We start from the raw sequence: 72,089 nt of genomic DNA, 5'->3' as shown, positions 1-72,089 counted from the left end.
AGTCACGATTGTTAGGGTTTGAAAGCTTTGAAGATCAGAGAGAATTGGTAATTTTTCCTTTGAACGCGTAAACTGATAATAGACCCTTGAATCCCCTTTTATATGTAACCCTAGAATTTGAATTTGAAGCGGGATGTGCAATTAATGATATCCGACGTGGCACCTTAAAAGTCGCATCAGTCTGCAAAAAAATTTCCAGGTGTCAAAAAGTGACTGTCAGATCTCCTTGAAACAAGGAAATGTCTCCTCCCACAGTCTGTTCGTGTCTCGTCAAGGAATAGTAACCGTCAGCATCCTTCGGATGGAGGAAAGACTCTTTCACTTTTGGGATGAAAAGCGAAGTCATATGCCAGATGTTTGAAATCATCAGCCTGAGTTGGTATTACTCAGAACCTCAAGTATTTCGTGAGTGCAGTGTTCCAAAGAATTTATACAAGAAGTAATAATAAGAAAAATTTTGGATACTGTGATGTCAAAATATCAATTTGACACGAAGGCAGATAAAACCCCGGGCAAAGCTTGCTTCGTTAATCACCGAGATGATCAACAGCTTGTGTATGTTCCCGTGAAATACAATCGAATACTTGAAGAGAAGTATCGAAGGGCTTCTTTTATAAGGCTTCATGGGTAGCTATAAAAATTTTGTTACATATCAACCTAAACATAAGGTGATAAATTGTAACAAAAATTACTTGTTTGACCAGTGAAGTCAGTGACAAGTTTGTTTTGAAAAATTTTAAGTAACTTTGGATTTCGAATGAAACTCACACAGAAATCATATTCAAAAAAAATTTGTGCTGGATCTTGTAGGGTAACAAACATCATGGGTTTCGAATGTTTGATCAAGACCACTCATACGAAATGAATATGATTTGGAGTTTCGAATTTGGGTACTGAAACAAATGTTTCGTGAAAATCTGGAACATAGTTCCCCGTCAATTCCTTAAAAGTTTAGAAAAATTGGGTTTCACTTTCATCACGGTCTCATGATGTCAGATCATAAACACAGATTTTTGATATGTCTAAGTCTCGATTGGTTTGAGTAGAGACCTCTTGGACATATGTCTTCGTGTGTGATCGTGTAAGAACTTTTTGGATGAAAAAGATTGGTGTAAGACACGAAATGTACCTCTGTTATATTCGGAAAAAACAGTAAACTCTTAACTCATTGTGAGAAGAGTCAGGTAGCTCAGGAGACTAATGTGAATACAAGCTTGATTGGGAAGAAATTTTCGTATGAAAGATTTCATTAAGGCTTTCGTACACACACATTGAGTCAATGGAGGCTTTGGACAACATGCAACAGCATGCTTTTAGGGACAACTTAACTAGTTCAAAATATTCAAAAATTTAAAGATTCGTATGATAGATTTACCTGACCCTAGAGCTACAAGCAATATTTACTGTGTATCACCATGAATATCTGCAACAAAGTACTAAAAAGAAATAAGAAACAAAATATTTTTGTTGTTTTGATTTTTAGAAAATAAAGAACGAAATAAAGAGAAAATCTTTTTGATGTTTTTGATTTTTCGAAAATAAAGACAGAACAAACGAAAATGTTTTTGGAATTTTAAATTTTTCGAAAATAAAATGACAAAACAAAAGAAAATCTTTTTGGATTTTTGATTTTTTGAAAACTAAAAAAAAATAAAAAAACACACGAAAATCTTTTTGGATTTTTGATTTTTCGAAAATTAATGACAAAAGAAATGTACTTGTAGCAAATACACGAAATTTTATCAACCCCTGTAAAATGACAAATTTACGAATTTGAAGGGATCGAAGCGTTGACTATGAACAGTAACTTCTGAACGCTGAATGACGTTGTTTTGTCTTTTATTCAGCACCCCTGAATCATTTCTGGTCAACCATCATTCTCCTTTTTCGCATGGAACAGAATTTCCATCGATCATTCCAAGTCCTTCTAAAATTTTTACAAAGGATTTTTCATCTAAAGGTTTCGTGAAAATATTAGCTAACTGATCAGTTGTTTTCACAAAATGCACTTCAATATTTCCATCCTCCACGTGATCCTTGATGAAATGATAACGAAGAGCTATATGTTTAGTCTTCGAATGCTGCACAGGATTATGACAAATTCTTATTGCACTTTGAGAATCACAATATAATGGAATCTTTTTCATATTAATTGCATCATCACGCAATTGACTTTGGATCCATATTATTTGTGATGTGCAAGCAGCAGCAGCCACATATTCTGCTTCAGCCGTTGAAATTGATACACATGTTTGCTTTTTCGACTGCCAGCTCACCAATTTGCCATCAAGCAATTGACATCCGCCACTTGTGCTCTTTCTATCAAGATTACAACCACCCAAGTCTGCATCCGAATAAGCTTGAACAAAGAACCCAGTTTTCGAAGGATACCACAATCCTAACGAAATTGTTCCTTTAAGATAACGAAAGATGTTCTTCACAGCAGTGAGATGTGGTTCTCGTGGATTTGACTGATACCTAGCACAATTCCACACAGAAAACATGATATCAGGTCTACTAGCTGTAAGATAAAGTAATGAACCAATCATGCTCCTGTAAAGAGTTAGGTCAACTGTTGGTTTATCTAACGAAGGTGTCAACTTTATGCTAGTTGCCATTGGAACTCGTAACTTTGTGCTATTCGTCAATCCAAACTTTTCTAGCAGATTCTTCGTATATTTTTCTTCATTAATAAAAATTCCTTCTCTGCTTTGACGAATATTCAGTCCAAGAAAATTATTAATTTTTCCCATCATGCTCATCTCGAATTTACTTTTCATCAGATCTTCGAATTCTCAAGACAAGGCAGGGTCAGTTGAGCCAAAAATAATATCATCAACATAAATTTGAACAAGCATTAGATGATTCCCAACTTTCTTTCGAAATAATGTGGGGTCAACAGATCCTTGTTTAAATTTAGATTGCTTCAAAAATGAAGTAAGAGTTGCATACCATGCTCGTGGTGCTTGTTTTAATCCATAAACTGCCTTATCTAAAATATAAACATAATCAGGATGTTCTTCGTTAATAAAACATGGGGGTTGTTCCACGTAAACTGTTTCTTCAAGCTCTCCATTTAAAAATTCACACTTCACATCCATTTGATAAACATCAAAGTCTTTGTGAGCTGCATAAGCCAGAAATATACGAACAGCCTCGAGTCTGGCGACAGGGGCAAAAGTTTCTTCATAGTCGATTCCTTCTTGTTGAGAATAACCTTTAACAACAAGTCTGGCTTTGTTTCGAATGACATTTCCATCTTTGTTGGTTTTGTTTTTGAAAATCCATTTTAACCCGACAATCGAAACATTTTCAGGTTTAGGAATTAATCTCCAAACCTTGTTTCGTTCAAATTCAGACAATTCAGATTGCATCGCAACAACCCAATCTGAGTGTTCCATTGCAACCTTAACTATCTTTACTTCAATTTTGGAGATGAAAACATTGAACATGCAAAATTCTTGATGAGTATTCAATACCTCATTCTTTGCACGAATTTGAGCTCTTGTTAAAACACCCTCTTGCGGATTCCCAATTACTTCATCCTTCAGATGATCTCTTATCCACTTTTCCATTGGCAGATAAGCTGGATCAAAGTCCAAAGGTGCATCTTCATATAAATCATCATTCTCTGAACCTGCAATCGAACAAACATCATCAAAATCATTATTATTTTCATTGTTTTCTAAATGCTCCCCCTCAACATCAGCATCCAATCTCTCATTTTCCCCCTCGAAAGAATGCTCCACCTCAACAAGAGTGTTCGAATCCAAGTACTCCCCCTCCACTGGATTATTTTGCATACTTTCGCCTATCTCTTTAGAAGTTGATGTTGAATCATCAGTAAGCTTTGTTAATTCAGGAAGTTGATTATCATTGGCATTAATTTCAGCATCAACAGCATGATCTGAAATTCCAAAAATTAGATCATAATCAATATCCAACATTTACGAAGGTTCAGATTCATCTTGTATTGCTTTTAGAATAGGATGATTTTCAAAATGCGTTTCAGTTTGTTTAATATAGTAATCATCAAAAGTAAGATTATAAGTTTCTTCCACTTTTCGTGTTCTTTTGTTCAACACACGATAAGCAACTGAATTATTCGAATATCCCAAGAAAATTCCTTCATCTGCTTTAGCTTGAAATTTTGTAAGCTTATCCTTGAGATTCATAATGAAGCACCTGCATCCGAAAACATGGAAAATTTTCACATTAGGTTTTCGATTGTTGGGAATTTCGTATGGAGTGATGTTAAAACGCCGATGGATGAAAGATCTGTTTTGAGTAAAACATGCGGTGGATACTGCTTCAGCCCAAAGGTATTGTGGAAGATTCGCATATGCCAGCATAGTCCTCGCTGCTTCACATAGAGATCTATTTCTTCTTTCAACTACACCATTTTGTTGTGGTGTGTATGGAGACGAAAAATTATGCGAACTGCCTTTGTCCACCAAAAATGAATCAAGAACATTGTTCGGAAATTCAGTTCCATGATCACTCTTAATTTTTCGAACAGTCTTCTTCAACGTTGTTTCCCTCTTTTTGATAAAGTCAATCATGATTTGTGCAACTTCGGATTTAAGCATGAGAAAGTAAACCCACGTGAATCTTGAAAAGTCATCAACAATTACCAAAATGTACCGTTTCTTGTTGAGTGTTGAAACTGTCGATGGACCACACAAATCAGTATGTAAAAGCTCCAGTGGTTCGACAATTTTCGAATCTATCGTAATCGGATGACCTTGTTTATGTTGCTTGCCAACTTCACAAGTTGCACATAAAGAATCATTATCAAATTTAAGTATAGGTAAACCTCTTACCAGATCTTGTACAACAAGTTTGTTGATGTTTCGAAAGTTGAGATGAGAAAGTCTTCGATGCCAAAGCCAACTTAAGTCTGATGAAGCTTTTGAAAGAAGACATACAGCAGGTTTGCCTACTATCGGATTGATGTCCAAAGTGAACATGTCACCTTTCCTTTTTGATTTGAGCAAAACTTCTTTAGTGTTGACATTCGAAATAATGCTTCCCTCTTCATTAAAAAGAACTTGATTGCCAGTGCCCACAACAAGTTATGAAACACTTATCAAGTTATGTTCAAGACCTTCAACATAAGCAACACGATTCACTGTGAATTGTCCGTTCGTGATCTTTCCATATCCTTTGACTTGACATTTTTTATTGTTACCAAATTTCACAACTCCAGCATTCTTTAGGCTTCGAAAATCGCGTAAATTCTCCTTCTTCCCAGTCATGTGACGAGAGCAACCACTATCAATATACCACTTGTTATCATATTGCTCGTCACATAGTACCTACAATTAGTGGAAAAATTTAGGTACCCAAGGCTTTTTGGGTCCTTGGAAATTAGATTTCAATTTCGAATGTAATGAAGAACTTTTAACCCAATCACAAACTTTGGTTTTGAGACTATCAATTAAGTTTACATCATCATCTGAAGAAACTGAAACATAAGATTTTGATGGTTTCGGATGTTCACTGACATTACCCTTCGTATTCTGAGTTTGTGATTGTACATTCTTTGCTTTCACTACTGGTTTCCATGCTTTGACTGATATGTTCGAATCCTTAGAAGATGAACTTCCGTTTGATGAAGTATTCACATACTTCTCATAGGCTTCGTGAATTTGCTCCTTTGAAAATGTACTCGACTGATACATTTTTCCTTTGCCTTCAAGCCAATGATCAATATTCTTCGTTGAAGTTATCCCTTTTTCATGTGAAATTTTCAAAGTTTGTTTCTTCGTATGATTAGGAAAATTTGGCTTTTGAGGAACAAAATCAACTTTTGGATTCGTTAGATAAGATTGAGCATAAGATGTATTAACAGTCGATTTAAAATGTTGACGTTGAGAGAATATTTGTGGTGGATTTGATTCTGTTGAAAATTTCCTTGGAATAGTAGTTTTTGAAACTTTTGAAAACTTCGATTGTTTATTCACTTCAGACCTTGAATGATTTGATTGAAATGAAGGTTGTTTATTTGTTGAAAAAGATGAATTTTTAGCTTTGAAATCATTTTTGGGTGATTGTGATTTAGCCAAATATTTATTTGTTTGAGCGGGATTTTTCTTTTTATCTAAAAAAGTTACTGAATTCACAGTCTTAACAGATTTTGTCGCTTCATTTGACATCTTTTGAGACTCAATAGTCTGCCAAAATATTTTCTTTCTAGCTTGTCTTTTTGAAATGTTATTTTCTTTCGAAAATCTGTCAATTTGATCTTTGAATTCCTTGGAGTTTAGTTTGACAACATTTTCATTTTCCACTACAACTGGTTTTGAAATTTCTTTTTCAATTTTTAATTTTTCAACCCATTTTCTTTGTGGTTTTTGACGTTGAAAAACATACGAATTCTTTGTTAGGTTGTTTTCAAATGTACTTTGATTTGCGAAGAAACCTTCATCTGTTGTTTTCAAAGTATCTTCTTCAACTAACTTCTTTAATTCTGGTTTGACATTCTCAAAATTTCCAGTAGTTACGAACACTTGATTTGGAAAGATGACATCATCAGTACACTTGAAATTTGGATAAACCATAGTATTCGTTTCAAGAAAGTGAGCACCTTGTTCATTCAACAACTTTTCGAACTTTTGTGTATCACCATACACTTGATCAACCACAATTTGAGGAATTTCTTCTTCCTTTGAAGATTCCTTTTTCTTCGAATTTTTTGTTTGTAGAAACTTCTTTAACCAATTCATCATCATCATCATCATCATCACTACTATCCGTTTGACTATCTCGGATATCCACGAAGTCCAAATCACAAACTTTCGAAGTTGAGGGTTTATCAGTTTCTATCTTAACCATCTAAGTCCTTAATTTTTTCTTTTCCTTTAGATGTTGATGCAACATTAACAATAGACAACTGGGAACAATCAACATCCTCAAGATCACTAATTTCACTAATATTGTCAAAATTATCGTCAATATCAGCAAAATTAGATTGAGAATCAGATGTTGAATTCTCAGTCTTTTTCAAAATTTAAATTTGTTCAGATTTAGTCAAAGTATCATTCACTATGTTAACTAATTCATTCGTATCAAGACATTCATCAATTTTGACAATTCCATATTTATATCTATCATCAGGAACTTTGTCAAATTCAGCTATTATCTTTTCACAATCATACGAAACATTATCTACCTTAGCTCTTTCATATGCTAGAAAAGGCAATAATTTTCTATGTTGCTCTTTACTTATTTCACATGAATGATGTAAATCAGTTAATTTGCCATATAGTCTCTTCGCAGAATTACAGTAAATGTTTCTTTGTGCTAGTAAAAGTTTAACTTCACTTGATAAAGTATCCCTATCATACATAATGTTCATTATTTGTAATTCTAAACAATCAACTTTACTTATTTTCATGTCTAAACGCTTTTTGGTCTCTAATAACTCCATGGACAACTTGTTGGCCTCATTGCTAGCAGACACAACAATTGAATCAAAATAAGTAACAGTCTCTTCAAAAGATATTAGTTCAGAGTTATAAGCATGTTTAGGAATATTAAAAGATTCGAGAATATTACGTACCTTTGTTGTCATTGGAGATTTGTCTGCTGCCTTAGATACGAAGCATCTGCCTTTCCCTTCGAATTCATCTTCATCTGAATCCTCCTCCATCTTCGCATACATTGCTCTATGTGTTGGATTCCTCATTTCCTCATCGTCTGATCCGGATGACTAGATTTGATACGTTCCATCTTCCTCCTGTTCACCCCTTGCTACCAACAACAAATTCTTAGCTTTCGCACGAGCCTCCTCAAGCTTTTCTGCATAATAAGCCTCATCTTTCACTTTATTCTTCCTCTCATCCTTCTTTCGAAGCATACAATCATTTGCAAGATGATTGGCTCCATTACAATAATGACAATCTACTCCAGCATCACCTTTCAACTTCTTCTCACTTTTCCCTTCGGACTCCTTCAAATCTTTCTTCTCAACCGTCTTTTTCTCCTCAACAATAGCTTTACTCACAGCACTTGCTTTCACCTCAGCTAGCTTAGCCTTCGAATTGAACGGCTTTTTGAAAAACTTCTTAACACGATTATTCGAATAAAAAGCTATTGCATCATCATCCAAATTCATGATGAATCCCTCTTCGTCCTCTGAATCATCTTTTTCAGCTTCTTTCTCAGATATCTTGGACACAAGTGCCAATGGACCTCCCAAACTCAGCTTCGATTCCTCAGCTATTTCATTAACCTCAATTTCGTGTGTCTTCAACCGATTGTACAAATCATTGAGAGTTGATGTATCAAAACTTTGCTGATTCTTCACCATCATACTCACGCTTCTCCATTCTTTTCGAAGACCCATCACAAAGATGAGATTGAATTCCATTGAAGTCCTGGTGATTCCATAGCGATTGCAATGATAGATTAACTCGTTCAGACGATCATAGTAGACTTCAATTGTTTCACCTTCTTTTTGTCTGAAATCTTTCAGCTCAACCAAACACTGTTTGACTGAATTGATTTTCGTCTTCTCACTTCCTTGAAACTTATCTTTCAGATTGTTCTAGATCTCCTTAGCAGTTGTACAACTCCTTATGTAATTGTACACAACTGGAGATAAAGCTCCTTGTAATTCCCTCATACATCTCTTCTCCAGTTTCTTCAGACGATCAGTTTGATTTTCAACACCGGAACTTGCAGAAGATGATCCAATTGCTTGAACATTCTGTTGGGTTTTGAGCATTCTGACACTCCTATGGTGTACATGCAACCCTATAAACCTTGGATCTATGTTTTCTCTATTTTACATGCAAATATTAACTATTCCAAGGTTTCATCCTGACTAGCATGTTATGAAGCACCTATACTACAAAGTTCTAGTTAGATGACATACCTTTTGATGTAGCTTGATGTCTTCAAGCTTTAAGAGCTTAGCCCCAATAGTGTGGAAGCCTCAAATGGAATCACAAATCCCCAAAACACCTTGGAAGAACTTGAGAGAATATGTATGCACACTAAAATCGGCCCACTCTTATTTTCACACACTTGTTCCAATTTTGTGAGCCAAGGACCCCTTTATATATTATGGAGGATTAGGGTTTCATCCATGTAAACCCTAATACCCATGACCTTTCATTTACATAGGATCCATGGTTTAAAAGCTCCATGGACCATCCATGAAAGCTTAGCCCAACCTAAATGAACTTGGCCCATTCCATATATATAAGAGTCCATTAATTAGTTCTTTTTTATCACTTAATTAATTATAAATTAATTCTTGATCAATACTAATTAAATAATATGATTCCATATTAATATATTAGAACTTATAATATATTAATATAAATCATAAATATACTATTCTCAAAAGACTATCCATATAAATTGTGCCGGTGAAGTGCAACCCAAATGGACCATGCCGGGTCGGGTCAAGTACATACCAAATATAGTTATGGACTTAGACACTAATCCAACAGTCTCCCACTTGGATAAGTCTAAAACTATTATTGAGTATGACTTCAAAACCTAACTGGCAATCGTAGCTCTTAAAGCCGCTGTCGAACTCTGACCTTGTCAATGACTTGTCCATTAGATAAGGGATCATATATTCCTCCATTCTAGATATCATATGGACTGAGACATGGATTATAATCATTCTCTCTGTCCATTTGTTGTTTCCTGATTTTCGATTTATGATGACTGACTGATTGAACAAATCAAATCAGTCCTGGCTTGGCCAAGCACTCACATGTGTCATCGCTAAATCATCGAGGGGCCCACAGATATCGCTTTTATCCCGAAGGTAAAAGGAATGGATAAACTTCGACTCATATGGCTTGTTCTACTACTTGTTGAATCATACACAAAGGCACGTTTTATAACATCGAGTTACCAATGCGTTTTCGTGCAATCAATGTATAACCAACTCATAGTAACAACTCATATCTCTAGGTTTTAAGAATATAAGATATTATCATATCATGATCACTCGTGATAAAATCCATGAAGTGATTCAAATGAGCGTGGGTTGAATGCAATACTCAGAACTTATGAGCACTCATTAGTGTTGTAGCATCACTTTGTCCACCAACTTGGACCTCTACAAACCAACCCATGACAGTCTTGATTCATATCTACTTCCAACATATGACCGACTGTGGATGGTTTGAATAACTTAATCATTCAGGAAGAGCGACTTAGTTATTCTGGAAGTCAAAACATGCAAAGTGAAACACAAGAATAAATGAATCAAATATGGTATCAAACCCTATGAATATAAATAAACACTTTTATTTATCACCATACTGATTACTCATTATTCATTGTTTCGTTTTTATCAACTTTATACTTGAATTAAAAACACTAGTTGTCCCATGCTCCAAACATGTACACTATGTTTTTCTTAAACAATAGCTTTGTCATACACCAAGTATGCACTCTATGTTTGTCTATGATCCTTACTTTGTGAAATAAACCAATTGAACATAATTTCAATGATTCTAATTTCACACTCCTAAATCCTTATCGAAAAATGTGAGAATTTCAAATTCCTATCATTTATCGAAATCTGTTTAGATTTTAAACTTATATGCACTGACCCTCCTGTAATGAATATGTACAAAGTCACAAAGACTTGTCAACAATCATTATAAGGTATTCCAATGGAGATCAACTCCATGGAAACTAAGTCTCATATTCAAAGTACATTGCTTTGGACATGCTTCTTGCATTAAGTTTTCTAATCTTACACAGATAACTTCCACCTATGGAGACAACTCCATATTCTCATTTTGACTATCACTTCTGAATAAGAGATGCCTCTTTTCAGAATATGTCAATTTGGTCCTTCCAAAATTAGCACTATACTTCCAACTGTCCCTGAGCAACCAATCTTTGGTAAACCTCAGATTGTCCTCGACAATTGCTTAATCATTTTAGTCATATCCAATTCTAGACCTTTTCCCTTCTTAATGCCTCTGGGCATTTGGAAAAATTTAGAAATGACAAATATTATAGCACATGCAATCGATCCTGTACCCAAAGCAAATGGTACACGATTCATGATGTCTCACATAAAGACATGATTCTAGACCAGTCTTTTGCTACAATATTTTTATTTGCCATGTTTTCAAAATTTGACTATGAAGAGGGATGCCGTAATCATAATCGAATTTTGAGAACGCAATATATAGAATTTCCTTAAGTTGAACCAATCCAACATGAAATTCATATATATATTCTTGACTAAAGATGATTAAGGTCTCAATCTAAGCCTTTAGAACTGAAATGAAGTATATCCTCTCCCTTAATTATAGCAAAACAACTTTTTCAATCCCTGCAGCCTCACGAATTGAAACTTTTGTTTTCTATAATTAACATTGCTAACTTGCAACACTAACAATAATTATCATGCTCCCACTTACATGATGATTATTAGCATAACACTTACGCTCCCACTAGCTTTGACATGTACTCAGAAATCAGCTGGACTTCTAGAAATCATAACTTTATTGTCTTTCTTACCAAAGTTCAGATTTCTGATACGAGATGCTTTGATAAAACTTTATCAAAATCATACACCTTTCCTTAGATAGCATGCATGTGTGTCTAAACAATTTCAGAACTATGAAAAGGGATGCCGTAATCATAGTCTCAATTGTTTAGACCTTTTGCCATCTGCTTCAAATCTACTTGGTGGAAGTGTTTCCTCACCATCATTTTCATGAATCGGAGAGAAACCTTATGACCCTTAGATTTTATGGTGTATGTGTTCAGATTTCTGATACGAGATGCTTTGATAAAACTTTATCAAAATCATACACCTTTCCTTAGATAGCATGCATGTGTGTCTAAACAATTTCAGAACTATGAAAAGGGATGCCGTAATCATAGTCTCAATTGTTTAGACCTTTTGCCATCTGCTTCAAATCTACTTGGTGGAAGTGTTTCCTCACCATCATTTTCATGAATCGGAGAGAAACCTTATGACCCTTAGATTTTATGGTGTATGTGTTCTTATCCATGTGAATCGTCAAAACCATAGTCATAAGACAAGGATAATGACAAATCCAAACTCATATGGACTGAACTTATGCAATCTTAACTTCTTGCCACCTGGCAGTACAGGGCCTGCCATTGCTTCCAAGTTGTTATGCAACCAATTGAGAACTTTCAGAACTCCTATGCAAAGCCAACTTTAACTGGAATGGGCACATAATATGTCAACACGATAGGTTATAAACCTCAAGTCGTGTGCTAGTGAAGAACCTCAGGTTTTATTCTTCATTAGTTCTTGAAATTCTTTTTAGGATCTTTAAGACTCCCATTATCCTCTTGACATATAAGACTATCTTGCCAAATATTCAAGAGATAGTGCGGATTCTTTATCAAGACAAACACTTCACACAATTGGCCTTAGTTGGTCTTTGTTTTATCCAAAACATCACAACTTACCAATTTCAAATGTACAAGAGTAAGACACTTTTACTCTTACATTTGACAAGTGTTTTAAACCTTTCTTTAAGATATGTCACTCAAGTTACAATCTTAGAGTATGACTCTAAGAAATGTTTTGGAACGAAGTATGACTCATCTTCCTGATCTAACCATTTCAACAATTCATTACTCCTCTTCTTAGTCATAAGAATGCACTAAGATGACCTTTAGAGGACTAATTGTGATATGATTTCTAAATCATTAAGATGATCACAAACATGATACTAAAGTACTCTCCCATCTTTTCAGATTTGAGAAACTTTTATCTTTCTGCCTAATTTGATTCTTCCCATTCATTCTGCCATACATTGAGACTTTTCCAATGTTTCAGAATTATACTTAAACTTGTAAGTATAACCATATTTACTAAACTTTAGTAAATCAAATAGTCTTCACGAGCTTTGTGGTGGACATGACCAGTGCACAAGAATGTGTACTCGATCCCTTTAGTCCTTCACTTGACTCACACATCCATGTGAACAAGTAATTAGTCTTGATTTTCTAATGCTTGAAAGTTCTCATTCATCATACTATTCAACTTGCATGATTCCAAGTTTCGGTCCAATTGAAACTTGGGCGATGAGGAACTTTCCTGATTTGGTAAATTTAGACACTACCACAAATGAAAGAATCAAATCCTTTTTCCAATATTGTTGTCAGTGGAATCATATAAGCAACAATTTTCCACAAATGTCATTGTAAGGATACTTCAAATAAATAAAATTAAACAATTTTATTTTATTTTAAAACTTTGTGGAAAAACTTATCCTTACAATCCACATGGAAAATTGTTGTTATCTATTCCTTAGCAATATATCATAACTTCTTAAGCAACTGCTCAAAATTCTGATGCGATCGAAATCCACCTTCGCGATCAGAATCAGCATATACTTCCTTTAAGATTTCTCTCTATTATTTGATTCTTAAAACATCAACATGTGACCCAGTCACATCATGTAATGAGGATCTCAGAATAGAACTTAACAGAGTTAGATAATGGGCTCTACCTGATGTAGAGTCAAACTTATTGACTTTAACATCCTTAGGTAAATTTGGCAGCTTTGCAATCAACGCCCCTTCCTTTGGCAAAATAAACATATGGACCCTTTGGTAATGGGACTATCTCAGACTTAGCCTTCCTCTTTACCATTTGGTCAACCGGGTTGACTGTGGCCAATCCCTTTCCATTGGGAAGAGAATGCTTTTTCTGGATTTCCAGTGTCACCATTGTCACTGTCCATAAAGTTTTTGGGAAGTTGATCTTCTAATCAAATTTGTTTTACTATCGTTCCAAATCATTGCTGATTCAGCAGCACCAAGCAAATAGATATGATCATTAAGGTTCATGTCATAGTCTGTTTCATAGTAGTCCCAAAGGAACTCACTATGTGACTTAGAAAGTGATTGAACATCCAACTTTCTCAAGACTTTGACACCCAACTCTCCCGGCTTGTCAATATGTGACTTCATCTCTAAGATGTGATCACACATAGACCTTACTTGTCATTAGGGCTTGAGTGACCTTGAACTTGTGGGTTAGGGAAAATAATTGGAGGAGGTGGAGGAAGAGAAGTATGACTTCCATGAGCCAAACTCGGGAAGTCATATTCATTAGGAAAGCTTGGTTTGGGAAGATCATTGTTGTCTAAACCAGACATCAACAATGGGAGAAATTCACGTAAAGTTGATTTAAGTCCTTAATATAACACCCAATATGATATATTAAGGTTAGGACCCAACAAACTATTTTATAACTTAGAAGAGGGATGCCGTAATCCAAGCTATAAAATATTTGAAGGTAGGTGAATGACGATTCACCAATTTCCACCAAGAGAAACGAAATGTATTATTAGGTTTTAATTGGTTTTTGAAACTCCTATATTCTTTTGAGATTCATTGAACTTTTCAATGGCATGTTTCAATCTCGAGTGTGCCCTTCAGGTTTTGTGACTGGGATGCCGAGGATCACAAAACAAGGTGTGAAGTAACCATGCAAATATACTTGGTACCCTTAATATTTACCCCTCAATCGATGTGCCGGTTAACCACACACGCTCCAACGATACTATGATAAACATTAAGTTACCCTTTGCCTACCTTGTTAAGTCCAGGTTAGTGTGCCGGTTAACCACACACGCTCCACTAACAGCTTAAAGAAAGTGCAAAGTGTAATTTCATGGATTAGCACCTTATTCACATTTTCCTAAGTAACTAAGATTGAAAATTTATAAGTGTTTAGTTACTTAGTATTTATCATTATACTTATAATGAAGGGATAAGTATAGTCCTTGTCCTACCTGTTCGGCTAACGACCCTCCACCGGTCAAGGAAGCGGTGGGTGAGAGTGGACACCCATTAAACTGCCATTTTATAGGCAGTAACCTTATACCCCCTTACAGACCGGCTTCGTGAATGAGGCCTACTAATGGTAAGACGACTTTACTCTTATACATATATATAAATATTATTAACTTATAATATTATAAAGTATAAGGGTTGAATTTTAACTTTTAAAATTCTAAGGGCTTAACTTGGAATTAAAATATTCATAAGTGAAAACTTTACAAATTCCAAAACTTGAGGACAAGTTTTTGAAACTATTCAAAACTTTTCATTTCATAACTTATGAGTTTAATTAAGGTTTAATGAAAAAAAATTCAAGTTCCATAACTTGAGGACAAGTTATGGAAGACATTAAATCATTTAATGATGACATTAAAAATAGTGACCCTTCTATTTTCATAAAAAAACTTTTCTCAAATTCCAAAACTTGAGGGCAAGTTTTGTAATTCTTGAAAACCTTTGGATTCCATAACTTATGGAATTAATGGTGTTTTATGATGAAACTTTCCATGTTCCATAACTTAAGAACAAGTTATGGAATTCTTTAAAACATTAATACCAAATTTTGTAACTCCATAAAAACTTTGAATCAATTTTTTTTTTTTTAAAAAAACTTTCATATCCATAACTTATGGAAGTTTCAAAAACCCTTAAAATCACAACTTTTAAAAAAAAAACTTTTGAGCTCCAAAATTTTATGACAAAATATGTAACTCCTAAAAACATTTAGATCAAACTTTTAAAACTAATAAAATAATCATATCATTTTATCTTTTACTAAATTTGACCTAATTCAACTCATATAACAAATGATTCAAATTTTACAAATAATTCGTTTTTCACAAAACAAGTAATTATCTTAAAATTTGACAAACGTCATGTTTTTTTTTCCTTTTTTTCAACTTGAAAATAAAACATTTGCATCAATATAACAGAAAACAACCCATGGCTCTGATACCACTGTTGGGTTTTGAGCATTCTAACACTCCTATGGTGTACATACAACCCTATAAACCTTGGATCTATGTTTTCTCTATTATACATGCAAATATTAACTATTCCAAGGTTTCATCCTAACTAGCATATTATGAAGCACCTATACTACAAAGTTCTAGTTAGATGACATACATTTTGATGTAGCTTGATGTCTTCAAGCTTTAAGACCTTAGCCCCAATAGTGTGGAAGCCTCAAATGGAATCACAAATCACCAAAACACCTTGGAAGAACTTGAGAGAATATGTATGCACACTAAAATCGGCCCACTCTTATTTTCACACACTTGTTCGAATTTTGTGAGCCAAGGACCCCTTTATATATTATGGAGGATTAGGGTTACATCCATGTAAACCCTAATACCCATGACCTTTCATTTACATAGGATCCATGGTTTAAAAGCTCCATGGACCATCCATGAAAGCTTAGCCCAACCTAAATGAACTTGGCCCATTCCATATATATAAGAGTCCATATTTAATTAGTTCTTTTTGATCACTTAATTAATTATAAATTAATTCTTGATCAATACTAATTAAATAATATGATTCCATATTAATATATTAGAACTTATAATATATTAATATAAATCATAAATATACTATTCTCAAAAGACTATACATATAAATTGTGCCGGTGAAGTGCAACCCAAATGGACCATGCCGGGTCGGGTCAAGTACATACCAAATATAGTTATGGACTTAGACACTAATCCAACACATTCACCGGAGGATTGACATTTCCAGAGATACATGACCATAATTCTTCATCAAGACCATTCAAATAATCCTGCATACGATCAGCCCACTGATCATAATATTCAGGGATTAGCATTGGAATTTTGGTCGATGATCCTAACAGATGAGAAAACGAGGTCATCGAATTCAGATTGAAACTCGCCATTGTTGTACGGAAGATGATTATGAATATTTTGAGGAAATTTTGAAAATTTGAAAACAAACTAGTTGAATCAAATCGGAATTACAAGAGGAACAGTCGATTCAACAATTCAAATGCAGAATCGAATCATAAAATAAAATCTAGACAAATTTTTCACTATAAAAAAAGTGCGGAAACTTTTGAACCAAAAAGTTGATTCAAAAACTTTATGAATAGATGAAAATCAGATCACAGATGTGATTCCTGCTCTGATAGCAATTGATGAACCAACGAATCGAGTATAAAATGAATCAGAGTTAAAATTGAAGTAAGAATACGAGATTGAACAACGAATGTAAATATGATCTTGTTTCAGCTCTATTACGCTTTCGAATGTTTACAGAGTACAAAGACATGTCTGCAAAAACTCTTATCTTACTCTAGTAAATATCCTTATTTATAGGGAACAGAAAGCGTACAAAAAATATACTAAGGCATAGACACTAAAGCTTCGAATAAAAGCGCCTTAGTAAAATAGATTACAAAACATTCGAAGAGTGCAAAATATACTTCGACTAATTACAACATTTTTGACCCTTACAATCTTACCTTGAATGACTTGTCTTTCCCAACAGACCTTATGCAGGTCTCTATCAAAAGTTTTGACATCATAATAGGTATGGATTGGTTGTGCCTCAACCATGCCGACATCCTATGTTATGAAAGAGCTATTCGTTTGAACTTGGCAACTAATGAAACTCTTATTATCTATGGCGACAAACCCGGAACGAACCTTCAGATCATTTCTTGCATCAAGGAACAAAAATATCTTCGTAAGGAGTACTGTGCTTTCTTAGCTCATGTGGTAGACAAAAAGCAGGAGGTGAAAGACATCACAAGCATTCCTGAGGTCTGCAATTTTCCCGATAACTTTCCCGATGATCTTCCAGAAGTGCCTCCCGTACGACAAGTCGAATTCCGAATCGACTTAATCCCTGGAGCTACCCCTGTAGCCAAATCCTCCTATCGTCTTGCACCTTCAGAGATGCAGGAATTATCTAGCCTTCTCACCTTGGGGAGCATCGGTTTTGTTCGTAAAGAAGAAGGATGGATCATTCCACATGTGCATAGACTACCGCGAGCTGAATAAACTTACCATCAAGAATCGATATCCTCTGCCTCGCATTGACGATCTGTTCGACCAACTTCAAGGTGCGAACAATTTCTCGAAAATAGACTTAAGATCTGGGTATCACCAGTTACGGATTTTGGAGGAATACATTCCCAAGACCGCGTTTAGAATTCGTTATGGTCATTACGAGTTTATAGTGATGCCATTCGGATTGACGAATGCACCTGCTGTGTTCATGGACCTAATGAACAGAGTGTGTCGTCCATTCCTGGACAAATTCGGCATAGTCTTCATTGACGACATCCTTATCTACTGAAAAAGCAAAGAAGAACATGGCCAACATCTTCGTCGAGTATTACAAACCCTTAGAACAGAAAAACTCTATGCGAAGTTTTCAAAGTGCGAGTTTTGGATTAGGAAGGTTGAATTCCTAGGTCACGTGGTCAGTTTAGAAGGAATACACGTGGACCCTTCCAAAATCAAAGCAATTGGGAACTGGCCAGCACCCAAAACACCTACAGAAATCCGACAATTCTTAGGTCTAGCTGGCTACTATTGCAGATTCATCCAAAATTTCTCCTGAATCGCTAAACCGCTTACCACCCTGACGCAAAAGGGTGTAACTTTTAGTTGGGGAGAGAAGCAAGAAACAACATTCCAAACACTCAAGCAAGCTTTGTGTAGTGCACCGATCCTGTCTCTTCCTGAAGGAACAGAGGATTTCATAGTCTACTGTGATGCTTCTAATCAAGGACTTGGATGTGTTCTTATGCAAAGAGGAAAGGTTATATCCTATGCCTAAAGACAGCTAAAGACACATGAAGTCAACTATACAACACATGACCTTGAACTAGGAGCAGTGGTATTTGCCCTGAAGATCTGGAGACATTACTTATATGGCACGAAACGGACAATATTCACGGACCATAAAAGTCTCCAACACATCTTCGATCAGAAAGAGTTGAACATGAGACAACGACGATGGGTAGAGCTACTGAATGACTACGAATATGAAATTCTTTATCACCCTGGTAAAGCAAACTTAGTAGCCGACGCCCTTAGCAGAAAAGAATACTCGGGACGTCGGGTAAAGTCGTTGACTATGACAATCCATTCACATCTGTCCACGCAGATCGAAGAAGCTCAACTTGAAGCCTTGAAACCCGAAAACGTGGCATGTGAAACCCTGAGAGGAATGGATAAGAACTTTGAAGTTAGGGATGATGGAGTCTATTATTTCATGAACTGGATCTGGACACCAAAGTTCGGTGATTACAAAGACGTGGTTATGAATGAAGCACACAAAACCCGATACTCAATTCATCCAGGTTCAGACAAGATGTATCTGGACCTCAAGAAACAATACTGGTGGCCTAATATGAAGGCCGGAATCACTACCTTTGTGGGCAAGTGCCTTACTTGTGCCAAAGTCAAGGTGGAATACCAGAAACCTTCAGGTTTATTACAACAACCTGAGATCCCTGAATGGAAGTGGGAGCGGATTACGATGGATTTAATAACTAAGTTACCCAAGACAACGGGTGGTTATGATACTATTTGGGTAATCGTCGATAGATTAACCAAATCCGCACACTTCTTACCAATAAAAGAAACCGACAAGATGGAGAAGCTAACAAGAACTTACCTCAAGGAGATTGTTAGACTGCATGGTGTGCCAATATCTATTATTTCAGACCGAGATAGTAGATTCACCTCTCGTTTCTGGCAGTCTTTACAAAACTCTCTGTGAACTAGGTTGGACATGAGTACAGCCTACCATCCACAAACCGACGAACAAAGTGAGAGGACGATTCAAACATTAGAAGACATGTTGCGAGCTTGCGTGATAGACTTTGGAAAGGCATGGAATATTCATTTACCCCTTGTTTAATTCTCTTATAACAACTGTTATCACACTAGCATAAAGACTGCTCCATTCGAAGCCCTCTATGGCCGCAAGTGCAGATCCCCTCTGTGTTGGGCTGAAGTGGGTGACACGCAGCTAGCTAGAGGTCAAACTCCTGACAGTGCTCTCACTGGTCGGGAAATTATTCGAGAAACTACCAAGAATATCGTACAAATTCGGGAGCAATTTAAAGCTTCCAGCGATAGACAGAAAAGCTACGCTGACAAAAGAAGAAAACCCTTGGAATTCTAGGTTGGTGACCGCGTCTTATTAAAGGTCTCACCCTGGAAGGGCATGATACACTTTGGAAAGTGTGACAAATTGAATCCAAGGTCCATAAGACCATTTGAAATTATTGCCAGAATCGGTCCTATAGCTTACAAACTTCGACTACCCCAAGAACTAAGTAACATTCATCCTACCTTCCACGTTTCGAACTTGAAAAAGTGTCTATCCGACGAGACTCTTATGATCCCACTCAAGGAAATCGAGTTAAACGAGAGCCTCAATTTTGTGGAAGAACCCGTAGAGATTCTAGACAGGGAAGTTAAGAAAACCAAACAAAGCCATATTCCGATAGTGAAGGTTCGCTGGAATGCAAAACGGGGACCTGAATTCACTTGGGAGCGGGAGGATCAAATGCAACAGAAATATCCACATCTTTTTCCCTAGTCTATCTGTAATGCTAATTTCGGGACGAAATTATCTCTAATGGGGGGATAATTTAACAAACTGTTATTTCAAACCTATGTAATAATGTAGGTCAATTTGTAGTTCTTTTTAAAATAATAAAGAGAAATTTTAGCATACTATGTATATTTACATAATTGACCCTCAAAAATAAAGTATTAAACAATCTCGATTGGGATGAACAAAGTGGTAGAGATTGTAACAAGGATTCCAAAAATATAAAGAACACTAAAATCCGAGTTATAACAAAGAAGTTATGACTAATCGAAGATCCGCGACAAAACCGGCAAAACACTGTTCAGTGTAAAAAGTGAATTTACAATAAAAGGCTTTTTAGCCATAACAATCTAAATGAGAGTTGCAGTTTATGTTAAACCGAGAACTTTTATAAAAAGAACGTCAAAATCTGACTTCGTAGTACAACGGTAAAAAGACAGACAAAAACGAAAACTTTTTTAGCCGACACAACCTAAACGAGAATTGAAGGTCTCGTCAATAGTAGTACAACGGTAAAAAGCAGACAAAAACGGACGTCGGATGAAGAAGTTATGAATTTTTAACGGATTTCCCGTCCCGGTCTATTAAAAATAATAATATTAAAAATAAAGTTAAAATTAGCCGACGAAGTCTAAACGAAAGCCATAGAGTATAATTTTACCTACGCGTGAATATAAAGAACGTCGAAAACGGAGCTCGTATGCGAAAGTTATGAATTTCGCAAGTTTTGGGCACAAAAATCGAGAAATGTTGAAAACCGGGAAAAATCGCATAGTGTACCTTCGGCCACATCACCTCGCATGCGAGGCTTCCCCGTGTCTGCCTCATGGCACCTTCTGATTGGACCGAAGCCGCGGTCTAGTGGCCATCCAACGCGCCTCGCCTCCGTGTCTCGCTTCCGAGCCTCACACTACTGCTTCCGACTTCGGCCTCGTGGCCTTCGTTGCTGATGTCGCGTGTCCGGTGACTCCTCCTTCCCACTCGCCACCTGTCCGACACTTCGAACTATAAATAGGAGGTGCGAGACCCTCCAGATTTTTCACACTTTTCACCCCATTTTCCATTTCTTTTCACTTCTTTCACCACTTTAAAATTTCCTACAACTCCTAAAGCCCCGATATCAAGTCTAAAACCTTAAGCAAGCCTCGAAGCCCCGAGATTCCCGAGAAAAACAACTTTCTCCAGTCGAAACTCTGCTCGATTAAAGCCGGTTTTTCGTCAAATAAACTCCTTTCCAGGAAACGAAACGCTGTCCAAATCACCACCTATCAAGGGAGTTCATACCCCCGTATTTTCATAATTTCTACTGTTTTAAGGGGGGAATACAAGTATAACAGAAGAACTTTGTGTTATAAAATCATGATTTCAAATCATGATAAAACGACATTAAATTATCAAAATATTCTCAAAACATTAAACTCTTTTGTAAACTTATATTTTTCCCCAAAATTCATATTTGTATATATATATATATATATATATATATATATATATATATATATATATATATATAAGAATTAAAAGGCTTAGGACTAATAACTCATTCTGGGTCATTTTCATTGTTTGGATGTGGGCTTATAGAACCGGTTATTTGTCCGAATGTCGTTTAAATTTTACTTATATATAATTGCATATGTATATAAATATAGAAGTTATTTCATTTAGTTTAAATACCCTTTGTAACATGTTGAGCAAAAGGGGTTTTTTTCAAAAACAGTTAAATACCAATTTAGAAAGTACATATAAATTATAATAGGTATAACTTATGATACATAGAACAATAATACATGATTCAAGTATACTAGAATACATAGTTTTACAAGAAACAAAGGTTTGGTTAAAAACAAATCAAGGGATATATAATTTTCATATACAGGTTAAGAATACTAATTCAAGAACATATTGTCCATCATTTATTTTAGAATGATTGGGTTTTCATAACTAATATACATGTAACGTTTATATGCTTTTTATGAGACACAGTTAAAGTCCTGACATTATAAACAGAATCTCCAACCAGGGGATCGAAACAAGTTGTGTGTAGATCTATGTTGGGATTGACAACCCCACACTCAGACTGCTAGCTACAGTCAGGCATACACGCCAATGAGTAACAATTGTTATCAACAGTTTAAATGCCTACAAGCGTTTGTTTCAAGCCATCCAGTCTCAGTATGGTTATAATAACTCATTAAAAAGATATTAACAATACGTTAGTATATAATCAACTAAACGTAACTACATCTTCAAAGTACCAGTTTACAAAATACAAGCTACAATAGTATATTACAGTTTTCAATAACAGCTGGTGGAACCAGGCACACTCTCAGTTACAAGTTTTACAAATACAAAACATTGGTTTACAAATGGAACGGTTTTATGGGAATAAAACTACTTTTCATATACAACAGAAAATATAGGATTTTCTGGAACAGTTTACATATTCGAGATACTGAACCATCCTTTTAAACATAAATACATATGCACTCACTCAACTTTATGTTGATACTCTTTTTTCAATTTACTTGTATTCTCAGGGAAACAATAAACAGGTACTCCCCGAGCTTTTTGAGAAGATGGAGCTAATTTGAGTCATATCTTGTTCTTTTGTATAACTATTTTGGTTTCAATATACAATGATTAAACACATGTAAATACTTATACTTTTTAAATACAATCGTTGTTTGTACTTTGATTACTATGATGCATGTGTTGTGATACTACAAATGAAGTCCTCCACCCCCGGACGTTTCCGCCGTCTGGTTTGGGGGTGTGACAATTACAAATACAGAACATTGGTTTACAAATAGAACAGTTTTATGTAACAAAAACTACTTTTCATATACATCAGAAAATATAGGATTTTCTGGAACAGTTTACGTATTCAAGAAACAGAAAACATTCTTTCAAACATAAATACTTATGCACTCACTCAACCTTATGTTGATACTCTCTTTTCAAATTACTTGTATTCTCAGGGAACCAGTAGACAGGTACACCCCGAGCTTTTGAGAAGATGGAGCTTTTTATGTCTTGTCTTCTTCTTTTGTATAACTATTTAGTTTCAGTATACAATGATGAAACACATGTAAATACTTATACTTTTAAATACAGTGGTTTTTTGTACTCTGATTACTATAATGCATGTGGTGTGATACTACAAATGAAGTCCTCCACCCCCGGACGTTTCCGCTGTCTGGTTTGGGAGTGTGACAGCGTTACACATGTCATCAGGGAAATCATTGATAAGAACCATTAGACCGTTAACATTCAGCCCCTCATCTTCAGACGTCTCCTCTTCTTCCACATATTCTTCATGATCCTCTTGTTTTGCAATGAAAGCTTTTGGCAAAGAGGTGTTTTCTTTCTTCATATGGGCCACCATCTTCTTGTAAAAGACCTCATAATTCTCTAGACTTTGAGCTTCTTTCTTCTCCTTGTCGACCCTATCAAAATGATCAAGGCTTCCACAATTAAAGCAATTACCTGAGTTTTTCTTCTATAAAATGGATCTCTTTGCTGAACTGCTTCCTCTAAACTGAGTTCTTCGAGCCCTGTTTGATTTTCTTTCTTCATAACGTTTAACAATAAGAGCAACGCTGGCAACAAGTTCATCGGTGAGATCTTCATCGCCATCTTCACCATGATCAGAGTTATCTGAGTCGTTGATATGCTTCATTGATTCCTTTCGAGACACCAGGGAAAAAAACATTTCATTGCTCGAGTCCTTCATGATTTCTTTATGAAGAGCCTTAGTCTCTTCATAATTTCTCAGATTGCTGAAAAAGGAGTTCAAATCCATGGCATCGATTTTTCACCATTCTTAAGGACATCAGCCTGATGTTCCCAGCTTTTCCTAAGAGAGTAAAGAAACTTCAGAACTAACTGAGATGAATGCTTAATGATTCCTATCCTGTGCATATCATTAACCAAGCAATTAAACCTATTGAATGTTTGAGTAAGCAACTCACCTTGTTGAGCAAAGAAATGCTCATATCTCGGATTGAGGTTGTTAATGGTTGTGGCAGGAACTTCTACGGTTCCTTCATAGACCACTGTCAATGTATCCATCATCTCTTGAGATGAATCACAATTTTGTACTAGGTGATACACGTGGTAGGGAAGAGAGTTTCCAATGGAAGTTATGGCTTTCGCATCAAGACTGAGCAGTCTCTTGTCATCGTCATCATAACTCATTTTTGGCTTTCGCTTCAAGGAGCCAATGACAACATTATTTACCATGGGTTGATACATAGGAACATGAGGACCTTTTTCTACAATCTTGCGCATCTCATAGTCCATGGTTTCAAGAACAAGCATGGCCTTTGTTTTCCACATAGCGAAATTGTGTTCATCGAAGGGAGGAATTCTGTTGAGACCAAAGGATTTGGGATTATTTGAAGTCGAAATGATTACTTCAGTATATCAAATACCTACTCTGATACCAATTGAAGGTTTGTATTTATCGGATACACTTCAAGTATAAATAACGAAAGCAAACTTAATCGAAGAAAAACAAAGAACAGAAAGTAAATAACACAGAGAGTTCTCCAAATTGTTCTTTCACCAAGAAAGGGTTTTATCTTCACAAAGAAGACGGTTTGTCTCAAAGACGATTATGACACTAAGCCATGTTAACATTAGGGTTTCACCATAATGTTTAATACATACTAATCTATACAAGTATACCCCTTGATTGAATGGATTGTATCTTATATATACTAAGAATCGATCTTCATAACAAAGATATTTATATGTATCTATATTATTACCTAATATAATAAATATTACATAGAATAACTATACTAAGTGTTGACTCTGATAGGATTGATACGTTAGCGTTGTCGGAATAGTAGACGTTATCGCTGACAAATAGCGTGTAAGAGTGTTTGACTCATCGGATCATAAGGTGTGACCTTACAACTATGGTTGTAATCAGTTCATGGATTGTACCATGAAGGGTGTTATAAGATTCATTGGTCTTGTACCAACTGAGAAGGTTTTGAGACACTCTCTGAGATGTGGATTGGGTTCATTCTTCACTAGCACATATAGAAGTCTAAGACATAATTGAATAGAATCATACCTTCACGTTCTTACTAGGTTTCTTCTTTTGACGAGCTAGTTGAATGGACTAGAGAATCCAACAGAGAGTTCCTCTTTCGAAATCACACCCAAGAAGAAAAACTATAACAAATCCTAATAACCTGTGAATTTCAACAACAAACAGATCCAAGAAACTCGAATATGTATCTCGTCACATCGTGGCAATATAATGATCATGTTGTGGGAACTGGACTTCTGTGATTCAAGGTTTTAATAGGGTTCCAAATTTTGTCTCTTAATGGTATTTTTCTCCAAGTATAAAGACTAGATTTGGAGCCCTCTTTATATAGGGTGATGATTTGAAAGCCTAGAGATAATTACCAAATATGATAATAATTATCTATGGAATTCAAATCATTCTGGAATATTCTATATTCCATTATTTTCTAATTAATTAATTAAACTATTAATTAATTAACAAAACAAGTATCTCATATAAATATCTTTCCAGTTCTGCTTTTTTTTTTGTTCTTGAGTACTACCCAAAAGGACACTGCTATTTGTAGTAATATTATCAGGCTTGTTATCGCTATGGGCACGAATCTTTATCACCTGATGCATATCGAATTGAGATATTTGAATTTAAAAATATAGACAACACTACTGCTTCAAAATAATAGAGGTAATTCATAAAAAAAATTCTTCATCTAAATAAAAGTTATAATTTTTCATGAATAAAAAAAGTTATAATTTTTCATGAATAAAAAAATAAAAGTTATAATTTTTCACTCTTTATAGTGGCAAGTTACATGCTTTTAACTCTTTATAGTGGCAATAAAAGTTATAATTTTTCATGAATAAAAAAAATAACATTAGGTTTATGTTCAAAGGATTTGATAATTTGTATTTTTTTTTTGGCAGAGACAAGTGCATTACATATGTTACACGATGAAGATAATATATTCTTACTGAATGGTATTCTTACGTAATATCATTCTTACCTGATGCTATTCCCATAGAATGTCATTCTCGTAAGAATGGATCATTGAAGAAGATAAAGTGCATTCATGAATTGTATATTTAAGAATGCTATTTTTTAAAAACTTTTATTCATTTTTATGACATTTTATTAGAATATGTACAATTATATTAAAATGTATACGACTATTATTCTGTAAGAATATGTATGAATCCGTATTTACATTCAGATGTCTATGAGTATATAAGGATCTTAATTATTTTTCAAGTGATTGTTCAAGAATGTAGTTTTTCGTCAAGAAGTTCATTTAATCAAAATATGTATTGTGTCAGAAATATGTATCATGTCATTCTTATAGAATATCATTCTAAAAGAATGTCTTTCAAACGTAATAAAACTTGGTATAATTAAAAATTACGTTAGAATTAAACTTGAATTAATATATAAGGATCTAATTATTTTTCAAGTGATTGTTCAAGAATGTAGTTTTTCTTCAAGAAGTTCATTTAATCAAAATATGTATTCTGTTAGAAATATGTATCATGTCATTCTTATAGAATATCATCCTAAAAGAATGTCTTTCAAACGTAATAAAACTTGGTATAGTTAAAAATTACGTTAGAATTAAACTTGAATTAATTTAAAAAATCTGAATTTTTAAATCAAGAGAATTAATTATCCCCAAAAATCTAGAATTTTCCTTTTTTAAACTTATCTTTATCACCTAAATTACCTTTATTGTGAAATTAGATGGTATTCTTCAATTATTTTTAATTCAATAATGTTTATTAATCACTTTTTTAAAATAACTAAAATGATTGGTCGACAATCAATCCTACATCCACACAATAGATAGTTAGAATATAATAACCTAAGCCTATACATATATATATATATATATATATATATATATATATATATATATATATATATATACACATATATATGTGTATATATATACACATATATATGTGTATATATATATATATATATATATATATATATATATATATATAAGTTTATTTGAGAACATGATTATTTTGTGAGACAAGGGGACGGATTTTCAGCTCCTGATATAATTGATCCGATGGTTCTTAATAATACGTGATTAGTGCTGATTAATTTTGATTAATGGGCTTACCTAGAGTATCAGGGGTAGTTAGTTATTGTTTATATTTTTTTATTTTCCTGACAATCTATATAAGTGTATCAGATTCACCTTCATTTCATGGAAGCCCTAGATTGAGAATTAGTTCCATAAAACAAGTTTAGATCCATTCACATTGTACAATAGTTATCGATTTCAACAATCAATCATCAGTTCGTAAGAATTTGATGTAACAATATTTCGATTTTATCTGATGATGACTTTGGAAGCAATCAAGATGAAGATTCCAACAAATCGATAATAAGTTTAGTTCTTTTACTTGAATATTTCAATAAATTGATCATAAATTCAACTCTTTTACTGAAGATTGTAGAAATCAGGGATGTGGATTTCAGAATCGATGATATATCTATATCCTCTTCACCAACTTTAAGCTTCATGAATCTTCATTGATTTTGACGAAGATTTCAACAATTCATCATTACTTCACTTGTTGAGAAATCAATCGTCAGATGAGATCATAATCTGTAAGTTCAAGGTTTGATGTTTTTTCTTTCTTTTGACATCGATTTCAGTAGTTACAATCTATAATTTTTTCATGAACTTCATCAATAATCGATCGTCAAATGAGATTATTTTGTGATTTATCTATAAAACTAATTATGTACGTACAAAATCAGTTATTGTTCTTGAGTAACTTCTCTTAACCTATATACACATTCTACGTGTTTGATAAAAATTTTGAATGAACAAAGAGCTTATGTATCGTTTCTCTTTTCCACGACTAATGTCTTCTTTCAGACAACTCATAGATCTCTACAAAATATTTCTGAAAAATAAATTTATTAATTAAGGTTTAATTACCGAAATTTATGGAATTTAATATGGGAAACTAAAATTTGTCGTACATTTTGTTGACATTAGATGGATATGAACTTCATTCCATTCTTTTTAGTAACTAACTTAAAAGCAACAGAAAAATATTTACGACAATTTATTAGTATTTATCTAAAGGATGTTGTATTTCCACTTAATAAATTGATTCATCCACATGAGATACAATATCCTTGCAACTATCGTACAAGTTATTAAAACATACATTTCATGTAGATATAACATTTATCTAAAAGGTTATCTGCCAAGAAGTCTACGGTCACACATAGGGGTGTAACTGAACCGAGTCGAGTCGAGTAATGACAAACTCAATTTTTGACTCGAATAAAAAACTCTAGCTCGAAACTCGCCTCGAGCTTAACTCGAACCTCAATTTCTAACTTGGGCTCGAGCTCAATAAAATAATCGACATTTTCAATTTCGGCTCAACTAATTATTAAGAAGATAAAATTATATTAAATTGAAATAGAAATATGACTAACGTCGTGTGCCGACTCAACTCGGTTCAATTATGTTAAATATTAATAAGAAAAAGGGTAAAAGTATAAATATAACGATGTTCAATTAAGCTCACGAGCTTCAAGAGCCGATTATTTTAAATACTCGAGCTCAACTCGATAATATACTCGACTAGCTCAAGCTCAAGATCGACTGGACTTCAACCAAGTCAAGTTCGAGTAGTAACTTACCGGTTAGTCCACGTACCACATTTAGAGAAGATTAATTAAGTACTAGTCGGGATTTTTATAAGAACGTTAAAATCAATATATATATATATATATATATATATATATATATATATATATATATATATATATATATATATAGTTATTTTTTAACTCCTTGAAAAGATAGTTTTGTTCATTAAATGGTTTATCATTCCAGTTTGGTGCGCAATTCCCCGGCTATTTCATTTTGGTTTGACTTAAATATTAATAGAAGTCTCCCCTTAGTAATAAAATAACCAAAATAATGACAAAAATTCAATAGTTTATGTATTAGATGTTTAGACCATATACAATGTTTGGTTGTGATCGAATTCGAATTACATATTTACAACATGTGGGTGTGTTTGGGCCTGTTTGAAGAAACTCAACGATCATATTGTTGGCTAAATTTTGGCCAATATTTGGCCCTTCAATTTGAGGCAGCATCATGAATTCATGATGTATGAAGAATTGGAGATGCTTTTTCGTCCCTAATGGTAAACAGTTGAATGTGATTCACTACATTAGAAAAAAAGTGACAAAAAAATAAACCTACTCGATGGTGATCCAATCAAGTGGGTTAAATTTACCCCATTAAAAGTCTTTGTTTCATACGGAGAGAAAAACTCTACATGATCCTATTAACAAGGATCTTTCGACATAGAGGTGTAAACATCGATCCGGTCAAGCTTAACAAGCAAAACATTTCAATACTCGAGTTCAACTCAATAATATAATCGAGTAGCTCAAGCTTAGGGATGTAAACGAACCGATCCGAGCTTCACTCTAATTGATCCAGGCTCGTTTTCAGACCGACTTGTTACTTTTTCATATTTTATTAATGTATAAGTAATGAATAATAATAAATGAAATAAAAGTATATTATAACAAAAGCTCGTTAAAGCTCGTGAGTGTAAACGAGTTTGTAAGTACAGGTTCGAGATCAGGCTCGTTTATTAAATGCGTTTTATTCTAGGCTCGGGCTCATTTCGAACTTTTAACGATCTAATCTTGGGTAGTTCGGCTCGTTTACATCCATACTCAAGCTTGAGCTCGACTTGAATCAAGTCGATATTGAGTATTTTTCGAGTTGGTCTCGAGTATCTCACGAGCTAGCTCGACTCAGTTACACCCCCTAGTAACAGGCAACTCCAGTTACCCTATTTCAGGCATGAGAGCTTTAGAAGTTAATTTCCATGAAATGGAAACAGGGCATCAGTTCCATATGAAATGATTCTTAATGTAATTAGAGAAAAAAACCATACATATTACATATATCCATATTAGTTTATTATTAATAAAGTAATTATATGAAATGATTCCTGATGTAGCGAATCCATAGCAAGGGCTGCAATCCACCAATACCACATCAATTATGATTTGTAAGGGACAGATCATAATTGAACTTTTGTGTAATAAATCCTACAAGATATCCAAATTGTCAATATATGATAAAAATGCTTCTATGAGAAGACGAAATAATGGAAAAACCAAATCAAATAATGAACTTGGATAAGATTTATCAGAAAGATGTAATAAGCATTCACGTATGTGTGACAAGTTTGTTAAAAAAAATAGAATGCTAGATAAATAAACCATAAAAAGAGAAAATTTAGTTTGAACAACATTAAAATCAAAGTGGATCAGAGTACACATCAAAAATCAAATAAGAACCTGTATCTTTCATTTAATCTGGACCAAAAATCTAACCCTGAGGAGGTGGCGGCAAAGAAGAAGCAGTGGCGGCGAGCTGGTGGGTGAGGCCGAACGTGAAACAAATCGGCAAACAAATTAAAAACCACAGGTACTTTTCATGATTAAAAGAAAAGTTAAGAGTTCTCAATCCATAATTAGGAAACCACAAGGACCATTTCTAAAGTTTAAGATTTGAATATTATTATAATAACTTATTATACTTACGTGTAAACCATTTTGCACAAAGAGACGACATGGGATGCCACTTGATATACGTTTTTTTGACATTACCACACCCACGATTGTCTAAAGGAGCCCATACAATCATATCTAAGTTGACAAGCTTTAATGGATGTTTTTTATGACTAAAATGATATCTATCTATATCTTCTCTCGCTTTTATGATATCCATAGAGTTGAAAATCAATGGCAATTGAAAGATTTGTACCCTTAACTTTAAATAAATGCAGGAGATACATCAATTATACACAACTCGAGAAATCAAGTTACTTCTTTTGGATTGCTTTGCTTCCAAGTAGTCTTAAAAAATGTTGTTTAGAACATTCTTTAATTATAAATACCAAGTTAGCATGATGCATCTCACATACAAAATGTCATCTCTTCTTCCATATGGAATTAATTTCTTTCTTGTATACATGTACATTCAAAATTGACATATATCTCAGCTAGCTCAAGGGTTGCATTTTCGTTGTTTCTAGATAGGATTATATCAATAACATTTCAGCCATATAACCAGTTATATTTACACAAGATTTCGGCCATATAACCAATTCATTAAAATGTAGACAACGTTTCTCAACTTTGTCTGCAATGTTTAGTCCCACTATCCGAGATATGAAGCCGAAGCATACATTTTGTTTGACATTTAGGGGTTGTTTGTTTTTTGTTTGCACATCTGCGTGACATCTTTTGTATGTGTCGCGCAGACCACGCGCAAACATAAGGGTTCGCAGTGTGTTTTTTTTCGAAAATCCACAGACATAGAAACATCTGCGCGAGCTGTTCATGCCACAGACTTGGCATTAAGTCCTGCACACTTTATTCAAAAATAAATAAATTACGCATCTTATTACTCTCGACATATCAGTCTCTCCTTCCTTCTCACCATTCAACCATCCGTGATTCACCGGTCGTCTTCCTCCTCTCGCTGTTGTTGCCTTCCAGATCGGTGGTCGTCCTCAACAGTCGTGTCATCGACGTCTACAGTCGCCGCCGACATCCATTACTACATCCTCACAATCGATGACTCCCTTCACTATCGATTTTCTTCAGCCTCATCTCCTCCTCTTGTCGTCGAACATCTCCAGGTCTACGCCGCTGCTACCTTGTCGAACCACCGGACCAGAGGATCTCCTGAAAATAGGTTATTTTTTTAGTTTCTGTAATTTATGCTAAATAATGCTGCAATTTGTTGTAAAATCCATTTTAATGCTTAATGTAGTGTCTCAGTTTCTCCTTGGAGTTCTAAGAATAGAATGAAATTTAAATTGAAGGTGATTTGGTGGTTAACATGAAGATGTTCATATAATCTACCATTACAGATTTGCCCACCATATGTTTGATGAAATGCTTGCGAGAGCTTGAGGTCTTTGAAAAATAAAGATCGGTTGATTGAGTTGAAAAATACATATTTTCCTTCCTATCAGATGAAGATTGAAGATTGATGAAGATTGGTTGATTGAGTTTCAGAGATATAAACAATCCCATGAGTTCAAGCTATTAGTTTAATAGTCGGTATGTGTATCTTTCTTCACATTCATTAGTCTCCAACATAATTTTACTGTAAATTGCAATTACATTGTTGATACATCTTTCTAAATCGTCATTCCGGAAAGATCATTGTATAAATGCTAAAGTAACTTTTGCAAATTTGATGTTTCTCAAATTGAGAGTGTGATTAAGGAGTACTCAATATTTTGCTACATTTATTAGATACGATGAGATAATGGTTGAATATATATTGACCCCACATGATTTTAACCACTTGCAATGTCAACAGAGGAATGAAGTTTGGCTTGCCGGTTTATTTGCTCATGGTGGTGGGCAAGGGATGATTGGTTGGTGGAACATTTGTTTTTTTATTGTGTGTGATGTAGGTTTGAATTCAATTAGTCCATTGGTTTTGCTAATCTGTGTCCGATTGCCAACGAAAACATACTTTGTATTACTTATTAAAAAAACATTGCATTGAAGTTTACATTCTTGATGGTAACTTTGTAAACTTTGGTTTGGTTAAATATGATTTTTGTTTTCATGTGCATCATTTAACTGTTTTATATCTAGAAATGTATTGTAAAAACAACATATAAGATCATGGTTATTAAGATTATGTGATCTTAAACAATTAAGATATTGGGATCTTAATATCCCACTTAATGGTAATAATATATTTTTTTATGCTGAAGATGTAATATTTTTAATTATTTTAACAATCTACAGACTTTTAAAAATAAACAGTCTTCTTCATACAGACTACAGACATTTTGTCCACCACTTCTTCTGCAGCTTCTTCTGTAGATGCAGATATGGTTCACAGACTGCAGATATTTTACCTCTTAAAAAACAATCATCACCTTAGTTTTGTTGTGACATAAAGTTAGTCTAAAATACATCTAAAAGTTAGTCTAAAATACATCTAAAATGTTCGATTTTGGAAATTTTTTAAGTCGGTCTCTAGTATCTCACGAACTGGCTCGACTCAGTTAAAACCCTAGTCACAGTTACACCCATTGTCACAGGCTACTCAGTAAGTCCCTCCTGTTACTATGTGATTCGAGATGTACTAAACTGTTGCATAACTCACTAAATTAAGAAGAACTCCATGAAGAATGGTACAACTTGCCGATTGATTAGTAATAACTTACCCAAAGTCCCGGATACAAATGAAGTTGATGATTCTGAACTGCCACCAATTGTATCCAAACCAAATGCATTAAGTCACATACATAATAACCCGATGTTCCACTACCATATCCATATTGCAATATGTAAGTGAACCAATCACTGAAACAAATGGAATCTGATCAGATTGAGAACATATCCATAGCAAGGGCTGCAACCCACCCATACAACATCAATTCTGACAGACCCTAATTGAACTTTTCTGTAATAAATCCTACACGATATCCAAATTGTCAATATATAAATGCTTCTATGAGAAGACAAAACAATAGAAAAACCAAATTAAATGATGAATTCAGATACGATTTATGACAAACATGTAACACTGTTCAGTCGGTAAAAAATTCTTTGTTTTTATACATTGATTTGCATCGATCATCATTAATTTACCTAATCTTTAATCGTAGTTTCATGAGTCACGAAATCAAGTAGAAATTAGGTCAAATGTATTGGGAATTTTGTATAACGTAAATGTCAATAACTGGAAGTCAGAGGAAACATCATCAAAGTCCCCAATTTACTGCTCTAATTCCGAAACTTTATTTGCAAATATTAAGACAAAAATGGCAGAGAAGCAAAGAAGAGAAAAAGATGAAGGTATTGATAATAATGGAAGCAGGAGATCAAAAATCAAATATGGAAGACAAAAACTCTAACCCTGAGGTGGCGGCGCCAAAGAAGAAGCAGTGGTGGCGAGCTGGTGGACGAGACAATACGTGAAACAAATCGCGAAAAAAATTAAATCACAGGGGCCTTTCATGATTAAAAGAAACGTTAGGGGTTTTAAATTCAAAATGTGAAAAACATAAGGACCATTTATGAAGTTTAGTGATTTGAATATTATTATAACGTTATTATACTTGCCTGTAAACGATTTTGCACATGCGGCGTGATTTTGCACGCAGATTTCAAGTAATATAAGAATCCTAATTTGCCCCACTACACCGTTGTTTTGTCTGTTGTGTATTATCTATATGTATGGTTGTTTTCATGGTGTTGTGAGAGAGAAACATGGAAATGGCCGATGAGTTGCAGGAGGAGAGACGTGATGTGCGAAGATGGGGCGATTATGGTCGTGAGGTAAAGAAGATGGGTCGAATCGCCGTACCCATGGTGGTTGTGGCGGCGTTGCAGTATTTGATGCAAATGGTGGCGGTGATAATGGTGGGACATGTTGATCAACTATCTTTGTCTAGTCTAGCCATTGCCACCTCTCTAACCAATGTCACTGGTTTTAGTCTTCTTGTAAGTTTCTTCTTTATTTATTTTACTTTTAAATGGTTATATATTTATATCCTTTCTATAAAATAATTATTTTTGAATATTCAAAAAAAAAAATAGTCAGGACTTGTGGGAGGGTTGGAGACGCTGTGTGGACAAGCTTTTGGAGCCAAACAACACGACAAAATCGGGGTCTACACATGCAGTGCCATAATCTCGTTGCTATTGGTTTGCATCCCGATCTCCATCTCTTGGATTTTCCTAGACAAGTTCCTTATTCTCATCCACCAAGACCCTCAAATCTCCCATGAAGCCCGAAAATACTCCATCTACCTCATTCCAGCTTTATTTTTTGGTGCCATTGTTAAACCTCTTGTTAGATCGCTACAAACTCAGAGCTTAACTTTGCCATTGTTGGTGAGCTCAGCACTCGTTTTATGTTTCCATGTCCCTCTTTGTTGGGCTCTGGTGTTTAAGTCAAAGATGGGAGGCGTTGGTGCTGCTGTGGCATTTAGCGTGTCGAATTTGTTTTATTTGATATTGATTGTGTTTTATCTCAAATTCTCATCGATGTGTAAGAATACAAGTGTAACTATCTCTATGGATGCTGTTCTTGGTATCAAGGAATTCTTCCGGTTTGCTATCCCTTCGGCCGTTATGATATGGTAAAACTATAGCATGTTTTTAACAAAAAAAAAGTTTTGATAGATTAGATTTGTCGTTTAAAAAAAAACACAATAAAATGTTTTGATCACCGATTTTGATAGAAATTAATGCGTACATTTTGTAGTCTCAAATGGTGGTCACTGGAAATTCTCATCTTGCTCTCCGGTTTGCTACCGAATGCAAAGCTCGAAACATCGGTTCTTTCCATATGGTAAACTTTCATTAATTACCATCTTTTCCTCTCTAAAAATCATGAACGATAATCATATAATCATATGTCACAAGTTGTAAATTAATATTCCATTTCTTGTTTCTATTAGCCTAACGATCTCCACATTACACTTCACTATACCCTATGGATTTGGAGCAGCCGCAAGGTATTATATATATAATCTCACACCATTAAAAATCGTTTCTTCAAATCAAAGAAAAATCTTATTCTAGAATCTGATTTGTAGCACTCGGGTTTCAAATGAGTTAGGGGCTGGGAACCCTCAAGCAGCCAAGCTAGCTGTTCACACAGTGATGTTTGTAATTGTCATTGAAGCTATAATAGTAAGTGCGACTGTTTTTGGTTGTCGTCATTACATTGGAAAAGCTTTCAGCAATGAAACCGAAGTAGTGAGTTATGTTGCATCAATGAGTCCTTTTATATCCCTTTCCATAATCACAGATAGCCTACAAGCAACGATTTCTGGTAAGTGATCTTTTTATTTCTAATTTGTAACTACAAAATCGTTGTTAAAGTTTCATCATGGTTATAGGAATCGCTAGGGGGAGTGGGTGGCAACATATAGGAGCTTATGTGAATCTAGGGGCATTTTATTTGTTTGGGGTCCCATCCGGAATTGTTCTTGGGTTTCCTGTACATTTAAGAGCTAAGGGACTTTGGATTGGAATAGTGATTGGATCGATAATACAGTCGACGTGTCTGTCTCTTGTAACTGGACTCACAGATTGGCAAAAACAGGTTCGGTTTTTTGAGATTTACTCATTTGTTTATATCGTTTTTCTAGCTCGTGTGATGAATATGGTTAGACAATTGTATGTGTAGGCAATTAAGGCGAAGGAACGAATTTCGAAAGTGTCATCTATTGTAGACGATGATATAGAGATAAGAGAATGAGTACCCATAGAAGAGCATGTTGTTTTGTAATCAGTTTTATAATAGTGGCCAATAGAAAACATGTCATTGTTAATTGTTATGATATGATCTAATGATATATAGTATTTAACAATATATAAATAAAATTTTAAACTTATCTGTTATAGTGATTTAGGGCTTGTTTGATATCCTTGAATGAAGGAAGGAATGGAAAACATAATTCCATTACTTCCGGAATATGTTGTTTGATTGATCGCGTGGAAAGGATAAAGGTATTACCGAATGAATGTGATTCCTTCTAAACGCGTGTTTTCGACTCATCACATCCCTTATTTTTTCATTCCTTCGCTCAAAGAATGAAAGTGATTGATGTTACCCTTGATTGGTTTTTCTCATCCTGACAAATACAATGAGTGTAATCTATGAAACTGTTATATGATATGTAAGCAACAATAATGTTATAAGATAATTGTAGGATAGTTATGAATAGATTACTAAGAGCATCCACAATGCATTGAACTCTATAGAGTTTAATGGATTACCTCATTGTTTTATATTCCATACAACTCTATCAACTTTTTTCTACAATGCATTGAACTTTATAAAGTTCAACAGAAAATTACAAAAACTAATTTATAGTATATATTTAAGAATTAAAATTTTTTCATTTTTCCCATTGAAGAGTTCAATGGTCATTGAACTCCAAATCTATTGAATGTCAACCTCACTATGGTAGAGTTTAATCTATTAAATGACAAATATATTTGCCACATCATTCAACTCTCCCATTAAACTCATCATTATAGATGCTCTAAGATATTTCTACTTATATCAAATTGTGCCGTCACAATCATTTTGTAACGTATAAGAGAAGTGAAAATTTGACATTACTTTTAGCATCATAAAACAATAACGTAAGGGAGAAAGTCCATCAAGAATAGTTTGATTACCACTGTGACTATGAAATAGAAATTGAAATATTAAGACAGATTTTCTGATGTGATAGCATATAACAGTTTGGCAGAAGTATTTAGGGACAAATGAGAGAAAGACAAACGGGGCCAAAAGAAGAAAACTTAAAACAAACTTAAAACAAACGATATATCATCGGAAAGCTCTCAATAGGCCGAAGCTCATGACATATGCTTCTCACTCGATCCAAACTTCCACTATTTAGGCCTCCGAATCGCAACTTCTCCTAATTTCATCCCATTTCAAAGATTTTTACGATCCCGTTTGAATGACATAATATGTCATTTCTTGAATTTTAAAATTTACCATTATTTATATAGCTGTTTTTTAAAATTTTGTTGTTAATTTAAATCCCCAAATTAGGTAGTACCTAGGGGAATATTGTTATTCCACAAATTAGCATAACACATATGAAAATGAAGCATAAACTGACGGTTCGGGTTTAGATTTTTCAAAAACTGAAAATTACTGTTTGGGTTCGATTTTGGGTATGTTAGAACCGAAAGAAACCGAACCGAACCTAACGGATTATATAATTTTTTTTGTATATATATATATATATATATATATATATATATATATATATATATATATATATATATATATTGCAAATTTATATCACAAAATTCTTGTAGTTCATCTGGTTCCGAGCAATAACATTAGCCTAGCAGAGGCGTCGTCTTCGAGTATTGCTCCCATCGTTTTTTATATGTATGTGTTAATTCTGTAATTACATGTATACATTTATGTTTTCATGATTTATAAACAAAATCATAGCATAGTCCATTGGTTGTGGCGCTTGAAGCTTCAGTTATCCCACCTAGGTTGTAAAGTCATGTATGATAAGTATCCTTCTATTTTGTTCGGTTGGAATCTGTCCCACATCGGTCCTCATATGAAACTTACATCCTCTTTAACTCTAATATAATGCAACATGAAGTTGACAATTCTCTCAAGGTCAGGTTTGGAATGGGTTTGAGTTTAAACCCAATAAAACCAAGAAACTAAACCTATTGGTTTTGGGTTGTGTTCTAGTTTTCTGAAAACCAACAATTCGGTTTTGAGTTCGGTTTTTAGCTCAAAACCGATCCAATCCATCACCCATACCACAAGCCTACAACTTCCAACTTTCCATTTGGTGTAACAATTTTGGCCTAATTTCAATTAGCTTCACAAATTTGGTCCTTACCTTTAACAAATTTGATGTAACTATCAAATTTTTTTTTACAAATTTTGAATTTCTCTCGCTGTTTCTAAAACTTTTTTTTTATATATTTTTAAAAGATCATTTACAATTCTCTTTAACTCTAATATAAGGCATCAAGTTGACAATTCTCACAAAGTTAGGCTTCGAATAGGTTTGGGTTGAAACCCGAAACCGATCTAATAAAACCGAAAAACCCGAGAAACCAAACCTATCGGTTTTTACGATGGGTTAGGTTCTAGTATTTTGAAAACCGGCAATTCGATTTTGGGTTCGGTTTTAGCTCAAAACCGATCAAACCCAGCCCATGTTCACCCATACCACAAGCCCACAACTTCCAACTTTCCATTTGGTGTTACAATTTTGACCAAATTTCAATTAGCATTACAAATTTGGTCCTCATCTTTAACAAATTTGAGGCAACTACCAATTTTTTTTTATTTTTTTTTACAAATTTTGAATTTCCATCGGTGTTTCTATAACTTTATTTTTTTTATACTATTAAAAGTTCCTTACAATTCTCTTTAACTGTAATATAAGGCTACATCAAGTTGACAATTCTTTCAAAGTTAGGTTTGGAAAGGGTTTGGTTTAAACCCAAAACCGATCCAATAAAACTGGAAAAACCGAGAAACCAAACACATCTGTTTTGGGTTGGGTTGGGTTCTTGTTTCTAAAAACCGACAATCCGGTTTTGTTCAAAACTAATACAACCCGGCCCATGCTCACCTATACCACAAGCCCACAACTTTGAACTTTCCATTTGGTGTTACAATTTTGACCCAATTTCAATTAGCTTTACAATTTCCGTCCTCATCTTTAACAAATTTGATGCAACTATTAATTTTTTTTATTACAAATTTAGAATTTCCCTTGGCATTTCTAAAACTTAATTTTTTTTTTATATTTTTAAAAGTTCCTTTATAATCCTCTTTAACGCTTAAATAAGGCAACATCAACTTGACAATTCTCTCAAAGTTAGGTTTGGGTTTAAACCCGAAACTGATCCAATAAAATTGAGAAAAACGAGAAACTGAACCCATCGGTTTTGGGTTGGGTTGGGTTCTAGTTTTCTGAAAACCCACAATTCGGTTTGGGGTTCGGTTTTAGCTCAAAACCAGCCCAACCTGGCCCATACTCACCCCAACCACAAGTCCACAACTTCCAACTTTTCATTTGGTGTTACAATTTTGACCCAATTTCAATTAGCTTTACAAATTTGGTCCTCATCTTTAACAAATTTGATTGAACTATCATTTTTTTTTTACAATTGTTGAATTTCCCTCGGTGTTTCTAAAACTTTTTTTTTTAATTTTTAAAAGTTTCTTTACAATTCTCTTTAACTCTAATATAAGGCAACATAAAGTTCACAACTAGTGTCATACCCGTCCGTTGGACACGTTGACAAATATATAAATAATATATTGATTTATCTTAGTTTTATAACATATTTCTTTCATTCGTTCCTATATTAGCAATATACATAACAAATCTACCTAATTATGTTTCATATCTTGAAATAATATCTATAATTGTGTTGCATACATAACATAGAAAAAAGAACAATATCAATTTAAGACTGAAAAACTCAAATATTATTCAATGTAGAGCTGAACAACAATGTCAATTTAGATAAAACCACCGATAAGGACAAACCTAGTAAGATCCTTTGGCATAAGGTACCCGCACAATAATGTGTTTTACCATAAGGACAAAAAAATATGAATGTACTATGCACTAACAACTATCTTGAATCTAAACAACACAAATTATGGAGAAAACAGCTTGACTACCTTCTAATAATCAATGTTGTATCATATTAGCTGTGGAAGCAACTCGACAAAAGACAACATGCCTACTAGAATCAGCACATTTGCTCACTGTTCACCATGTGCTTCTTTTGCTTACAAATAACTGAAACAAAATGAAAAAAATAAACAATTCAACTCATTATCACAACCATTTCTTCACATATGCAACATTTTTCACCTTTGGATTGCAATTTATAGACATGCCCATTTCCGACCATAAGTTGAAGATGTCTAACACTAATTTAACGTATACTATGGATTATCTCATAAAAAAATATATGCTTTAATGCAACAGAAATGGCGCATATCACTGTAAACCTTTGACTAAATGGTATAATAGTAAACTTCTAACATAACTATCAACCACTAATAAATCAAGGGACTATGATATAATATCTTACATCTTCCCATGACCTTGGATGAGTGCCCACTTCAAATCCTTTAAAACCAACAAGTTGAACGATAATTTTGCAGTCAAATATTGGAAATATCTAAACATACTTATAGTACGATAAAATCCTAAACAATAACTTAAGGCATTTTACAACTTTAAGAGTAAATTTACTTGCAACCTCTAAAGCTTCAAACAAAAATGGAATGGAACCTTTAAACAATAAATCCAAGTGGAAGTTCCACTGAGTTACTATACTAAAACACTACCAGTTACCAATTTAAAGGGACTTTAAAATATTGAATTAATTAAAAATTTATAAATAATGAAAGAAACGATAGATAATTAAAAACAATTGAAATAATAAAGCTTAAAATCTGGTGACCAAATTTTCCATTCAGCAACTTAATTCTCGAAGTTCATTTTCTACAAAACATATGAACTAAACAACAAAACTATATAAACTAAAAATAATCTGATGAATTATTTCTTATTAGGCAGTATACTTCTAAATCCACAATTCATATCAATAGGAAAATTGCCTTAAAGGATAAGAATTACCAATTGCTATAAAGGGCAGATGTTTTCCAATACAATGCACCAATAAAAATAAAACTAATTCCACCATATAGAATTTTTCCTGTATTATATGAATCATATCATATTTATGTTTAGGACCACCCCCCCCCCCCCCCGCCCCTTCCTTTCACCTCTCTTTCTTCTTCTCAATTCCTATATAGAAAGTATGAAGGTATAATGATCATTTGATCATATTTAGATGGTTTTCAATTTTTCAAAAAGACCCCTAGGTTATATATAGAATAATTGTAATTTGAACTTTAATTATAAAGCACTTATGTAAAAAAATCTACATTTTTTATACAAATATCAAAGATCCTAATAGGATAAGAAACTGTAACAGTTCAGGCATTGTCAACTTTAACATCTCAAAAATTCATAGTAAAATTTTCATTTTTTAAACAATAAACCATACAAACAAGTTTTTCAAAAACCGATCAAAGTGAATATATTAATTAAACATAAAAGTAAATATCGTAAATTGTCAATGCGGAAAACTGTTGTGGATACGGTGCAGTCGCGTCGGGCCCTTTCCTTTCGTACTGGAAGTACCTGAAACTATAAACATAAAACCGTAAGCACAAAGCTTAGTGAGTTCCCCAAAATACCATATACCATATATGTTGAATTAGTGTCTAAGCCCGTAACTATATTTGGTAAGTACTTGACCCGGTTGTGCGTGGTCGTTTTGGGTTGTCTTCACGATAGCAACTTGACAGGGTGATTTATGAAGAGAGAGAAGATATTATGATTTATTAATATATTATGAGAATAATATATTAAAGGAATAATCATATTATTTGATTAAAATTAGTCATAGATTAATTAGGAATTAATTTGGTGACTAAAAGAGATTAATTAAATAAAGGGAACTGGAACTGTCAATTGTGTGATAGTTGATTTTGGGCTATGGATCCTTAGGGATTATAGGGTGGACGAAATCAAGGTGTATGGACTCCTTAAATTCGTCCAAGCCTCAATCTAGAAGGATCTTTGGATTGCTTAGGGCCTAAGTTATTCAATTAGGGTTTCAGGATGTAACCCTAGCAGCTCAAGTATTTAAAGACCCCAAGGGCTACAGAAATCGACTACCAGAAACCCTAAGGAGTTCCAAGAGCCGATTCTGTACCTACATCCTCTCTCCAAATCATCCTCTTGCTAGTTGGTGTTTGTAAGCCATTAGAGGAGTGACAATTGTGACTCTAAGCTCCAAGAAGAAGAAGATTCAAGCAAGCAACAAGAGGTAATCATCTAGATCTGATTTGTCTCATCAAATTTGAATTATACTCACTAGATCTAGGGTTTGCAAGACTTGGATAAATTGCATGTTCAATTAGAGAAGCCTAGATCCAAGCATTAGGGTTTGCATGTGCACATAGGAAAGTTCTTATGGCTCAAACCCATCAGTGGTATCAGAGCTTTGATTGATTTCTATTGAATTGATGCATTGTTTATTTGTTTTTTCTGCCTTCTGACTGACAGACTCGGCGAGTCCCATTTCTTAGAATTTTACAAGTTTAAAAATTCAACCTTATACTCATAATATTATAAGATTAATATATATATATATATATATATATATATATATATATATATATATATATATATATATATATATATATATAACTTAAATGCTAGTCTTACCGTTAGTAGACCTCATTCACGAAGCCGATCTATAAGGGGGTATAAGGTTATGGCCTATAAAATGGTCGTTTAATGGGTGTCCATTCTCACCCACCGCTTCCTTGATTGGTGGAGGGTCGTTAGCCGAACGGGTAGGATAGGGCAAACTTTCCTCATTTAAAAGTATAATGAATCTATATAAAATTTGATGCAATTCCATGAAATTACACTTTGTACCCTTGCTAAGACGTTAATGGAGCGTGCGTGGTTAACCGACACATTAATTGGGTTCTAAGCAAAGGTGGCAAAGGGTGACTCATTGTTTGTCATAGTTCGATGGAGCGTGTGTGGCTAACCGGCACATCGAATAGGTGACTGTAACAATGAGGGCACCATGTACATTTGGATGGTTATTCACACCCGCTTTGTGATCCTCGGCATCCCAGTCACAAAATAGAGGGGCATATCGAGGTTTAAACATGCCATTGAAAAGTTCAATGAATCTCAAAAGATCTAGGAGTTTTTCAATACATTTAAAACCTAATCTCTTTTTCGTTTTTCATGGTGGAGAATTAGTGAATCGACATTCACTTGCCTTCAAATTATTCACTTGTTAGATTACGGCATCCCTTTTCTAATTTGTGAATAATGTTGTTGGTTCCTAGCCCTAAAATTTTCATTTGGGTGATTAGTTGGGGAAATTCATTTCTAATCAACTTTGTTATTTTTCCTTTTCAGATGTTGAACGCAAACAACAACGCTTCTGGTTCAAACTCCTCTGGTTCGTTCTCACTCATGAACTTGTGTGGGAAAGTGATCTTTGATGGGACCAATTTTAGTAATTGGATCCGCAACATTCGCATGGTCACTCGCTACGAGGACAAAGAATATGTCCTCGATGAGAAGCTAAAGGAGATTGACATCGACACTGCTACCGCCGAAGAGATCGCGGCCTATGAGGCCCACGAGCGTGATGCCACGAAAATCCATTGCATCATGCTAGCGACTATGATTGCAGAACTCCAGAAGTCCTATGAGTACAAGTACCCCTATGAGATGCATCAAGATCTGCTGGAACGCTACCACCAGAGAGCTAGGCAAGAAAGGTATGAGATCATCATTTCGATGATCACTACCAAAATGGGTAATAGAGAGTCCCTTACCGCTCATCTGCAAAAGATGCAGAGATATGTTGATCGCCTGCTGAAGTTGAATGTGAACTTCGATGAAGAGTTGGCAATTGACATCATCCTTCACTCATTGCCTTCCTGCTATAGCCAGTTCCGCATGACCTACCACATTAATAAGGAAGAGTTCTCCTTGAGCAAGCTTCAGGGCTTGTTGAGGACTGCTGAGAGAAACCTCAAGGATAAATCTGTTGCATCAACTCCAACTCCTGCTGCTGCCCCTGTCTTGGAAATAGGGCAAGGGAAGGGTAAGAAGAGGAAGTCTCCCTCAAGGGCCACCACAAGGAAAATCCCAAGATGACACCTCTTCTAGTGGAACCAAAGTTGGTTCTGCTAAACCCAACTCTAACCCTAAGGAGGCAGAGTGCTACCACTGCCACAAGATAGGGCATTGGAAGAGAAGCTGCCCAGAATATCTGCATGCCATCAAGGATGGGAAGATCAAGCCACCTTTTGCAGGTATTTACACAATTAAATATAATGGTTTATCACATGCTACTTCTTGGGTTCTTGATACAGGATGTGGTTTTCACATATGTTCTGACTTGCAGGGACTAAGAAGAGATAGGGATGTGGAGCATGGAAGGATGAATCTGATCATGGGAAACAGAAGATCGTTACCTGTGACCAAGATTGGAGTATACTCCTTAGTGCTTAGTAATGGATTAGACTTAAATCTGAATAATTGTTGCTATTCACCAGATATGGCTAGAAACATCATTTCATTTCATGGTTTATATAGACAAGGTTTTAGATATTCATTTGATAACGAAAAGGGTTCTATTTGTGCTTATCTTAATAATGTTTTATATTTTGAAGCGTTGCCTTGTAATGGAATATATGAAACTGTGATGGTTGTAGATAACTTAGGAAATGATTTGTTGTGTGTGGATTCTTCCAATAGTATGGATAAAGCATGCTTGTGGCATTGTCGTCTTGGACATGTCAACAAGAAACACATAGCCCAACTCCAAAAGGATGGAGTGTTGGAGTCATTCAACCTTAGGGACGATGATGTGTGCGAGTCTTGTTTACTTGGAAAGATGACCAAGTCACCCTTCACTGGCACTTGTGCCAGGGGTGAGGGTTTATTGGATCTCATACATACAGATGTATGTGGACCCTTTAGATCCACGACAAGGGATGCGAATCGCTTCTATGTGACTTTCACAGACGATTATAGCAGATATGGGTATATCTACTTAATCAAGGACAAGTCAGAAACCTTTGAAAAGTTCAAAGAGTTTAAACAAGAAGTGGAGAATCAGTTGGGCAGGAAAATCAAGATGCTTCGATCTGATCGAGGTGGAGAGTACCTAAGTCTTGAATTCCATGACTACCTCAAGGAATGCGGAATAGTTTCGCAATTGACGCCACCTAGGACACCATAGTTGAATGGTGTGGCTGAAAGGCGTAATCGAACCTTGCTAGACATGGTTCGTTCCATGATGAGTCGTGTTTCACTACCTATCTCATTCTGGGGGTATGCCTTAGAGACTGCCGCCCATATCCTTAACTTAGTCGCTACAAAGAAGGTTTCCAAAACACATCACGAAATGTGTGTAATGCCCGTAGATCCGGGCTAGTCAATTTATAGATAATAGGGGTCAAAAACAACTTTTTGAAAAAAGATTGTTTAGAATAAATAATCTTAACCAAGTTGTAGAATACGTCTCAAGGGTTCCGTACATATAAAGAACATTGAAATCTGAGTTATAACGAAGAAGTTATGGTCCGTCGAAGTTTTACAGCAAAACCGGCACGAAACCGGGAGACGTAAATAGTAAATTTTCGATGGAGAAATTTTTAGCCTTAGAAATCTAAACAAAAGTTGTAGTATACGTTAAACCGAGAACATATAAAAAAGAACGCCCAAATCTGACTTCGTATGAGGAAGTTATGAATTTTCTAAGATTTAGCTTAGCATTGCACAGCCCGAAACTCGAATTTTAGATCGAGCAGTTTTTGGCCTACGCGACCTAAATGAGAATTGAAGATCTCATTAATAGGAACTCAACGGTAAAAAGACGGACAAAAACAGAGTCCGTATGTAGAAGTTATGAATTTTACGCGGACATTTAACAGTATAATCTCCTCGTACTGTTAAATTTAAGATCGGTCGAGAATTATGTCACACCCTGAAACCGATGGCGGAAACGTTCTGGGGCGGAGGACGTCATGTATAGCATCACAACCAATGAATAATAGCAATCATAGCAACACAACCATTACATTGAATACTTAAATAAAAACGTTTACATCAGTTTGGAACTTTGTCTGAAACTTAGTTTGAATTACATTCAATAGCTCTGTATAGTATAAACATAAACTCTTATTGCTCCAGTTCCTCAAATATCCAGCAAATACCTGTCTACTGATTTCCTGAGAATACAAGCAGTTTGAAAAATATCAGCATAAAGCTGGTGAGTTCATAAGCAGTAGTTTGTAATGAAAATCGTTGATGAGCTCGTAAAAGTGTTTTGTATAATTTCAAGAAAATTCAATATTTTCTTTAGTGAGAAAATAGTGTTTTCAATTCTATATAAAGCCATGAATGTTTGTCACTGAAAACTGTAGTGATACGCGAAATTATTACTTCATGTGACTAGCTAATGCTAATCATGATGTAACAGTATTTCGTGCGTGAAACCATTGTATGCTCGTTTCTGTTTGAAAAGCCTGAAAGTTCTCCATTTGTAGTGTGTATTAGTTCTATTCAATGTAAATGAAACTGTTGAAGAGTGTTAAGTTGTAAACTAAAGGTGATTTATACATATTGTGAGTCGTATAACCATGCTTGATATGACTAGAGACCTTTCCAACATTCTTCAGGCGTCGAGTTAAATGACATTTGTACATCTCAGACGTGCCCGCCTAACTATAGCTAGCAGTCCAGATGTGGGATTGTCAGTCCCGAATAGATCTATTCACCAATCTCACGCTCTCCCTCCAGGAGACTCTGGTTATATAGTGGTAGGATTTATCCCTGTACACCTAATGGTACAGTAGTGAAGTAGCGCCTCACAGTATCGTACAATCTAGTTTACATGTAGTGTAGTAGCGTTCTACCGTAGTGAAAATCCGTATGTATACCGTATATAGTGATAATTACAGTTATGAATCCCATGATAAAGTAGTGATGTAAACTGTAAACGGTTTCTGTCTTAGTGCATATGTTTAGTAGTGAAAGTTTGTATACTTGATATATTTTAGAAAAATCCCAAACTATACCGATTATAATTTGCATGTAAAACGTAGCGAATAGCGTGTCCGGAAAAAAACTATGCAATTTTAGTGAAAACGTCCCTTATGCTCAGCATGGTACAAAAGGGATTTAAAGTATGATATTTGCATAAGTTTTAGGTATATTCCTGAAAACATTTATGTTTAGCTTGTATTCCCCCTGAAAACATTAAAAATACAGAAAATGTAGGGGTATGAACTCACAGTTCTTGCGTGAAATCGTTGACTGAAATGAAGATCCTCGATTTGTTGCACGTGACACTTAACGGAATCCTATTAATAAATAAATACATATATGTATCTAAATTAGCGATTTCGTTAGATAACGTGTTAGAGGAACACTTGTATTCGGTTGAGGAATGTTACCGGGACTTGATCGGATCGATGAAAGTGGGTTTTCAGCCAAAAGCACCACTTAAAGGTGTTTACGGTCGTAAACTAGTGTTTACGGTCAACAGACAGTTTACGGCCGTAAACGGGGTTTACGGTCGTAAACTGGGGTTTACGGTTTCTGAAGGCTTGGTGAGTTTACGGCCGTAAACTCAAGAACATGGTTTACGGTCTTTGAAGGCTCGGACCGTAAACTCAAGAACAGTGTTTACGGGCTTTGAAGATGGACCGTAAACTCAAGAACAATGGTGCTGATTTCGAAGAGATAAGCGTTTCCAGACGTTCCGAAGTGACTCCAAACGGTGTTTCTCGATGTTTCCCGAAGTTTAAAGGTGTTTTTAGGTGTTTACGGTCAAGGTTCTTAGAGAGAGAAGGAGAGAGTTTTTGGCCAGAAATGTTCAAATGAAGGTGGAGGTCTCGTATTTATAGGGGTTTTGTGGTCGGTGGTGGGGGTCCACCCTTTGCTGACCGTAAACAGGTATACTGTCGTAAACGAGTTTATTGTCGTAAACGCGTTTACGGTCGTAAACTAGTTTACGGTTGTAAACGTGTTTACGGTTGTAAACTCTCTTAGGCCAGATTTGATTGATTTTTCGAGATATTCGGGTTTCCACGTGATTTTTGGTTCCGACTCGTAAATAATTTAATTATATATAACTAGATTATTTTCTAAACCAAGAAGTTTGACGGAAAAGTTAATAAATTCGAAATTTTATTAACGGAAATCGCGTAGCAAAAACGGACAAAGTTTCGGGTTGTTACATCATCCCCCCGTTCGAGGGAATTTCGTCCCGAAATTTGAACATAGAATACAAATCATGGATTAGGAAAGAGATGCGGATATTTCTGTTTCATCTCATCTTCGCGTTCCCAAGTGAATTCAGGTCCCCGCTTGGCATTCCAGCGAACCTTCACTATCGGGATGCGACTTTGTTTCGTTCGTTTGACTTCCCGATCCATGATTTCGACAGGTTCTTCCACGAAGTTGAGGTTCTCGTCGATTTCAATCTCATCGAGAGGAATCACAAGTGTCTCATCGGACAGACACTTCTTTAGGTTTGATACATGGAAAACAGGGTGGATGTTGCTGAGCTCTTGCGGTAATTAGAGTTTGTATGCTACGGGACCGATCCTAGCAAGGATCTCAAACGGTCCAATGTACCTTGGGTTTAGCTTTCCACGTTTTCTGAAACGTATCATGCCTTTCCAGGGCGAGACCTTCAGAAGGACGCGGTCACCGACCTGGAATTCCAAGGGTTTTCGTCTCTTATCGGCGTAGCTCTTTTGTCTATCTCGTGAGGCTTTCAGTCGTTCTCGGATTTGCACAATCTTTTCAGTCGTCTCTCGGATAATTTCAGGACCAGTGAGAGTACTGTCAGGAACTTGACCCCTGGCTAGCTGCGTGTTACCCACCTCAGCCCAGCACAGAGGGGATCTGCACTTGCAGACATAGAGGGCTTCAAACGGTGCAACCTTGATGCTGGTATGGTAACTGTTGTTGTAGGAAAATTCAACCAAAGGAAGATGAGTGTCCCATGATGCACCGAAATCAATGACGCATGCTCTCAACATGTCTTCCAATGTCTGAATTGTTCTCTCACTCTGTCCATCAGTCTGCGGATGATAAGCCGTGCTCATATCCAATTTAGTTCCAAGAGCTTTCTGTAGTGACTGCCAAAACCTCGATGTGAACCTGCTATCTCGATCGGAGATAATGGATGCAGGTACACCATGAAGGCGAACTATCTCTTGAAGGTAGATCCGTGTGAGTCTCTCCATCTTGAAGCTTTATTTGATTGGTAGGAAGTGGGCGGACTTCGTCAATCGATCGACGATTACCCAGATGGCATCGTGCCCACTCGGAGATCTGGGTAGTTTGGTGATGAAGTCCATGGTTATCCTTTCCCACTTCCACTCGGGTATTTCTGGCTGCTGAAGTAAACCCGATGGCTTCTGATATTCCACCTTCACCTTGGCGCAAGTCAAGCACTTGCCCACGAAGGTTGCAATCTCCGCTTTCATGTTTGGCCACCAATAGAGCTGTTTGAGATCCAAGTACATCTTATCCGACCCTGGGTGAATGGAGTATTTCGTCTTGTGAGCTTCATTCATTACAACCTCTCTGTAACCACCGAACTTTGGAGTCCAGATCCGGTCCATGAAATAATAGACTCCGTCTCCTTTGATCTCTAGGTTCTTTTCCATTCCTCTCATGGCTTCACCTGGTATGCTCTTCGGTTTTAAGGCTTCCAGTTGAGCCTCTCTGATCTGCGTGGACAGGTGGGAATGGATGGTCATTGTTAGTGCCTTCACCTTACACCCCGAATACTCCTTTCGGCTGAGGGCGTCTGCTACCACATTGGCCTTGCCGGGATGATAGCGAATTTCGCACTCGTAGTCAGTGAGTAGCTCTACCTATCGTCGCTGTCTCATGTTTAACTCCTTCTGGTCAAAGATGTGCTGCAAGCTCTTATGGTCGGTGAAGATAGTGCACTTGGTTCCGTAGAGATAGTGTCTCCAGATCTTTAACGCAAAGACCACTGCTCCCAACTCCAAATCATGGGTTGTGTAATTGACCTCGTGTGTTTTCAACTGTCTCGAGGCGTAGGCGATAACCTTTCCTCGTTGCATGAGCACACAGCCTAGGCCCTGATTGGATGCATCACAGTAGACCACGAAGTCTTCTGTCCCTTCGGGCAGGGACAAGATAGGTGCGCTGCACAGGGCCTGTTTCAATGTTTGAAATGCAGTGTCTTGCTTGGCTTCCCAACTGAAGGTTACACCCTTCTGTGTCGGGGGTAGTTAAAGGCTTAGCGATTCTGGAGAAGTTCTGGATGAACCTGCGATAATATCCCGCGAGACCCAAGAATTTTCGGATTTCTGTGGGTGTCTTTGGCGCAGACCAATTCTCAATCGCTTTGATCTTGGAAGGGTCCACGTGTATTCCTTCCTTGCTAATCACGTGTCCTAGGAAATTTACCTTCCTAATCCAGCATTCGCACTTCGAGAATTTCGCGTATAGTTTTTCTGCCCTTAATGTTTCCAACACCTGCCTTAAGTGCTATTTATGATCATTCTCACTCCGCGAATAGACAAGTATGTCGTCGATGAACACAATCACGAACTTGTCTAAGAAAGGGCGGCACACTCGATTCATCAGGTCCATGAATAATGCCGGTGCATTGGTTAGACCAAAGGGCATTACTACAAACTCGTAGTGTCCATAGCGAGTTCGGAATGCTATTTTGGGAACATCATTCTCATGAACTCGCAACTGATGGTACCCTGATCTTAGATCTATCTTTGAAAAATAGCTGGCTCCCTGAAGTTGGTCGAAGAGATCGTCGATTCTGGGTAAGGGATATCGGTTCTTGATGGTAAGCTTGTTCAGCTCTCGGTAGTCGATGCACATCCGGAATGATCCGTCTTTCTTCTTCACGAATAAGATCGGAGCTCCCCAGGGTTAGGAACTCGGCCTTATGAATCCTTTGCTGATCAGCTCATTGAGCTGGCTGGATAATTCCTGCATTTCCGCTGGCGCTAAACGGTAAGGAGATTTAGCTAGAGGAGTAGCTCCGGGGATTAAGTCGATACGAAACTCGACTTGGCGCTCGGGAGGGATTCCTGGGAGATCTTCGGGGAAAACATCAGGAAAGTTACAGACTTCGGGGATGGTCTCGAGGTTTCTAACTTTTTGCGTCTCGTCTACAACGTGAGCTAGAAATGCATGGCACTCCTTTCGCAGATACTTCTGAGCTTTGATGCATGAAATGATACGAAGGTTCGAGCTAGGCTTATCACCATAAATCATAAGGGTTTTGGCAGAGGGAAGATTGAGACGGATAGCCTTCTCGAAGCAAAGAATATCAGCATGATTGGGACTCAACCAATGCATGCCGATAATGACATCGAAGCTCTTGATGAACACCGGCATAAGATCGATGGGAAATGAATAATTGTCTAGGGTAAGAGTACATCCTATGAATATGTCGTTAGTGTTCTACTTCTTTCCGTTAGCCATCTCGACGGTAAATGTTTCGGTTAGAGGTTGGGATTTACATTTGATTAGATGTTTGAATGTATGACTAACAAAACTCCTCTCCGCACCAGAATCGAAAAGAATGCATGCATAAGAGTTGTCAAGGAGGAACGTACCCGTAACAACGGTAGGATCAGCAACTACTTCCTCCTGGCCCATCACCAAAACTCTTCCTGTATTGCCACCAATTGTTGTCTTGGGGCAGTTTCTCCTGAAGTGCCCAGTCTCTCCACATCCATAACAAGTTTGACCAGCGCCCGCTCCCGGAGCCTGGTTGGTTGGTTGAGTTGGCACCTTGCAGTATCGAGCTGCGTGTCCTTTCTTTCCACGGTTGTTGCAACTAAACTCACGGCAGGGTCTGTGATGATGGAAGTTACACTTGTTGCACAGGGGTAGTTTTTCAGCATAACCACCGGTAGGAGATTGGGTGGTTGGGACAACAGTGGGAGCAGCAGCAGGAGCAGTAACAGCATGAACTGCCACTGTTTGTTGTTTCTTGGAGGGTTCCTGCGAAAACTGGCCCTTTCGTTTGTTACCAAACTTCTTCTTCTTCCCACCACTTTCCATTTGTGGCTCGGAGATAGCTGCCACCTCATCCAGATCGATTCCATGATCGATCAGAGTCTGTGCCAGATCCTTGGCGCTTTCAAAAGTAATCGGTCTAGCAGCCAAGACATTCCCTTTTGTTGGTTGTGTCAGTCCCCAGATGTACCTTTCGATTTTCTTGCTTTCCGGGGTGACCATTCCCGGACAGAGGAGAGCTAGATCACAGAATCTTGCGGTGTAGGCAGCGATGTCGGAACCCTTCATCTTCAAGTTCCAAAGTTCGTGTTCCAACTTTTGCACTTCGCCCCTCGGGAAGTACTCTGCGAGCATGAGCTCCTTCAGTCTTTCCCAACCCATGGCGTTAGCCACCGGCAGGGTTAGGGTTTTGGCTCGACCATTCCACCAGGTCAAGGCTCTGTCGGTGAAGGTGCAGGCGGCGAACTTCACCTTGTTTGCTTCAGAACAAACGCAAATTTCGAAGATGGATTCGATCTTCTCGAACCATTGAGTCAGGGCGATGACACCTCCCTTTCCGTCGAAGGACTTGGGTTTTGCAGTCATGAAGTCCTTGTAGGAACACTCCTTTTGATGTCCCTGATGGGTTTTGCGCATTCTAACACTCCTAAGTGTACATGCAACCCTAAATACCTTGGATATATGTTTTCTCTATTATACATGCAATTGTGAACTTTCCAAGGTATTACCCTATCTAGCATACAATACTTGATACTTGGGTAATCAAATGGATATAATACATACCTTTGTGTAATGTAGCTTGTCTCTATGAAGCTTGAGTGCCTAGTGCCCCAAGTGTGACACCTCAAATGGTTCACACAACACCAAATGCACATGGAATGACTTGAGAGAAATGGAACACTCCTTGAAATCGTCTAGCCCTCATATTCACACATTAGTATACGATTTCTTGAGCCATGGGATTCTTTTATATGGTGGCTATTAGGGTTACACCATGTAACTCATAACTTTACCCATTCCTTATGCTCCATGGATTTTAACCTCCATGGAGTATCCATGGGTCACCCTATGGACTTAGTCCAACATAAGAAATCTTGGATCACAAGCCCACATATATAAGAATGAATGATTTACACAATCAACCCATATATTTAATTAGTCTCCTTTTGATCACTTAATTAATTCCAAATTAATTCTTGATCAATACTAATTAAATAACCTTATTAATATATTAGAACTTATAATATATTAACCAACCTTAAGTGTTATTTCTCTCATTATAGTCTATCCAAATGCATGATGCCATGCAACCCAAAGGGACCATGTCGGGTCGGGTCAAGTCTTACCAATTATAGTTATGGACTTAGACATTAATCCAACAGTCTCCCACTTGGATAAGTCTAAAACTATTATTGCGTATGACTTCAGGAACCGATCAGCAATCGTAGCTCTCAAAAGCTTCTGTCGAACTCTGACCTTGTCGATGAACTCTGACCTTTGTCAATGACTTGTCCATTAGATAAGGGATCATATATTCCTCCATTCTAGATATCATATGGACTGAGACATGGATTATCAATCATTCTCTCTGTCCATTTGTTGTTTCCCGATTTCTGATTCATGATGACTGACTGATTGAACAAATCAAATCAGTCCTGGCTTGGCCAAGCACTCACATGTATCATCTTTAAATCATCGAGGGGCCCACAGATATCGCTTTTATCCCGAAGGTAAAAGGAATGGATAAACTTCGACTCATATGGCTTGTTCTACTACTTGTTGAATCATACACAAAGGCACGTTTTATAACATCGAGTTACCGAATGCGTTTTCGTGCAATCAATGTACAACTAACTCATAGTAACAACTCATATCTCTAGGTTTGAAGAATATAAGATATTATCGTCTCATGATCACTCGTGATAAAATCCATGAAGTGATTCAAATGAGCGCGGGTTGAATCCAATACTCAGAACTTATGAGCACTCATGAGTGTTGTAGCACCACTTTGTCCACCAACTTGGACCTCTACAAACCAACCCATGACAGTCTTGATTCATATCTACTTCCAACATATGACCGACTGTGGATGGTTTGAATAACTTAATCATTCAGGAAGAGCGACTTAGTTATTCTGGAAGTCAAAACATGCAAAGTGAAACACAAGAATAAATGAATCAAATATGGTATCAAACCCTATGAATATAAATAAACACTTTTATTTATCACCATACTGATTACTCATTATTCATTGTTTCGGTTTTATCAACTTTATACTTGAATTAAAAACACTAGTTGTCCCATGCTCCAAGCATGTACACTATGTTTTTCTTAAACAATAGCTTTGCCATACACCAAGTATGCACTCTATGTTTGTCTGTGATCCTTACTTTGTGAAATAAACCAATTGAACATAATTTCAAAGATTCTAATTTCACACTCCCAAATCCTTATCGAAAAATGTGAGAATTTCAAATTCCTATCATTTATCGAAATCTGTTTAGATTTTAAACTTATATGCACTGACCCTCCTGTAATGAATATGTACAAAGTCACAAAGACTTGTCAACAGTCATTATAAGGTATTCCAATGGAGATCAACTCCATGGAAACTACGTCTCATATTCAAAGTACATTGCTTTGGACATGCATCTTGCATTAAGTTTTCTAATCTTACACAGATAACTTCCACCTATGGAGACAACTCCATATTCTCATTTTGACTATCACTTCTGAATAAGAGATGCCTCTTTTCAGAATATATCAATATGGTCCTTCCAAAATTAGCACTATACTTCCAACTGTCCCTGAGCAACCAATCTTTGGTAAACCTCAGATTGTCCTCGACAATTGCTTAATCATTTTAGTTATATCCAATTCTAGACCTTTTCCCTTCTTAATGCCTCTGGCCATTTGGAAAAATTTAGAAATGACAAATATTATAGCACATGCAATCGATCCTGTACCCAAAGCAAATGGTACACGATTCATGATGTCTCACATAAAGAGATGATTCTAGACCAGTGTTTTGCTACGATATTTTTATTTGCCATGTTTTCAAAATTTGACTATGAAGAGGGATGCCGTAATCATAATCGAATTTTGAAAACGCAATATATAGAATTTCCTTAAGTTGAACCAATCCAACATGAAATTCATATATATATTCTTGACTAAAGATGATTAAGGTCTTAATCTAAGCCTTTAGAACTGAAATGAAGTATATCCTCTCCCTTAATTATAGCAAAACAACTTTTTCAATCCCTGCAGCCTCACGAATTGAAACTTTTGTTTTCTATAATTAACATTGCTAACTTGCAACACTAACAATAATTATCATGCTCCCACTAACATGATGATTATTAGCATAACACTTATGCTCCCACTAGCTTTGACATGTACTCAGAAATCAGCTGGACTTCTAGAAATCAATACTTTATTGACTTCCTTACCAAAGTTCAGATTTCTGATACGAGATGCTTTGATAAAACTTTATCAAAATCATACACCTTTCCTTAGATAGCATGCATGTGTGTCTAAACAATTTCAGAACTATGAAAAGGGATGCTGTAATCATAGTCTCAATTGTTTAGACCTTTTGCCATCTGCTTCAAATCTACTTGGTGGAAGTGTTTTCTCATCATCATTTTCATGAATCGGAGAGAAACCTTATGACCCTTAGATTTTATGGTGTATGTGTTCTTATCCATGTGAATCGTCAAAACCATAGTCACAAGACAAGGATAATGACAAATCCAAACTCATATGGACTGAACTTATGCAATCTTAACTTCTTGCCACCTGGCAGTACAGGGCCTGCCATTGCTTCCAAGTTGTTATGCAACCAATTGAGAACTTTCAGAACTCCTATGCAAAGCCAACTTTAACTGGAATGGGCACAGAATACGTCAACATGATAGGTTATAAACCTCAAGTCGTGTGCTAGTGAAGAACCTCAGGTTTTATTCTTGATTAGTTCTTGAAATTCTTTTTAGGATCTTTAAGACTCCCACTGTCCTCTTGACATATAAGACTATCTTGCCAAATATTCAAGAGATAGTGCGGATTCTTTATCAAGACAAACACTTCACACAATTAGCCTTAGTTGGTCTTTGTTTAATCCAAAACATCACAACTTACCAACTTCAAATGTACAAGAGTAGGACACTTTTACTCTTACATTTGACAAGTGTTATAAACCTTTCTTTAAGATATGTCACTCAACTTATAGTCTTGGAGTATGACTCTAAGACTTGTTTTGAAACGAAGTATGACTCATCTTCTTGATTTAACCATTTCAACAATTCATGACTCCTCTTCTTAGTCATAAGAATGCACTAAGATGTCCTTAGAAGACCAATTGTGATGTGGTTCTTTAATCATTAAGATGATCACAAAACATGATACTAAAGTACTCTCCCATCTTTTCAGATTTGAGAAACTTTTATCTGTCTGCCTAATTTGATTCTTCCCATTCGTTCTGCCATACATTGAGACTTTTCCAATGTTTCAGAATTATACTTAAACTTGTAAGTATAACCATATTTACTAAAATTTAGTAAATCATGACGAATAGTCTTAACGAGCTTTGTGGTGGACTTGACCAGTGCACAAGAATGTGTACTCAATCCCTTTAGTCCTTAACTTGACTCACACATCCATGTGAACAAGTCTTAATTTTCCAATGCTTGAAAGTTCTCATTCATCATACTATTCAACTTGCATGATTCCAAGTTTCTATCCAACTGAAGCCTTGGGAATGAGAATCTTTCCTTATTTGGTAAATTATGACACTACCACAAATGAAAGAATCAAATCCATTTTCCAATATTGCTATCAATGGAAACATGTAAACAACAATTTTTCACAAATGTCATTGTAAGGATACTTAAAATAAATAAATCAAAACTGTTTTTTATTTTAAAACTTCCGTAAAAACTTATCCTTAAAATGCAAATGCATATGAAAAACTTGTTGTTATCTATTCCTAAGCAATATATCATAACTCCTAAGTAACAGCTTCAAAAATTCTGATCACCAAACCATGCGATCGAAATCCATCTTCGTGATCAGAATCAGCATGTACTTCCTTTAAGTTTCTTCACTTTTCTTTGATTCTTAAAGCATCAACATGTGACCCAGTCACATCATGTAATGAGAATCTCATAATAGAAACTTAACAGAGTTAGATAATGGACTTTTACCTGAAGAAGAGTCAAACTTCTTGAATTGATCAACCTTATGATCTTTCAGGTAAATAGGCAGCTTCGCAATCAATGCCCCTTCCTTTGGAAAGAGAAACATATGGACTCTTTGGGAATGGTGTACTGGACTATCACAGACTTGCCTTTCTCTTTACCATTTGGTCAACCGAGTTGACTATGGCCAATCCCTTTCCATTGGGAAGCGAAAGATTTTCTGGATATCCAATGTTACCATTTTCAAAGTCCATAGAAGTTTTGGAAGTTGATCTTCTAATCAAATTTGCTTTACTGGTCCTCCAAATCATTGCTGATTCAGTAGCACCAAGCAAATAGATATGATCATTAAGGTTCATGTCATAGTCTGTTTCATAGTAGTCCCAAAGGAACTCACTATGTGACTTAGAAAGTGATTGAACATCCAACTTTCTCAAGACTTTGACACCCAACTCTCCCGGCTTGTCAATATATGACTTCATCTCCAAGATGTGATCACACATAGACCTTGCTTGCCAATAGGGATTGAGTGACCTTTGAACTTGTGGGTTAGGGAGAATAATTGGAGGAGGTGGAGGAAGTAAAGTTCCAAGAGATTTGGGAAGATCATAGATGTCTGAACTAGACATCTTTTGGGAGATATTCAAGATAGTTGATCTAAAGTCCTTAATATAACACCCAATATGAAATATTAAGGCTAGGATCCAACAACCTATTTATAACTGGAAGAGGGATGCCGTAATCCGAGTTATAAAATAGTTGAAGGTAGGTAAATGACGATTTACCAATTTCCACCATGAAAAACGAAATAATGTAATTAGGTTTTTAATTGGATTTGGAACTCCTAGATCTTTTGAGATTCATTGAACTTTTCAATGGCATGTTTCAATCTCGAGTGTGCCCTTCAGGTTTTGTGACTGGGATGCCGAGGATCACAAAACAAGGTGTGAAGTAACCATGCAAATATACTTGGTACCCTTAATATTTACCCCTCAATCGATGTGCCGGTTAACCACACGAGCTCCACCGATACTATGATAAATATTAAGTTACCCTTTGCCTACTTTGTTAAATCCAGGTTAGTGTGCCAGTTAACCACACACGCTCCACTAACGGTTTAAACAAAGTGCAAAGTGTAATTTCATGGATTAGCACCTTATTCACATTTTCCTAAGTAACTAAGATTGGGAATTTATAAAAAGTTTAGTTACTTAGTATTTATCATTAATACTTTTAATGAAGGGAGAATTATAGTCCTTGTCCTACCCGTTCGGCTAACGACCCTCCACCAGTCAAGGAAGCGGTGGGTGAGAGTGGACACCCATTAAACTGCCATTTTATAGGCAGTAATCTTATACCCCCCTTATAGACCGGCTTCGTGAATGAGGCCTACTAACGGTAAGACTGACTTGCTCTTATACATATATTTATTATTAACTTATAATACTATAAAGTATAAGGGTTGAATTTTAACTTTTAAAATTCTAAGGGCTAACTTGGAATTAAAGTATTCATGTGGAAAACTTTACAAATTCCAAAACTTGAGGGCAAGTTTTGAAAATATTCAAAACTAATTAATTCCATAACTTATGTGTTTAAAGTAGTTTTAATTAAAAAAAAACTCTTCAAGTTCCATAACTTGAGGACAAGTTATGGAAGACTTTAAACTAATAAAAGAATGTAACTTTTCTTTATTTTTGTAACTTATGGAACTAATTAAGGTTACACATTTTATCATTTAATGAAGTGACTCTTGAACCTCCATAACTTGAGGACAAGTTATGGAGTCATAAAACCATTTAATGAGGACAAGACTCTTCATTTTTGTAACCATTGCCAACTTTTTATGAGTTTTATGAAACTTAAATGTGACTTTTCATATAACTTGAGGACAAGTTACAAAAACACATTTTAGAATCAACTCTTAGATTAAAATGGATTGAAAACACATAATCAGTTAACTTTTCTATTAATCTTATAAACTCATATGAACAAAGATAATTCACATCAAATTTTCTTTCAAGTAATTAGCATAACTTTTAAACTAATACAATTTGATTTTTCAGCTAATTTTGCAAGTATAACAAGAAAACAAGCCTTGGCTCTGATACTACTGATGGGTTTTGCGCATTCTAACACTCCTAAGTGTACATGCAACCCTAAATACCTTGGATCTATGTTTTCTCTATTATACATGCAATTATGAACTTTCCAAGGTATTACCCTATCTAGCATACAATACTTGATACTTGGGTAATCAAATGGATAGAATACATACCTTTGTTTGATGTAGCTTGTCTCCATGAAGCTTGAGTGCCTAGGGCCCCAAGTGTGACACCTCAAATGGTTCACACAACACCAAATGCACATGGAATGACTTGAGAGAAATGGAACACTCCTTGAAATCGTCTAGCCCTCATATTCACACATTAGTATACGATTTCTTGAGCCATGGGATTCTTTTACATGGTGGCTATTAGGGTTACACCATGTAACTCATAACTTTACCCATTCCTTATGCTCCATGGATTTTAACCTCCATGGAGTATCCATGGGTCACCCCATGGACTTAGTCCAACATAAGAAATCTTGGATCACAAGCCCACATATATAAGAATGAATGATTTACACAATCAACCCATATATTTAATTAGTCTCCTTTTGATCACTTAATTAATTCCAAATTAATTCTTGATCAATACTAATTAAATAACCTCATTAATATATTAGAACTTATAATATATTAACCAACCTTAAGTGTTATTTCTCTCATTATAGTCTATCCAAATGCATGATGCCATGCAACCCAAATGGACCATGCCGGGTCGGGTCAAGTCTTACCAATTATAGTTATGGACTTAGACATTAATCCAACAGTCCCTGACTTCCACCTTATCTCTGTGGGTCGGTTCCACCTCCAGCCCCACCAGCGTTCACTTGTGCCATTGCTGCAGTCACGGCGGTGGTAATTGCTGCCTGAAACATGACAGGGTCGAACTGAGGAGGTGGTGGTGGCGGAGTGTCGTCGTTCCTTCTAATGGGTCTTGGTCGAGGAGGCATCTCGTTCTAGAAAATAGTCAGGAAGAAGAGGACGGTAAGTCCTCGAGATATATATAAATCAAAATATATCTCATCCTGAAAATAAAAGTATACTACCGAGCGATAAGCACAGAAAGGTTACTGACGCAAGTAAGTTATCGCTTAAGGAAGAAGAGGTAGCAACACTTAGAGTGAATCTGTATACTGAGTTTGGCTCTAGCGAAGATACTCCTATAGTATTTTATGTGGGATGATTTTGGTAAGTTTTAGGCCTGCTGTAACACCACAGTCACACCCAAGCACATGTTGGTCATGTCTCGATTGAATATAGTTGATCATGCTATATTCACCCTAGACATGATTACATAACTGCCCAGGTTTAACCGCAGCGTCCCAACATCCAAATACTTTTTGTTTTGTTCTACTAGAGACACGAACTTTGTTATGTATGCATGCTCGTATACTTTTATAAAAATACTTATATTTTTGAAAGTATACTTTTAGCGTAGAGCACTTAAGCCCCTTAGTGTTTATAGTTGTATACCACGTAAGGTTCGGTATACTAGTTCGCTATAAACAAGGGCTCTGATACCAATCTGTCACACCCCGAAACCGATGGCGGAAATGTTCCGGGGCAGAGGACGTCATGTATAGCATCACAACCAATGAATAATAGCAATCATAGCAACACAACCATTACATTGAATACTTAAATAAAAACGTTTACATCAGTTTGGAACTTTGTCTGAAACTTAGTTTGAATTACATTCAATAGCTCTGTATAGTATAAAGATAAACTCTTATTGCTCCAGTTCCTCAAAAATCCAGCAAATACCTGTCTACTGATTTCCTGAGAATACAAGCAGTTTGAAAAATATCAGCATAAAGCTGGTGAGTTCATAAGCAGTAGTTTGTAATGAAAATCGTTGATGAGCTCGTAAAAGTGTTTTGTATAATTTCAAGAAAATCTGATATTTTCTTTAGTGAGAAAATAGTGTTTTCAATTCTGTATAAAACCATGAATGTTTGTCACTGAAAACTGTAGTGATACGCGAAATTATTACTTCATGTGACTAGCTAATGCTAATCATGATGTAACAGTATTTCGTGCGTGAAACCATTGTATGCTCATTTCCGTTTGAAAAGCCTGAAAGTTCTCCAGTTGTAGTGTGTATTAGTTCTATTCAATGTAAATAAAACTGTTGAAGAGTGTTAAGTTGTAAACTAAAGGTGATTTATACATATTGTGAGTCGTATAACCATGCTTGATATGACTAGAGACCTTTCCAACGTTCTTCGGGCGTCGAGTTAAATGACATTTGTACATCTCAGGCGTGCCCGTCTAACTGTAGCTAGAAGTCCAGATGTGGGATTGTCAGTCCCGAATAGATCTATTCAGAAATCTCACGCTCTCCCTCCAGGAGACTCTGGTTATACAGTGGTAGGATTTATCCCTGTACACCTAAGGGTACAGTAGTGAAGTAGCGCCTCACAGTATCGTACAATCTAGTTTACATGTAGTGTAGTAGCGTTCTACCGTAGTGAAAATCCGTATGTATACCGTATATAGTGATAATTACAGTTATGAATCCCATGATAAAGTAGTGATGTAAACTGTAAACGGTTTCTGTCTTAGTGCATATGTTTAGTAGTGAAAGTTTGTATACTTGATATATTTTAGAAAAATCCCAAACTATACCGATTATAGTTTGCATGTAAAACGTAGCGAATAGCGTGTCCGGAAAAAAACTATGCAATTTTAGTGAAAACGTCCCTTATGCTCAGCATAGTACAAAAGGGATTTAAAGTATGAGATTTGCATAAGTTTTAGGTATATTCCTGAAAACATTTATGTTTAGCTTGTATTCCCCCCTGAAAACATTAAAAATACAGAAAATGTAGGGGTATGAACTCACAGTTCTTGCGTGAAATCGTTGACTGAAATGAAGATCCTCGATTTGTTGCACGTGACACTTAACGGAATCCTATTAATAAATAAATACTATATGTATCTAAATTAGCGATTTCGTTAACGTGTTAGAGGAACACTTGTATTCGGTTGAGGAATGTATCTAAACTAGGGTTTACAGTCAACAGACAGTTTACGGCCGTGAACGGGGTTTACAGTCAACAGACAGTTTACGGCCGTGAACGGGGTTTATGGTCGTAAACTGGGGTTTACGGTTTCTGAAGGCTTGGTGAGTTTACGGCCGTAAACTCAAGAACAGGGTTTACGGTCTTTGAAGGCTCGGACTGTAAACTCAAGAACAGTGTTTACGGTCTTTGAAGATAGACCGTAAACTCAAGAACAATGGTGCTGATTTCGAAGAGATAAGCGTTTCCAGACGTTCCGAAGTGACTCCAAACGGTGTTTCTCGAAGTTTGAAGGTGTTTTTAGGTGTTTACGGTCAAGGTTCTTAGAGAGAGAGGGAGAGAGTTTTTGGCCAGAAATGTTCAAATGAAGGTGGAGGTCTCGTATTTATAGGGGTTTTGTGGTCGGTGGTGGGGGTGCACCCTTTGCTGACCGTAAACAGGTATACTGCCGTAAACGAGTTTACGGTCGTTAAACTAGTTTACGGTCGTAAACGAGTTTACGGTTGTAAACTCCCTTAGGCCAGATTTGATTGATTTTTCGAGATATTCGGGTTTCCGCGCGATTTTTGATTCCGACTCGGAAATAATTTAATTATATATAACTAGATTATTTTCTAAACCAAGAAGTTTGACGGAAAAGTTAATAAATTCGAAATTTTATTAACGGGAATCGCATAACGGAAACGGACAAAGTTTTGGGTTGTCACAAATTAGCCGACGGAGTCAAAATGAAAGTTGTAGATCTTATTTTTACCTATGCGTGGATATAAAGAATGTCAAAAACGGAGGTCGTATGTGACACAATCTTGGCCATTGCTTTCTCCCCAAGTCTTGCCACTAGATGGTGACATGTGGCACCAATTTCAGCCATTTTTCACCCTATAAATAGAACCTCTCCCACCCTCATTTTCTTCACACCTTTCCCATTTTTTCTTCTCTTTACTCTCTCTCTAGAACCTCTCTCTAGCCCCGAAACCCCCCGAAAAGCCTAGGGAACCTCCCTAGCACGAGGCGGAAGCCCCAGAGTGCTCGACGGCTCCGAGAAGAAGAGCTTTTCGGCTCGGGAACGCTGCTCCAAGCACAGCCCGGTTTTCTATAAAACCCGCTGTAAGTGAGCTACGCCTACATTATTTTTAATATAGCTTTTATTTAATTATAGTAACGTTATCAGGAACTTATAATAAGTACTTGGGCTATTATTATGGGTTATATAAGTATTGTTTAACGCTTATATAATAGTAATAATAGGTAGACTATTAATTAGTCTCGGCGAATAATAGACTAAACTCTAGTGGTAATAATAGTAGGTTTCGTCGAAGGAAATTATTTTTTAAGAAGCGAAGCGTTGTCTGAGTCCGGAATCACCACCTTTTCAAGTGAGTACATGGTCCCTTTCAGCTTATACATAGATATGAAGTATTTTATATAAATTACGTGCTGTGTGTGCATATTATTTGTATACTTGCTATCTATGCTGGATGAATGATTTTATACATGTTTTAAATGATTTAAACTGTATATGTATTTTATATCTACAAAATGTGTTGGGTAAAACATGGGTAGATGAATAGTTGCTGTGTGACAAAATAAAATAATGAGAGGCCTCGATATAGATGTTATTGATGATCCAGTCATCTAGCGGAGTATAGATGACGACCATGGACTATTGTAGACAGTCCAGTGGAACGCTAGCAGGCTCGCAACCTGTAGGTGTTTATTTGAACTGTGTGCTCACCAGCAGTACTCCATCCCCCACATGGTTGCCTTATTTGACATGAATGGCTGAGGAACCCCCGAAGCATGTGTTGTCACCCCGATGAAAGTCCTTAGACTAAGTCCCTTGTGTTAGATGTTTTGGGGACGTAAAGTGAGGATAACGGGAACGGGTAATCGGGTTTGTTTGGTTTGATAAAGTTAATAAACTTATTTATTGTGGGTTGAAAACCCTATGTACTCACCAGGTTTCCCAACCTGACCCACTCATTTTATTTATATCACAGGTGTTGATATGAAGTCACATTACACTAAGAGATTAAGGAGATATAAATCACTAGTGATAATGAATGTAAGTTATGTTTATGCTTATGTTTCTGTATTGACGATGACATCCCAAATGTTTTAAAATGAATAAAAAATACTTTTCTTCGGAAATGCTTTGATAACGTATTTATCATGTTTTACTGGGAACAAATTCCACAACATTTTTATTAAAAGAGGTACTCTGATTTTTATAAAGCATAAACAAAATCGGTCTTTTCTGGCCGTGAAAATGGGGATGTCACAGTTGGTATCAGAACATTTCTAGACTTAAACTTAGAATGCTAAGCAAGGATTGTGAGGAGTGTGTCTAATAAAATTTAGGTAAAGCACCTGAATAGACACAATCACTAGCTAATTTAGGGAAAATGCCTAACATGCTTTTATGTGCTAAATGATTCATGATATGCATTGTATGATCGGATCTATGGTCTGTTGCCGACCGAATCTAGAAACTTTATGTGTTCAGATTTCTAAACGTTTAATTACGGTATTAGAACTGGCATATAACTTTTCGGAGAAATAGGGAGAATTACACGTCGATCGTAAATAAAATCTTTCCTATCTTAATTCTCGTCATTGCACACCGAACGTCTGATTTGGTATATAGATCGAAATGGCAAGAACCCATAGTGGAGCCGGGAATGCAAATGGGAACAGGAATCAACCACCAGTGATTGAACAAATACCTATTATAGCAGATGCTCCTGAGCCAATTACAATGGCCGGAGTACAAGCCATGATACGGGCTATGTTGGCTGAACAACGGGAAGAGATGAGGCAAATGTTGCATGAAAATAGGGACGAACCTACAATGCCAGTTGAACAGCCCGAATTGAACGATGGGCAGTCAGAAGGAGGGAACTACAGTGGGACCGTTGGTCAAGCCAACCCACCAATAGTTCGACAAAACAACCAATATGACGGACTCGAGAGGAATGGATGCAAGTACAAGGATTTTCTGACTTGCAAGCCATCGAATTTCACTGGAAAGGAAGATCCGATCGGAGTTATGGATTGGATCTCGGAGATGGAGTTAGCTTTCATGACTTGTGGTTACAGAGGCAAGTTACAAACCACCTTTGCAGTACGTCAATTCCGAGGAGTTGCTGTGCGCTGGTGGAATACCCTGGGGAAGACTCTGAGCCCCAATGAGCCCCTGCAACTGACATGGGCAGAGTTTTTGGTGCAGTTCAAACGCAAGTACTACTCAGCCCAAAACTTACTCAAGCTAGAGAACCAGTTCCTGACCTTGAAGAAAGGAAGCATGTCAATTGATGAATACACCAACAACTTCACAGAGAAGATGGAGTTCGCCTTGCGTCTTGTTCCGGATGAGTTGACGAAAATAGACAAGTACGCAAAGGGACTTCCATGGGAGTACGCGGTGCCAGTGCGTCAGGCACCTACTCTGGAGGCAGCTATCTGGGCTGCAAATTCTATGGAGGATATGATTAAGGGAAGAGCTGCCAACAAGATTGAGGTTGGCGAAAAGAGGAAGTTTGAGGGGTCTACGAGGCCCAATAAGAAGATCAAGTCTAGTTCAAAGGAGTTTAGCGGAGGAGGAAACAAAGTGAAATGGTGCGAGAAGTGCAAGAAGAAGCACTTTGGGAAATGTAGCGAGGAAGCGACTTGCTACAAGTGTGGGAAGACCGGACATTACGCCAACGAGTGCACCGCCAGCAAAAGGGTGTGTTATGAATGTCGTGAAGAAGGGAATGTTGCTAAGGATTGCCCGGAGAAGAAAGAGGCGGCAAGACTAAACATTCCACCGAAACCGAAGGCAAGAGCGTTCCATATGATACTTAACGAAGAAGATGGAAATGAAAGGGATCAGGAATGAGGATCTATGAAGTAGTCGTGTAAGTAGTACCACGTGGTGTAGCCTATTAGAGGCATAGTATAGGTTGAACTTGAACACCTATGTAATCGTGTCAAGGAATAATATAAAACCTTCGTTTTGTTATCTAATGTGTCAAGTTGTTATGTGATTTTCTTGTATGGTAACTTGGGTGAACTGCGAGACAATACTTGGGACGAGTATGAGTAGGTGTGAAAGGTAGTAGAGGCCTATACTACTGGAAGCACAGGACTCACGCTTGGATTAGGGAAAGTCACAAGGTTACCAAGAAGCTAGTAATTGATACCGTTTTATTCAAATATGTCGTTACCATCGTTTCGGTAATGACTAAGAGGATGATTGTTATTCCAACCCTAGTGGTCATATCGAATTGAGTCCGACTACGATAAGTATGTTACGTGGTTCAGAGAACCAAGTTTGAAGTAGCATCTGACTTAAGTCGGAAGATTGAAATAAAAGATAATCAAAGCGATCGGTAGAGGTATCACGATAGTTGCTTGTAGCTAGAAATGCTACCTTTTAAGATGTGATTAGAACATGAAGAAATGTATAGTCTGTTCTGGAAGACTCTAAGAGACCTGAGTCTAAGTGTGGGAACATACGATGACAAGTCATTAGAATATGACACATCGATCGATTTTAGTAATAAAATAACTTATCTTAAGTTTGTTAAGAAGAAGAAGCAGTCTCCAGTAAGGATCGAGATTGTGACTTGAAGGTCATAATTTGGAGTCTAACGTGAGATAGGGAGCAAGTGCAAGATCGACCACCGCCTGCAATCAGGAAGTCTTAGAGTTAGATATTCGTTCGAAGAAACATCAAAGTTACGGTTATTACTTAGGATGAAGAGATAACGTATGGAGTCATCATGTGAGCCCTGTTTCGTTGATGATTCCGGGACGTAATCATCCTAAGGGGGAGATAATTGTAACGCCCGTAGATCCGGGCTAGTCAATTTAGAGATAATAGGGGTCGAAAACGACTTTTTGAAAAAATATTATTTAGAATAAATAATCTTAACCAAGTTGTAGAATACGTCTCAAGGGTTCCGTACATATAAAGAACGTTGAAATCCGAGTTATAACGAAGAAGTTATGGTCCGTCGAAGTTTTACGGCAAAACCAGCACGACACCGGGAGACGTAAATAGTGAATTTACGATGGAGAACTTTTTAGCCTTAGAAATCTAAACAAAAGTTGTAGTATACGTTAAACCGAGAACATACAAAAAAGAACGCCCAAATCTGACTTCGTATGAGGAAGTTATGAATTTTCTAAGATTTGGCTTAGCAGTGCACAGCCCGAAACTCGAATTTTAGATCGAGCGGTTTTTGGCATACGCGACCTAAATGAGAATTGAAGATCTCATTAATAGGAACTCAACGGTAAAAAGACAGACGAAAACAGAGTCCGTATGTAGAAGTTATGAATTTTACGCAGACATTTAACAATATAATCTCCTCGTACTGTTAAATTTAAGATCAGTCGAAAATTAGCCGACGGAGTCAAAATGAAAGTTGTAGATCTTATTTTTACCTGCGCGTGGATATAAAGAACGTCAAAAACGAAGGTCGTATGTGAAAGTTACGGATTTTAGAAGTCGGAAGTGTGCTGTGGGAAAATGGGTGATGGTGCACAATCTTGGCCATTGCTTTCTCCCCAAGTCTTGCCACTAGATGGTGATGTGTGGCACCAAGTTCAGCCATTTTTCACCCTATAAATAGAACCTCTCCCACCCTCATTTTCTTCACACCTTTCCCATTCTTTCTTCTCTTTACTCTCTCTCTAGAACCTCTCTCTAGCCCCGAAACCCCCCGAAAAGCCTAGGGAACCTCCCTAGCACGAGGCGGAAGCCCCGAAGTGCTCGACGGCTCCGAGAAGAAGAGCTTTTTAGCTCGGGAACGCTGCTCCAAGCAAAGCCCGATTTTCTATAAAACCCGCTGTAAGTGAGCTACGCCTATGTTATTTTTAATATAGCTTTTATTTAATTATAGTAACGTTATCAGGAACTTATAATAAGTACTTGGGCTATTATTATGGGTTATATAAGTATTGTTTAACGCTTATATAATAGTAATAATAGCTAGACTATTAATTAGTCTCGGCGAATAATAGACTAAACTCTAGTGGTAATAATACTAGGTTTCGTCGAAGGAAATTATTTTTATGAAGCGAAGCGCTGTCTGAGTCCGGAATCACCACCTTTTCAAGTGAGTGCATGGTCCCTTTCAGCTTACACATAGATATGAAGTATTTTATATAAATTACGTGTTGTGTGTGCATATTATCTGTATAGTTGCTATCTATGCTGGATGAACGATTTTATACATGTTTTAAATTATTTAAACTGTATATGTATTTTATATCTACAAAATGTGTTGGGTAAAACATGGGTAGATGAATAGTTGCTGTGTGACAAAATAAAATAATGAGAGACCTCGATATATATGTTATTGATGATCCAGTCATCTAGCGGAGTATAGATGACGACCACAGACTATTCTAGACAGTCCAGTGGAACGCTAGCAGGCTCGCAACCTGTAGGTGTTTATTTGAACTGTGTGCTCACCAGCAGTACTCCATCCCCCACATGGTTGCCTTATTTGACATGAATTGCCGAGGAACCCCCGAAGCATGTGTTGTCACCCCGATGAAAGTCCTTAGACTAGGTCCCTTGTGTTAGATGTTTTAGGGACGTAAAGTGAGGATAACGGGAACGGGTAATCGGGTTTGTTTGGTTTGATAAAGTTAATAAACTTATTTATTGTGGGTTGAAAACCCTATGTACTCACCAGGTTTTCCAAACTGACCCACTCAGTTTATTTATATCACAGGTGTCGATATGAAGTCACATTACACTGAGAGATTAAGGAGATATAAATCACTAGTGATAATGAATGTAAGTTATATTTATGCTTATGTTTCTGAATTGACGATGACATCCCAAATGTTTTAAAATGAATAAAAAATACTTTTCTTCGGAAATGCTTTGATAACGTATTTATCTTATTTTACTGGGAACAAATTCCGCAACATTTTTATTAAAAGAGGTACTCTGATTTTTATAAAGCATAAACAAAATCGGTCTTTTCTGGCCGTGAAAATGGGGATGTCACAATGTGGACAAGGAAGGCTCCCTCGTTGGCACATATCAAGGTTTGGGGTTGCGAGGTTTTCGTAAGACGAGAGACTCACGACAAGCTCGAACCTCGTAGTGAGCGATGTATTTTCATCGGCTACCCGCAGAAATCCTTTGGATATCTCTTCTACAGTCCGAGTGACAATGTGGTCTTCGTCGTGAGGAGAGGGGTTTTTCGAGAGCGAGAACTCATAAGCCAAGGAGACAGTGGGAGGCAAATCGATCTTGAAGAGCTTCAAGAGTCGAGCGATGAAGGAACCTCTAACACTGGCGCTCAACCCGAGGAGGAAACTCCGGTTGAACCGATTGACGAGTCCTTACCTCTTAGACGTTCCGAAAGGGTTAGTGTTCCACCCCAGTTTTATGGTTTTCATATTACTACAGAAGGGGATACGTTCATTATTGATAGTACATTAGTGAATCTGGACGAACCTAACAGCTATAAGGAAGCCATGGCAGGCCCGGAGTCTGGGAAATGGAAAGAGGCTATGGACAGCGAGATTCAATCCATGTATGACAACCAAGTTTGGAATTTGGTTGACAATGTACCAGGTCATAAGACGGTCGGGTGCAAGTGGATCTTCAAGAAGAAGACTGGCGTGGATGGGAATGTGCACACTTATAAGGCACGATTGGTTGCGAAGGGTTTCACTCGAACTCCTGGAGTTGACTACGACGAAACCTTCTCACCAGTTGTGAAGATAAAGTCTATCAGGGTGATGCTGGCCATTGCTGCATTTCATGACTATGAAATATGGCAGATGGATGTCAAGACCGTTTTCCTTAATGGGAAGTTGGCTGAGGATGTTTACATGGCTCAGCCAGAGGGTTTTGTCAATGCGAAGCATCCCAATAGAGTGTGTAAGCTTGAGAAGTCCATTTATGGACTTAAGCAAGCATCTCGCAGATGGAATCTTTGTTTTGATGAGAAGGTCAAAGAGTTTGGTTTTCTGCGAAACGAAGATGAATCATGTGTATATGTCAAAGCCAGTGGGAGTGTAGTAAGCTTCGTCATATTGTATGTCGACGACATACTGCTCATAGGAAAAGACGTCCCGACACTGCAGGAGGTTAAGTCCTGGCTCGGGAAGTGCTTCGCTATGAAGGACCTCGGAGAGGCTTCCTATATTTTGGGAATAAGGATAGTGAGAAACATAAGTAAGAGACTAATAGGACTTAGTCAGAATACTTACTTGGACAAAGTACTAAAACGTTTTAGTATGGAGAATTCAAAGAAAGGGGAGTTACCAATCCAAAGTAATGCCAAGTTGAGTAAGACTCAAAGTCCGAGTACTGAAGTCGAGATAGCAGAGATGAGCCGAGTACCTTACGCTTCCACAGTTGGCTCAATCATGTATGCTATGACTTGTACCCGCCCTGATGTGGCCTTGATTTGAGCATGGTCAGCAGATATCAAGGGAACCCTGGCAGAGCGCATTGGATCGCAGTCAAGAATATTCTTAAGCACCTTAGGAGGACCAAGGAATGGTTTCTAGTCTTCAGTGGGAGTGATGACTTAAAGGTGCGAGGGTATAGTGACGCCAGTTTTCATACCGACAGGGACAGCTATCGTTCGCAGTCGGGCTGGGTCTTTACCCTTAATGGAGGAGCAGTGACTTGGAAAAGTTCCAAACAGGAGACCGTAGCTGATTCAACGTGCGAATCAGAGTATATAGCGGCGAGCGAAGCGTCAAAGGAGGCGATATGGTTGAAGAACTTCATTAGAGACCTTGGAGTTGTGCCGTCCATACAAGAGCCTATGGAAATTTTCTGTGATAATGAAGGAGCGGTTGCCTTGACCAAGGAACCGAGAGATCATGGTAGATCTCGACATATCGACATAAAATATCACTTTATTCGACATCGGGTGGAAGAAGGACTCCTCGTAGTGAAGAGGGTATCTTCAGAGGATAACCGAGCAGATCCGCTTACGAAGGGACTGAGCAGGGTTAAGCACTTGCAGCACGCTAGGAGCATTGGGCTGAAGGATGATA

The 72,089-nt window shown here is 36.5% G+C and overlaps 2 protein-coding genes and 2 long non-coding RNA genes across 7 annotated transcripts; 2 read left to right on the top strand and 2 right to left on the bottom strand.

Annotated features, from left to right (window-relative positions):
• Positions 1-24,216: 24,216 nt before the first annotated feature.
• On the bottom strand, positions 24,217-24,762 carry LOC145157446 (uncharacterized). The gene has a single exon (XM_079076483.1). It carries the CDS (start codon positions 24,760-24,762, stop codon positions 24,217-24,219), a length of 546 nt encoding a protein of 181 aa, XP_078932609.1.
• A 6,843-nt stretch (positions 24,763-31,605) lies between these two features.
• Positions 31,606-34,486, bottom strand: LOC145156360 (uncharacterized). Of its 2 annotated transcripts, none has more exons than XR_013736637.1 (3): positions 34,433-34,486; positions 33,739-33,989; positions 31,606-32,227 (listed from the first exon to the last, which is right to left on the bottom strand). It is a non-coding gene; the product is annotated as an uncharacterized LOC145156360 (long non-coding RNA). The 2 variants fall into 2 exon arrangements; XR_013736638.1 differs by having other exon boundaries at positions 33,739-33,877; positions 34,433-34,469.
• LOC145156359 (uncharacterized) lies at positions 32,107-33,137 on the top strand. Of its 3 annotated transcripts, none has more exons than XR_013736635.1 (3): positions 32,107-32,237; positions 32,316-32,608; positions 32,874-33,137. It is a non-coding gene; the product is annotated as an uncharacterized LOC145156359 (long non-coding RNA). The 3 variants fall into 3 exon arrangements; XR_013736634.1 differs by having other exon boundaries at positions 32,123-32,237; positions 32,416-32,608; XR_013736636.1 differs by having other exon boundaries at positions 32,127-32,237; positions 32,368-32,608.
• Positions 34,487-34,718: 232 nt separating the features above from the next.
• Positions 34,719-36,924, top strand: LOC145156358 (protein DETOXIFICATION 14-like). Its single transcript, XM_079075766.1, has 7 exons — positions 34,719-35,020; positions 35,117-35,661; positions 35,787-35,873; positions 35,983-36,039; positions 36,121-36,359; positions 36,427-36,632; positions 36,717-36,924. Exons 1-7 carry the CDS (start codon positions 34,787-34,789, stop codon positions 36,786-36,788), a joined length of 1,440 nt encoding a protein of 479 aa, XP_078931892.1. The 5' UTR covers positions 34,719-34,786; the 3' UTR covers positions 36,789-36,924.
• The last annotated feature ends 35,165 nt before the right edge of the window (positions 36,925-72,089 follow it).

The sequence above is a fragment of the Lactuca virosa genome, chromosome 2 (assembly GCF_052849685.1).
Source record: "Lactuca virosa cultivar CGN04683 chromosome 2, Lactuca_virosa_CGN04683_v6, whole genome shotgun sequence".
Lineage (NCBI taxonomy): Eukaryota > Viridiplantae > Streptophyta > Magnoliopsida > Asterales > Asteraceae > Lactuca > Lactuca virosa.
Note: the sequence above shows the minus strand (reverse complement) of the source record. Positions and strands in the feature narration are given on the sequence as shown.

Coding starts and splice junctions, on each gene's coding strand:
- LOC145157446 (XM_079076483.1), bottom strand. CDS start 24,762: ATGTGGAAAACAAAGGCCATGCTTGTTCTTGAAACCATGGACTATGAG.
- LOC145156358 (XM_079075766.1), top strand. CDS start 34,787: ATGGAAATGGCCGATGAGTTGCAGGAGGAGAGACGTGATGTGCGAAGA. Junction 35,662..35,786: donor CCTTCGGCCGTTATGATATG/GTAAAACTATAG, acceptor TACATTTTGTAG/TCTCAAATGGTGGTCACTGG. Junction 36,633..36,716: donor TCACAGATTGGCAAAAACAG/GTTCGGTTTTTT, acceptor TTGTATGTGTAG/GCAATTAAGGCGAAGGAACG.